Source organism: Vicia villosa, unplaced genomic scaffold (genome assembly GCF_029867415.1).
Source record: "Vicia villosa cultivar HV-30 ecotype Madison, WI unplaced genomic scaffold, Vvil1.0 ctg.000146F_1_1, whole genome shotgun sequence".
Taxonomy (NCBI): domain Eukaryota; kingdom Viridiplantae; phylum Streptophyta; class Magnoliopsida; order Fabales; family Fabaceae; genus Vicia; species Vicia villosa.
This window is the reverse complement of record NW_026705038.1, coordinates 88,315-160,403: the sequence shown is the minus strand read 5'-3', so window position 1 is coordinate 160,403 and position 72,089 is coordinate 88,315.

Here is a 72,089-nt window from a genome sequence, read left to right as displayed (position 1 = left end):
CCAAAGTGCGAAATCCCTTGCAAGCTTGAAGACTATAGACCAATTTGCTTGCTAAACGGACTCCTCAAAATAATTTCACGGATACTTGTTGCAAGACTGAGGAAAGTCATAGATAACTTGATCTCTCCCAATCAAACAGCATTTGTTCCAAAAAGACAAATCTTGGATGGAGTGTTGGTCACCAATGAAATTGTAGATTACGCAAAGAGGAACAAGGCTGAATGTCTCATATTTAAGGCTGACTTCGCACAAGCTTACGATTGTGTAGACTGGGGCTACCTGAGATCAATGCTAATAGGTATGGGGTTTGGTCTTCGTTGGATGAGGTGGATGGAGTCCACGGTTTTCACGAGTTCGATGTCTGTACTTGTCAACGGAAGCCCAACGAAAGATTTTCAGGTTACACGTGGTCTACGGCAGGGAGACCCCCTCTCCCCATTCTTATTCACAATAGTGGCTGAAGGATTGGCTGGTATGATGAGAAATGCAACTGCCAGTGGTGCATACAAGGGCTTTAAGATCAATGAAGATGTGGAGTACAGCTTACTACAATTCGCAGATGATACGATATTGTTTGGAGATGGATCTTGGTCCAACTTGTGGACTCTTAAGGCTGTGTTGAGAGGATTTGAGGTGTTGTCTGGATTAAGAATCAATATGCACAAAAGCAAATTATATGGGGTTGGAATTGAAGATCACAGACTGGAGGCCTGCTCTGTTTTCTTAGGTTGCAAGGTGGATAAAATCCCTTTCAAGTTCCTCGGATTCACTGTGGGAGGAAATCATAGGAGGACAAGTTTTTGGAAGCCGGTAGTAAAATCGTTAAAGGAAAGACTGTCTTCTTGGAAGGGTAAGCTGGTGTCAATGGGGGGTAGGGTGACATTGATAAATAGCATACTCACAAATATGCCAAGTTATCAATTTTCTTTCTACAAAATACCTAAAACAGTGAGGAAAGAAATTATCTCTATACAGAGAAATTTCTTGTGGAGTGGGATTAGTGATAAGCGGTCCATTGCTTGGGTGGGGTGGAAAGAGATTTGCAAACCAAAAGATGAGGGAGGTCTAGGCATTAAACATGTAGGAAACTTCAATAAAGCTCTACTGTCTAAATGGCCTTGGAGAATTCTGACAGAGGAAAATGCCATATGGAGAGGAGTGTTGGAGGGTAGGTATGGAGATGTGAGGAAAAGATTGTGGAGTAGCAATACTGGCACCAAGGAGTCATTATGGTGGAAGGATATTAGGAAGATTTGCGAAGAGGAGGGTGGAGTGATGACTAAAATCACAGCAAGACTTGGTGACGGCAAGGATATAATGTTCTGGAAGACTAAATGGATTGGGGCTGCCTGTTTGTCCATTCAATTCCCATCTCTCTCTAAAGAACTGGTTTTTAATGAGGACTATGTGTGCAATTCAGGTAAATGGTCTAGTATGGCTTGGGAGTGGGAGGTGATCAGAGGTGAAGTGGTGCTGGGGCGGGAGGCAACAAGGGAATTTGGGGAGCTGCAAGAATGTTTGTTTGGAATACGCCCAGTGGTGACTGCCAGAGATATTTTTATTTGGCCCTTTGATAAGTCTAATTGTTTCACAGTCAAAACTTGTTATGAGAAAATTAATGTGCACCCGGTTGCTACTGAAACTGCAGAGTTAAAAATGTGTTTAGCTTATAATTGGGATGCAGCAGTGCCATCAAAAGTACAGTTATTCGGGTGGAGATTGCTCCGTGATAGATTACCTTCCAGGGCACAGCTTCAAAGGAGGAACATCATTGTACAACACCAACAAAGTCTGTGTGTATTTTGTGATTTGCAGGTAGAAGATGCTGCCCATTTGTTTGTAAACTGTCCCTCTCTGGCCCCTTTGAAGAACAAGATAGAATTGTGGCTTGGTATTCTTGTGCAGCCCGCTCAGAATTGCTGTGAATTCTTGTTGCTTTGGTTGCTGGAGATGAAAGGTAAAATGAGGTGGAAGCTAGCTGCTGCTATTTGGTTAACTTATTGTTGGTGCATATGGAAGACACGAAACGGGATAATATTCAACAATACAAAGTTTAGTTGTGAGGAGCTCTTTTTTATGATTCAGTGGTACTCTTGGTGGTGGATTGTATCAGTGGCACAAGGAAGCAGAAATTGCAATTTCTATGAGTGGTATAAAAACCCACTTCTATGCTGTTAAATTCTATGTTCTCACTGTTGATTATCGGTTTTTCTTGTATAGGGTTGGAGTACCCCTAGTACTCCCAATCTATATATAAGTTGCTTATGGAAAAAAAAGTATGAACATGAGAACTTTGGCAAGGAACCATGAAAGTCGAGCTTCCACTAACCCCCAACTTCCTAAGGCACCCTCAAACTAGTGTTGTCAAATATCGGATATGGCGTCGCTAAGGCGAATTGCGGTGCCTATTTTTCTGACAACCGCCGTGGCCATTGTACAAGTCATTTAAGCTATCAGTCCCTTCATTGGTCAGTGACTCAGTGTAGCCTCCCCTTCAACATCTGTGACTGTATCCTCTAAACACCACTAACGTAGCTTAGAGGCTGATATAGGCTCCCCTAAAAACTGCCCAATGAGAGAAATTAAATTTTTTCTAAGCATCAAATGTAAGTTGAAAGATCATGAAACTAGATAATAAGTTAACAACAAACAGAAAGCACCTCTGATCCCAACTTCAAAAACATGTGACAGGAAAGATTATCATACATCTACCAGCAAACCATGATTTACAATATTGCCTACTCCAACTAGCAGAAAAAATTGATAAAAAAAACTGTTACGGTTGATCCGACACCACATATAAAAATTTCTCGATTCCTAGAAAATTAATGAGCAGTGCAACTCCAATTTGTCGAAATTAAAGAAGCTAAAATGAAAATTTAAACAACAAGAGAAGCGAATTAAAAAGGGCATGCAGAGATATAAAATGATTGATATTAAGCAGAAACAATTGATTATAATAAAATTGAAGTACATTGAAGATACCTGAATGCTTCTGCAGATGAGAGAGTTGAAGGAGGAGCTGCTGTATTTGAGATGAGAAGCTGAGGAATAGCATATGGTAGTAACGGATTGTTGATGAGTATATATATATTGAGAATGACTACGTCGTATTCAAGTCTGGCATTTTTTGTTGTTTTCCTATAAAGGAATAAAACAAGGAAAAATTGCACCGTGGTTGTGTCATTTGCGTTTTCTCTTATCTCCGTTTCGAGAAGCTTGAGATGCCTAAGGCAATACGGTTGAGAAAAGATTAGTGTGTAGTCTAAGATAGGTACCTTATTGCTCACGTTTGAATAGATGTTTCTTTATTTATTTTTAATAGGCAATTGATTAATAAAGCTCGCACTAGGGGTGCAACCCTTACAAATAGAGGATCCTAGAGAATGATTGCATCGGATAAAGGAAGTTTAAACCAATCGTAGTAATTGGATCTAAACTTAGAATATCCGCTAGATAACCATCTCCAAGAGAGAACAAACGACATCAAAACAAAAAAGTCTCCCGTCAAAGATAATAGCATTCCGCATGATCCAAAGACACCAAACCGTAGATAACCACACCACATTGATCTTAGCCTTTCTATTAATGTTCTTCACCTTTTCTTGTAAAATCTCAAAAACAAGAAACTCCTCTATGGTGATCGCCTCCGGTATGCCAAGCCACTCAAACATTCGTTTCCAAATCTCTTTCGCCCTTTGACAATTAAAAAAGAGATGAAAAGAAGTTTCAACATGGACACCACAAAACTCACAATCCGGATTAGACAAATTAGAGACTCCTCTTAACAATAAAATATCTTTAGACGGTAGTCGGTCGACAAAAAATCTCCAAGAAAATAACTTTATCTTTGGCGGTAAAGGAATGCTCCACATAACTTTCAAAGAACGAATCACACCAAAATCCCAAGCTAAAGGTTTAGAGTTATTTATAATCCACGAAATGCCCGCTACCGTAAACTCCTTATCCGAATTAAAGAACCAACCGTAAGAGTCGCTCTCACCTTCACTCGGAATGTGACCCTCCACTTGCTCACGAAACCGGATCCAACACGGCAAAATGACCGCTGCTGCCCCCATAGCCGAAACACTACCATCTCCCCGAGAAAAAAGAGCTTGAACGTCCCACACATGTCTTCCGTCAACCCAATTCAAAATCTCCGCTACCGAACAATATTTCTTAATAGATAAGTCATATAAATCCGGGAAAGAAAAGCGAAGGGGTTTGTCTCCCACCCACACGGTATGCCAAAAAAGAGTATCCTTCCCATTCATGCAACTACTTTTGAAACACCCGGTAAAACCAAACTCCACATGATCATCTAGCAAATTGATCTTACACAAATCCCTCCACCAAATCGAATCGTCGCTACTAATCAAATCACCACTAGAGACTTGCATTTTTAATTTTGGGCTAACATACCTCGCTTTAAGAAAACTACTCCATATAGCATTATCATCGTTTAAAATTCTCCACTTCCACTTCAAAAGTAAAGCTTTATTAACCTCCTTAACAACTCTAACCCCCAATCCTCCTTTCTCCTTAGGCCTACAAACGACATCCCACCTCACCCATTGGATGCTCCTTTTTTCCACATTACCTCTCCAAAGAAATTCACTTTGAAGCCTTCTAATCTCTTTGGCAATGATTCCCGGAACTTTGAAGAAAGAAAGATTAAAAATGAGAATTGAATTCAAGACCGAATTAATAAGGGTAAGTCTTCCTCCCATTGAAATATTCCTACCCTTCCACAAAGAGAGGCGCCCTTTTATCTTATTAACAACTTCCGTCCACACTTTCTTTTTTCTAGGACTCTCCCCCACCATGATTCCTAAAAATTTGAAAGGAAGCGTACCTTTCTTGCAAGCGAGAAACTTCGTGGCGGCATTGAGATACCAATCACCCACATTAACACCTAAGATGTTGCTTTTAGAAAAATTAATCTTCAACCCGGACACCAATTCAAACCCTCTCAACAAAACTTTTAGATTCCAAATGTTGTCGCAAGAAGCTTCTCCTAACAAAATGGTGTCATCCGCGAATTGGAGAAAGTTCTTTATGAGTTTTAGTTTTCTCACGGTTTTGATGAAAGTGGGGGAAAGCATAATAATTGGAATTCTCTTTAAATATTATGTTCGATACTAATTTCAAAGCCATCCCTCCAATGTATGTGTTAAATATCTTGAAAAGAAAGCCTTTTAATCTTTGATATCTACTTACTTGACATGATTTTGTTAAGGTTATATGCGATATCATTTATTAAAAACAATGGTTTTGAATATTATAAATAAAAGAGTTAATTTTTGTCCCTATAAATATTTTAAATTTTACTTTTAGTTTTAATTATAAAAATGACATATTTTGGTTCCTGCAAATTTTTTAAGGAATTTCTTAATATATTTTGTAAGGGTGAAAAAATCTCTGAAAACCCTAAAATGTCATTCGGAGATGCATTTTCAAACGCATAAATCCCAAAATACACTTCGAAGATGCATCTCCAAACGTACCCAAATCAAATTTTAAGGTATTTCGGAAATGCATCTCCAATAATACATTGTTTACACTTGAACGTTAAATTTAAGCATTCAGTGACATTTTCGGAGATGCATTTCCGAAAATATTAAACTTATATCACCTTGCTACTGTTAGCTGAAGATTTCGTTTTATATTGTCCTTCGAAGGAGTTGAGAATCGCAGGAAAGATGGCTACTGATGGTCATGCCTCGAAGATACAGACTTCTAAGTTCGTTGAAGATAGTGAACACTGAAAGACTAATGAAAGCATATGTCTTCGGGACTTAGACAAAATTTATAAAGTATATATTTAAGTGTTACTACTTAGCGTGTTTTCATAGTGTTTTTACACTGCCACGCGTCGAAGATGGACTCAGGCGGGAAGATTTGAAATTCGAAGACGGTTTCGTAACCGTTCAAATACAGATGGCTTCGCTGGAAGTTCTGATGAGAAACGTGGCAGCAGATTAGTGTAGGACCGTTAAGGTCGAAACTAGTATAAATAGGAGTTTTAATGTTAGGATTCCGTGTGTTCATTTTGTACAAATCACTCACATATTTACTCAAGTATCAAGTGTTACGAGAAAGAGTTCGCTGAGAAAATGTACGTATGACACCACCATTTTAATACATGTGTATTGTATTTCATTTTCGAATACATTTCTGAATTACTGCATTTCATTTATTTCTTGTCATTTACATTCCTGTATCTTTATTTTATTTCCGAATTTACTTTCATGATCATTTACTTTTAAAGTCTTTAACGTTTCTGCAGTTTAAGATTCTTTATGTTTTAACAATCTTTAAGTTTCATATGTTATGTTATTTATCTTTCTTGTCAAAGTTATAATTACATATAACGGAGCAATTACCAAGATTCTTGAATCGAACAATACTCATTGAAGAGGACAAATTACGAATATGATTCAAATGAACATTGATAACAATCTTCTTGACTATGTGTCCTAGGATCAATCTAGTCGATCCTGCAAGTAACCAAATCATATTTATTATAGTTTGGAAGACTAGCGGTTGTTTACCGGAAATCACCGTAAACAAATTGGCACACCCGGTGGGACAGTGTCACGCGGATTGTTTTAATCAATTGTTTTGTTTTTGTCTAGACAATATCAAGACCTTGTATGAACCTTAGGAACGGTAAATTAAAAGACAGTGCACAACCGATTCCCAAACGAAGGTACAACAAGAAAATGGCTGTTACGGCCCGTACAGGGGGTAATCAAGATCCCCCACAAGGTTCGGGATCAGGAGCGGCAAATTCGACTTCTACTCAAGAAGCACGAGATGCAACGGGTCCAAATGGATCGAGACCTGCAGATAATTCCCAGACTATGCCTGAAAATAATACAGCACCCTCAGGGACTGTTCCAGTTTCAGTGTCGACAACCGCACCCTCATCCACAAGTGCAGAGGACGTATTGTTTGCCTCGACAAATGCTGCAAACAATTTATTTGGTCAAGGTACAAACTCCGCTTTCGAATGGAGACCAAATAATCCATACGGAATGTCATACCCACATGGAACAGGCGTACGAGGGGCAGGACATATATATCCCCCAACTAACAATGCGGCATTTTCACCAAATGTTAGTTCAGTGGGTCGAAGTGCACATAACACTGGTTTCTCTACCCAGATGCCTCACTTTACCACAAATAACCAAGCAGCATTTCGACAAGAAATGGATGCAAGCAACCATGATATGGTGGGGGTTTTGGCCAGAGAACTAACTTCAGTCTTGAACCCACTAATGGCAAATGTTACTACGACAAATAGAGAAAACGTGGAAATTTTCCAAAAGATATCATCGCAAATGAATCGAATGGCAGAATTCATGGGAGTACCACCGCCTAAAAGGAAAGACAAGCAGCCTGTGAACCAAGAAGAGAGGCCTATTTTGGAACGTGTGCAAGATATGGTTCCCCCACCTAGGACGGTTCCTAGGGATACAGGCCCCTCACGAAGGACGGAGTCGTTCGAAAAGACTCCGGTAATTAACTTGGAGGATTCAAGTCAAAGGACCGTCCCCTTTCGACAAGAAATGGAGGAAGAACGACCCAGATTGAGGATTTTGGGTAGGGACGATCATCCAGATGAGATTGTCTAAAGAGTTAGAAGAGAAAATCTGGCCACAGAAAATAATTTAACTGCCATGATAGAAAGGGTTATGGCCAATAATGGCCTTAGTACTGGACTCAGACGTCCAAATTATACATCCCCTATATCAGATTATATCATGCAAACAGAATTGCCTAGGGGAACTAAGGTTCCTAAATTCACAAAATTTTCTGGCGAAACTAATGAGTCAACTGTGGAACATATTGCTAGATATTTAACACAACAGGAGACTTAGCGGGAAACGAAGATCTAAGGATTAAATATTTCCCTAGTTCGCTGACAAAAAATGCGTTTATTTGGTTCACTACTTTGCCACCAAATTCGATAGACGCATGGGCATCCTTAGAAAGGTTGTTCCACGAGCAATTCTACATGGGTCAAACTAAGATAAGTCTGAAGGAATTGGCCAGTGTTAAAAGAAAATTCGCAGAGACAATTGATGACTACTTAAATAGGTTTCGCCTGTTGAAATCTAGATGTTTTACAACGGTTCCGGAACATGAACTCGTCGAAATGGCTGCGGGTGGTTTGGATTATTCAATAAGAAAGAAACTAGATACCCAATACCTCAGGGACATGGCCCAATTAGCAGACAGGGTTCGACAGGTCGAACGCCTGAAGGCAGAGAAAGCTAGGGCAAATAAAAGCTATAAGAAAGAAAGAGTGGCGTACGTCGAAGCCGAGAATGTTGATGAGGAGTCTTTCAATGACTCATATAGCCCTGAAGAAGTCAAAATAGACTTGGCTGAATTAAAAGAAGCGCCACCTTATGCTTGCAAATTGTTAAATCCAGCAAATGGAAAAAACCCAGTAGAAAATGATAAGAATGATAGGTTCCCTAAGAAAACTTATACGTTTGACATTACCAAATGTGATGAAATATTTGATTTACTGGTAAAAGATGGCCAAATGATACTACCCCCAAATTCCAAAATTCCTCCGTTGGAACAACGGAAGAAAAGAGGTTTTTGTAAATATCATGGTTTTTTAGGCCATAAAACTTCTCAATGTTTTCTTTTCAGGGTTCTAATTCAAAATGCTCTCAATGATGGAAGGTTGAAGTTTGCTGACAAAGCCAAGAATCAAATGAGGGTAGATTCAAATCCTCTGAACATTGCTGACGCTAGCCTCTGTGAGGTAGAAGATATCAACATGGTGGAGGCGTCTGAAGCCGAAGTTCTAGAAACTAAATCAAAGTTCAATGGAAAGCAGGCTACTGAAAGCCTAAATGGTGACATAATCTTCAATACTGATGTTGAAGAATCTTCCAAGGCAGAGATAACTGAAGCCTCGAAGGAAGAAAGCAGCGAGGCCACTGAAGACCTCAGGATGAAACTCCAGAAAATACAAATCTCTGAAGTTCCTCCAGTAGCAGTTAACATGGTCAGTGCCAGACGCCCAGTGTCTGAGTTTGGCGAATTAGAGACTTGGTTAACAAGGCAAAATGGGGACATCGAAGCTCCACAAAAAACTGAAAGCCTCAAAGAATATCTTTGGAAATGTCACGAGAGAAGCGGTGGTAAGCAATGGATGTGTCCAAGGTGCTCGATCATGCTGAATCGAAGAGTCGAAGCCAACTTCGAGAGGGCTCGGCGCGAAAGATGGGAACATCCAGGAAGAGAGCCAAATCCCCTGCTACAACTATATCCAAAGATGGATGAAAGCTTGGTAGGATTTTTGGTCAGATGCCACAAAGGAAACACTGAAATTGCTCTGTGTCCCAGATGTGGGGCAGTCTATGATGAAAGACTCGCACAATCATTCGAACGCATATACTGCCATATGAGTAGGGAAACTCAGGGGTTGCGTCCTAACCTTTATGGTTTCGACATATGGACTCCGACAAAGAGGCCTGATAGCCCACACCTTAGAGCTCGAAGAGTGACTTTTAAAGTCCCTGCGAATGCACCCAGGGATAGGTGGATACAAGCTGATGCAAGAACCAACAAATGGCGAAGCTGGGACCAAGGAGGAAGAACTGCAATGGCATATAGGAAACAATTTCAAAGACCAAATCGAGAGGCAAATCGATTGGAGAATTATAAGGGAAAAAAATCCTATGTCTCGATCCCAGTGGAGAAGGCATCAGAGGATAAAAAAGTCTCAGAAGGAATACAGGCCAAGAGAAGTTGGAGAATCTAGTAGCAACCAAGTCTCATACCAGGGGGCAAAGTTAAACAAACCTCCGGTGGAATGCAGGTTGTTCGAGGCTGAGAAACTCTTAGATGAAGAAGAGAAGATGCGTTCAAATTCCTGGAAAGAAGAGGATAGAATGACAAATGATTTTGATTCCGATGGGGTGTCATCCATAAATCTTAATTGTAATGTAGTATCTGTACTCCCTCACGAGTTTAACCAGGAAGTTGAAGTAGAAGACTGCGAAGAGGCTGATATCGAAGAAATGACAAAACACAGACCTGTGTGTTACTATGTGCTGAATAATGGTGCAGTAGAAGAACAGAATGCTTTCTTCGAAAGACCAGATGAGGGTATGCGAAACCACTTGAAGCCACTTTACATCAGGGCGCAGATTGAGAATGTTGGTATTAATAAAGTCTTAGTTGATGGAGGAGCAGCAGTGAATCTAATGCCTCAATATATGCTGAAAAGAATTGGTATGTTCGATACAGATATAAGGCCACATAACATGGTCTTATCTAATTATGAAGGCAAAATAGGACAAACACTGGGAGTTGTTCAAGTCAACTTAACAGTGGGCTCAGTTACGAGGCCAACCCTGTTTATGGTTATACCAGCAAAAGCAAACTACAACCTTTTGATTGGTAGAGAATGGATTCATGGTGTAGCAGCTGTACCCTCAACAATGCATCAGAGGGTGACGATTTGGAGAGAAGATGGTATAGTGGAGAATATCGAAGGTGACCAGAGTTACTACATGGCTGAAGTCAACCAAGTAAATAGAACCAACTTCGATAGGAATCTGGCAAACATAGGTCCTTGTCATGCTGCTGAAGAGATGTATGCTCCAAATAGAAATGCATTGTACTATTTGACTTTGCATCCAAATGGATTCCAATGGGATAGAGAGATAATGGATGGTCCACCAGATCCAGCACCATTGGAGAATTATCAGACAGTACGGCCAACAGGCTGGGATGATGACGATAATAATGTCTGAGTCTGTGTTCTTCGAAAAGATTTCGGCCTATGTGGCCGAGAACAAAAGAAAGGCGGCTCTCGAAGCCGAACTATCGAGTACAAAGATAGATACAGTTCCTATCAAGGAAGGAACAACAGAATTGGAGATACGTACGAGTTTCGAATTCCCTGAAGACACGGCTCCAGTTGAAGAAATCATAAGAGAAAAACCAAGTCAGAAGTTAGATGCAATATACGACGAAGAACCTTTGGGATTCGAGAAAGACCCAATGGCATCAAACATAAAGATGTTGGCCCAAGATCCTCTTGAAGAAGTAAATCTTGGAGACAATGATCAAAAGAGAATAACATACATCAGCGCGAAATTAGAGCCTGAATTGAAAGCAACGATCATCAAAATGTTGAAAGACAACAGAGATTGTTTTGCTTGGGATTATGATGAGATGCCTGGTCTCGGAAGAGACTTAGTCGAATTGAAATTACCAATAAAAGAAGGGAAGAAGCCAATAAAGCAAACTCCCAGAAGATTCGCGCCAGAGATTCACTCGAAGATTAAGACAGAAGTCGAAAGACTCTTGCGTTGCAAATTTATCCGAACTACAAGGTATGTCGAGTGGATTGCTAATATAGTACCTGTAATTAAAAAGAATGGCTCATTAAGAGTATGCATAGACTTTCGTGACCTTAATGCAGCTACTCCTAAAGATGAGTATCCTATGCCTGTAGCAGAAATGCTAGTAGACTCAGCCGCAGGTTTTGAGTATTTGAGCATGTTAGATGGATATTCAGGATACAATCAAATTTTTATAGCAGAAGATGATGTATCCAAGACAGCATTTCGTTGCCCAGGAGCAATAGGCACTTACGAATGGATTGTGATGCCTTTTGGTCTGAAAAAGGCTGGGGCAACTTATCAAAGAGCAATGAATTCTATATTTCATGACTTTATAGAAACGTTCATGCAAGTGTATATAGATGACATCGTGGTAAAATCTACCTCGGGTATGAGTCATCTCGATCATCTAAGCCAATCATTCGAAAGAATGAGGAAATATGGCTTGAAGATGAATCCCCTTAAATGTGCTTTCTTTGTGCAGGCAGGTGATTTCTTGGGTTTCGTAGTCCACAAAAAAGGGATAGAAATCAACCAAAACAAGACAAAAGCCATTATGGAAACCAAGTCTCCATCCACGAAGAAAGAATTGCAGTCTTTATTGGGTAAGATAAATTTCTTGAGAAGATTTATCTCTAATTTAAGTGGACGCACCCAAGCTTTCTCGCCCCTATTACGGCTTAAGCAAGGAAAGTTCGAATGGAGTGCAGAACATCAAGAAGCTTTCGATCAAATAAAGCAATACTTGACGTGTCCACCAATTCACATTCCCCCGAATGGGAAGAAGCACATGCGCCTGTATATCTCAGCATCAGATAAAACAATAGGCAGCATGTTAGCCCAAGAAGATGAGAACGGCATCGAAAGAGCCATTTATTACTTAAGTAGAGTACTCAATGATGCAGAGACTAGATATATTGATATAGAAAAACTCTGCCTTTGTTTGTATTTCTCTTGTATCAAACTTAAGTATTATATAAAGCCAGTTGACGTCTATGTTTCATCTCATTGTGACGTTATTAAACACATGTTATCTAAGCCAATACTACACAGTCGGATTGGCAAGTGGGCTTTAGCCCTTACTGAATATTCATTAATATTTCAGCCTCTCAAGGCAATGAAAGGTCAAATTGTGTCAGATTTCATTGTTGACCATGCGGTGGTTGAGAATCATCAACATTATGTGGATTTGAAACCTTGGAAGTTATATTTCGATGGTTCAACACATAGAGAGGGTACTGGTGTTGGAATATTGATAATTTCTCCTGATGGAATTCCAACAAAGCTCAAGTATAAAATTGAAGGTCCATTATGCTCCAATAATGAAGCTGAATATGAAGCATTGATTGCTGGACTTGAGGCTTTGTTAGAATTGGGGGCAACCAGAGTCGAAATTAAAGGAGACTCTGAATTGGTCATCAAGCAATTGACAAAAGAGTACAAGTGCATCAAAGAGAATTTGATCATGTATTTTGTTATTGCAAATAGGCTACTCAAGAAATTTGAATACGTGGAATTAAAACACGTATCAAGAGTGAATAACCAGGAAGCAAACGACTTGGCACAATTAGCCTCAGGATATAAAGTATCAAAAGAAAAGTTGGAAGAATTGATTGAAGTAAGAGGAAGAGCAATGTTTACTAAACTTTCGCCAAGTGATCTGGAGAACTCACGATTGGGTTATGCCAACAAAGAACAATTCGAGGTACTGAATATAGATTCATTAACAGACACAGATTGGAGGAGTCCAATTATTAACTATCTGAAAAATCCTTCGACGGATACAGACAGAAAAATCAAGTATAGAGCCCTGTCATATTATCTGATGGGAAATGAATTGTTCAAGAAAACTCCTAAAGGGGTATTGTTAAAATGCTTGGGAGAAGTAGAAGCATACTTGGCTCTGTCGAACGTACATAGTGGGGCATGTGGTGCACATCAAGCAGGGCACAAAATGAAATGGCTTTTGTTTCGATATGGGATGTATTGGCCTTCGATGTTAAAAGATTGCATAGAATTTGCAAAAGGGTGCCAAGAATGCCAAGAACACGCAGGTATCCAACACGCCCCAGCAAACGAACTAAGTACGATAGTAAAACCATGGCCTTTTAGGGGATGGGCACTAGATTTGATTGGAGAAATTCACCCCAAGTCCTCTAAAGGCCAAAGATACATTTTGGTGGGAATAGACTATTTCACAAAATGGGTCGAAGCAATACCGCTGGCAAATGTGGATCAAGAGGCTGTGATTGAGTTTATTCAAAAACATATTATATATAGGTTTGGAATCCCAGAAAGCATAACAACGGATCAGGGATCAGTCTTTACTGGACGAAAAATGCAAGACTTTGCCAGAGAAATAGGTTTCAAGTTATTTACTTCTACACCTTATTATGCTCAAGCAAATGGCCAAGTTGAAGCAGCAAATAAAGTAATAATTGGCCTTATTAAGAAACATGTAGGAAGGAAACCCAAGAATTGGCATAAAACTTTAGATCAGGCACTTTGGGCTTGTCGAACGTCTCCAAAAGAAGCCACAAATACAACTCCTTTTCAGTTAACGTTTGGACATGACGCAGTACTTCCAATTGAGATATGTTTGCAATCAGTAAGAATACAAAGGCAAGCAGACATTCCTCCCAACGTATACTGGGAATTAATGATGAACGAGTTAGTAGATTTGGACGAAGACAGGCTTCGAGCATTGGAAATGATAAAGAGGCAAAAGGAAAGAGTGTCCAGAGCATATAACAAAAAGGTGAAAGGTAAAACTTTTGTTAATAATGATCTAGTTTGGAAAGTTATTCTACCTATAGATCGAAAGAATCAGGCACTTGGTAAATGGTCCCCACATTGGGAAGGACCCTTTCGAATCTTAAAAGTATTCTCGAACAATGCCTACGAAATAGAAGAGTTAGCAGAAGATCGCAGGATCTTAAGAGTAAACGGGAAATACTTGAAGAGATATAAACCTAGCATGCATGAAGTAAAGATTGCAAAGACGTAGACACTTAAAGTACTACGAAAAGCCAAAATGGTCAGGCATGTGTCAAAGTATACTTCACATTGATCAAAATGGCTTTAGAATCAGAAAAAATTATGGAAAGAAAAATCAAACCACCAAAATATTCTTTTCATTGCAAGCATGGAAATACATTTCATTACAAAAAGATCCAGAAATAGGATCTGAGATTACAAAAGAGAGGAAGGCATAGACATACAAAAAGATTAAACTTAGACTCGCTAGTTAATTCTGGCGTCCAGACTGTCCAGAGATAGCACAGGAACAGGTTCAGCTTCGAACATGTCCCTAGCCCCAGAATCACGCATTCTTCTCACTACGCCTTTCTTGAGAAAAATGTAACTAAGGAGTCTCCCGTATGGAAGGCAAGTTACACTTTCTCGACGGTCCATGCCGATAGCAACAGCTTTGACAAGACCTTTGAAGATCATCAAAGGTATGTTAATCTTTCTTCCCCGAATACCACAGAGAATAAACTCCAGATCTTCAACCATGATGTTATTCTCATCAATCACCCGAGGTTGAAAGTTGCCTACGAGCATTTGGTGCCAAATCCTGATGGTTTGTGCGCTGTAGCGATCACTGTCCATGAGTGTTCTCAACATGATATGAGTAGTCATGCTAAGAACATTATCATCAAAAGTTGCTCCGGTGTTATTGCATCTTATGAGATTGGCAATAGTGGTGGGGGTAATGCTAAGGTGAGCATGTCGAACGGATGAATCAATGGTGGCTCTACCTTCAGGGTCCATGCGTAAAGACGCATTCATCCAAAACTCTGCCACCATATTAGGGTAGATGGCACCCTCCAGGACTTCCTCAAAGTAGAAGTTCAGTTCCTGATTAGCAAAGAGATTTTCAATGTTAATGAAATGACGAAGGAGTTCATCCTCATCAAGTCTGAACTCACCCTTGATGAGAGCTTTGAGATCGTTAAAGGAAAGAATTCCAGCCATTTCAGGGAAAAATGGTGTTTGAGAGGAAAGAGTTGTGTTTTCTCTTTTTTCTGTGTTTTGATTTGGGGAAGAAATATTTGAATGAAGAAATAAAAGTGATATGGAACCCTTTATATAGAAGGAGAATACTGAAGGTTGGTTTTACATTTTTAATGAGTGATTAGACTGCGGTTCGTTTTTCAAAGTAAGAAGTTATGGCCTCCGCCGTTTCCCGCCCTTGGAAGTTGAAAAGTAATCATTAAACTGATGCACGCACGTCTGAAAACCGACGTTTTGGAGAAAGTGACGTCACTTTTAATAATGATTATGGCTAGAAGAAGTGGAAACGTCAAGTCTAGAGGCAAGAGTGTTGCGAAGGATGTTCAGGTTCTACATGTTGTATTTAATAAAAAGCACTGTAGGAAATCTAAAGATATATTTGGCAGAAAATTGAAAGATTTGTTAAAATTAGTGCAAGCAAATATTATAGATAGAAATGGGAGCCAGGCGTACAAATATTATATGTCTCGATTACAAAATAAAAATCCAACAAATGAAACAAGATTGAAGACATCTAGCTAAAGTCCTCAGGGAGATTCCTTTTGATCTTCAGATATTGAGTTTCCCACGAGGACATTCGAAGGTCAATTAGTGCCCTTTGTTTCTTCAACTTTTCGATCTCTGGCACTAACTTCTGTGCAGTCTCGAAATGTTTGATTCCTGACTGCACCACTTCGAGCAAATCTTGTTGGTTAGATTCTTGGAGGGCTGCTTGGCTACTTTCAGCTTCTTTTATCTTGCCCTCGAGCATTTATATTTCTTGTTTCCAGGAGCTGATTTTCTTCTCATATTCATCAATAGCTTTTTGATTCGCCGAATGTTTAAGCTTGAGGGCTTCACCTTGTTTTGTGGCTTCCACAGCAGAATTCCATGAAGAGTCATGAGAGGCCACTATCTTAGATAATTCTTTCTCGACGTTTTGCTTTCGAAGAATGTCAGCTTGGAGTTGTTCAAGGAGAGAGCCTAGCAGAACAATCATCTCTGAGACTTCTGGGGAAACTTGAAGCAAATCTACTTTCTTTAAAAGTTGATTTAAGTTGTAGCTTTTAACAGGGTCCCGGTTGAGAACATCTACAAGATTGACCCCAAAGAATCTCTCTTTTATCTGTCGAAGAAGGTTAGGAGTATCTTCCTTGTCACTAGAATCTGCAGTTACAGCTGGAGAAACATCAGGCTCCGAAAGTGAAGAAGTATTCACATTCATGATAGCCCTTAGGAACCCAAGAGGATCAGTTTGTTTAAGTTGTTCAAGCTCCGAAGAAGTAGGCTTCGTAGGAGCAGGCGTCGAAGTTGTCTCAGGAATAGTTTTTACATCGGGAGTCGAAGTCCCCTGAGAAATTGGTTTTTCTGGTTGAGAAATCTCCTCCATGGCATCTTTTTCCGATGCAGAATCTTCGTTGCCATGAGTTTGCTGGTTCACATTGTCGCTGCCGGAGAATAGATGATCCTCTTCCAAATCTTTGCCTTGATGAGTAGGTGGGGATTCGTCAGTAGATTGGCTTTCTTCGATTGGCTCATTAGGCAATATAGTGGAAATTGGCCTAACGTCTTCGAAGACTGGTGAGAGAACATGGGTTCTAGCTTGAGAAGTATCTGTTTCGAACGAAGCCAAGATAATCATGAGGTTAAGCCTTCGAAAGTTTTAATAGAGGAAAGTTGAAGTTTGACAATTACCATAAAGTTTATCAACATCAATGGTGAGGCCAGGGTCTTTGAAACCAGAAGTAGCAGTGCCAGCATCATCCTGCAATAACAAGGTAAAATGCCAGTGCAATTAGTTAGTTAAAATTACAAGATAATATGTAAGACAAACGCAAGATACCTTGGGTGGATTATTGTCTGGGCTTGAGTTATGACTTTCCAAAACAAGAGCATTGTTGGCAGTCTTCAAAGGAGACTCTTCAGAAGACGCCTTATTGCCAGGAGAAGCAGCTTTTGAAGGACTTGCCTTTTTCCCTTTTCTTGAAGGGGTAACAGCTTTGTGTTTCTTTTTCTGTCCTTGTCTAGTTTGAGGAGGAGATTTGTCTTCACCGTCTGAGGCATTGGTCGAAGAAGCTTTACGCTTCGAACCCGTTGGGGGTTTCGAGCTCTGGCAAGTGAAAGATGAGAAAGATGAGTACCAATCACAGAGTTGCACCAGATTTAGAGTATGAGATAAGTATTTACCGTGGGCTTCTTGTCCGTGACGATCGAATCACTTTCGTTTGGTTTGTCGCTTTTAGATGCCTCAGACTCTTTTGGGGCAGAAGCTTCTTTAATCTTCCTCCTTCGTGCAACAACTGTAGTTGAGACTGAAATCAGTATATCAGTAAAAGAAAAGAAAAGTCAGTCCAAAAAGATTGCCTTAATCCAAACCTTCAGGTATTGGAGTCAGGACACGAACGTGTTTAAGATCTATATGAAGATGTCCTTTGAAAGTATCCAAGGTATGCTTAGTCGGAACCACTCGTTCAGCGCGTTTTTTGGCACTCTCTTGAAGAATTTTGAGAGCATTCCCACACACGAACCAGTCTGGGAAAGGAGGACTTAGAGCCACACCAAAATCAGCACTTGGTAGTGGAGGGAATTTTGGAGGATGAAGTTTGAAAGCCACTTCATAACGTAGTTCTGGTCGAACATACGAGGGCAATTTCAATTTATTTAGTTTGGTGGAAAACTTTTCGCGCAAAGTGACTGCAGCCTCACGAACGGTCCGACTAAGATCATCAGGCCTATAGATAGTTTCAAAGAATTTTTGAAAAGCTTGGATTTCTTTAATATGAGTTGAAGTACCTTTTTTGAAGTTCTCCTGCACATCAGTGAAAGCTGCGGTTAGTTCTTGAGCAAGGCTATCAGCATCAAAAATTTGAGAGCTATAATACTCTGTCCACCATTGATGAAAATCTGGTGTAGAGTAAAAAGAAGGTTCGAAAGGAATAGGAGAAAGGTTGGCAACGCCAGTATATTTGTTGATTTTTCGTTCACATTCTTCTTCAGTCAGATACAAAGTGTGGAAACACATATGGTTCCTTTTCTCATATAAGCACTTGGGTGTTATTTGAGTTAGCCCAAACTGCCTCGAGACCAAATTTGGTTGATAACACATGAGGATACATTGACCCTTTGATGGTCGAAGACGGTGGGAAAATAATCTTGGAGTCAGAAAGGCTTCCCAAATTTCCATGGATTCAGTTTGCTGATCTTGAGATGTTGGTGGAAATTTTCGAGTAAACCATTCAGGACCTATTATTCTGTGTACAAATGGGGCCATGGAAGGATCGAACTGATCACGCCGAGCAAACATCATTGAATACGCCAAGAAATGTTCATGAAGCTTTCCCATTTCCTCTTTTGGAGTTAGGTAAGCTAACCTGGTCCCTTCTATAGTTCGATTTTTGATTGTGCTATCTTCCTCATTGACATCTCCTCGAAAAGGAAGATAAGTTTCGAATGTGGCATTGAGCCACAGTTGCAATAACCAAAAAGGACCAGCATAAAGTAAACCACTACTAAAAAAAATAAATTTAGAGAGGGAAGAATTCCGTCACTAATAGACTAAAATTCCGTCACAAACCATTTTAGTGACGGATTTAATGACGTGTCAATATCCGTATCGAATTTCAATGTCGCAAACTATTTGTGAGGGATTTCAAATTCCGTCACAAATATGTACGGAAATAATCCGTCACAAATCACAAAGTTTCGTCACAAAATTTTTAAAAGAAATCCCTCAGTAATTAGTGAGGGATCTTTAAATATCTCACTAATTATGATAATGAATAATTTAGTGACGTTTATATTCCCTCACTAATAATAATAATAATAATAATAATAATAATAATAATAATAATAATAATAATAATAATAATAATAATAATAATAATAATAATTACTCATCATTATTTATGACAACTTTATTCTGTCACTTAACAGCAAAGACCTAAAGTAAGTAATTGAAATTGTATATTTTCTGCATAATTTAATTATTAATAATACAAATGAATTTATTTCATCAAAAAATTAAAATAAGTAATACACAACATGAATCACTACAAACTATAATTGTGAATATAATAAATGTTCTCCAAATCTTAAATAATTGTACTCAATATGTTCTTAAAACTAGATATTAAAACCATAGTACTTGTTTTGGTCTTCACACTAAAATAGCACAAGCAAAGCTCTTGAAATTAAGAGATTATACAATGAAAATAGTTATATCTTTGTTCCTGAACCTAAGAGATGATAATCTTCGTAATGTCTTCCTCACGTTAAGGCACTTGTACTTTATCTACAATATAGACAATATAAGTTAAAAGAAATACTAAGGTAAAACATCGTTTATTCCCATGTAGTAACATTTGCTTTAGGAAGGAAAATTCTGGATAAAAACATGTCACTAGAACGAATTTGAAATCATTGTGTATGACATTTATCATATTTACTTATCTTTCCTAGTATTTATTATTATATAAATTGGAAAACAAAATGTTCCTCCTCATTAAATTGGATCCATTGAGAATCTCTATTGTTACAAACACAAACCACATATCTTAAAACTACATTTCACATACAAAAGTGAATTGAAGTTCAGACAAATAGGACTAAGACTAACAATAAACCAGTCAATTGAATGACAATTAAATCAAAAGAAAACAAAGAAACCATAAACATATCTCTTAAATTCCAAACTAGGTCCCTGTCTTCATATTTTCCGTAGAATGACAACATTTCCTACTAATATCTCAGTAGTTATTAAAAAACTTGCCTTGATCCCAATTTTCTTTAAGGGTATTGCAATGCCTTTAGAACGAGTACCATCAGCATCCAACTCAATAACCTTGGAACAGTCCAGTCCTATAGTTATGCAGGAAATGGATAGGTAGAGGTTGAAATCCACCAAATTCAAAGTTGTAAAACTAACATAAAATCACTATTCAGGAACTTAAAAAATGTATATGTGATAAAAGAGAGCAATTGTTTATACCTATTGGAAACAAAAATTATGCCTACTGAAAATACAAGAAACTAATAGTTAAAAATATTGCCAAAGTAAATTAGTTGAATTTTAGCTTAAACATGTCAACAAATGAGAGAATTATCTCTATCACAAAAAAATAGCTCAAGTCAATACCATTAAAACATCATCAATAAACACAATTTGATCAAAACAATTACTCATTCAACAACATAACTAACTAACAAAAAGTATTTAGTAGCTTGTCACACAATTCAATATAGCTTACATTAAGAGTACCATGATATACTTCCAAAAAGTAGCTTAACTTTATATAGCTTAAAGATAACCAGTGAAGATTCTAATGTAATTCATTCTCATTAAGAAAAATGACAAACAATTAAGCTACAAAATTGAAGCAAAATTACAAAAACATCATAACCTATAGGTCAGATGGATGCAAACAATATAGCAGAGATGGATTACTGTTCCAAACACATCAAATCAAATCTCTCATTAAATTCAAACACATTCAATTTACCGTACAATAGAAAAATAATTTCAATTATCACAAAGAGAAAGTTGCACCGAATAAAACAACACCACATGAATCAAATGATGATAAGACAAAAAGGAGGAAAAAAATTAGATATAAGGGATACAAAAACTCAATATATTTTCACCTAAACAACCTAAAAAGAAATAAAATAAGAACTTTATACCTCTAATGTTATTCCTCCTAAAAAATGTCTCTGTTGTTACTTTTTCTTCTTGTTCTTTTTTGTATACCTAAGATGACAAAATATATTAAAACCATCAAATTAAAGAAATCATGAAATTGAAAAATGGGAAGAAATTAGGTTATGAAATTGGTACCTTGAAAGAGGTTAGGAGAAAGAGGTGAATTTCTTAACAGGTTGATTTGTTCTGAAAGAGAAATAGGAGGGTGTGTGTTCTACGTGACGGGTTTTCACCTTCAAAGTTGCCGCACAAGTGTTACTTTCGGGTGGTGGTGGGTTTTCAAGTGAGAGAGAAAACAAACTCAGAAACAGAAGGTTATGGTTCGTCGGCATATCGTTGTTTGTCTCGTTGCAAATAAGGGTTAGGGTTAGGGATGGAAAGGAGAAGACATAGAACAGGCAACGTGAGGGAAAAATTGGGAAAAGAAAAATAGTTGTTAAAACATTATTAAAGTGAAATTGGCTTATGAAAGAGGGAAAGTGAAATTGATTTGAGACTGAGAGGGAAATTAAATTGGTTTGGTTTGGAGTGAGAGGGAAATTGAAAAAATTCAAGACAATTATATTTTTAACTTAATCAAACTAATATATTTAACATTTAACTTTAGTTTAATTTTATCTGCATTTTAGGTGTATCATATAATAGTGGTTTTATTACAACAATATCAAAATTTATTTTAATATAAAATTATCACTTAATTAAAATTTAAGTTAAGAAATTAAGTTAAATTTATTTTATATAAAAAATATATTAGAGAATAGAGAGGGAATATTTCCTTCACAAAAATATCTAACACGTTTATGAGAGAATTTGTGAGGAAAAGATTAGTGAGAAATAAAATTCATCTCAAACTTTCTCGCTAAATTTACATTTATCATATTTGTGAGGGAATTTGTTAGGGAGTTTTTGTGACGGAATGATTACCTCACAAATTTCTTCACTAAATTTTACGCATTCTCGATTAATCATGTACACGATTTTTCCTCACTAAATCTATCACAATTAGTGAGGGATTTAGTTCCTTCACTAATTTCCGTCCCTAAATTGCAATTTTTTAGTAGTGAACTGCCAGATTTGAAATTCTTGGTAAGATTCGCAGCTTCACTGAGGTTTTCGTAAAGAGACCCTAGAAGTAGTTGGCTGAGGTTGAGTTTTCTACCAGCATGCAACTGATTAGCCATGCAAAGGTACCTCTTTGCAACCTAGATAGATCTTGAGCAGAAGGCGCACCGTGAGAGCCATAATGCTAGAAAAGCAATATGCTCTTCATCAGATACTGTCGCTTCGGTGGTAATATGGTGTTTCTGGATGAATGCCGTGTAAGTAACTTGTGAATCGTTGAAACCTATAGTGTCATTATCCATGTCATTGGGATCAAAGGTTTCACCAGTTGGTCGAAGTCCCGTAATAGCAGCCACATCAAAAAGTGTGGGGGTAACCATTCCACATGGAAGATGGAAGGTATTGTGAGAAGCATCCCAGAAATGAACCGCTGCTACTAACATGGGTTGGTTGTATTCTAAACCTGTTTTTGACAGTTGGATCAAATCGTATATCCCTAACGATTTCCAAAAGGACCCTTTTTGTTTCTCTACCTTTTCTAGCCAAGCATAATACAAGTCAGGATCTTTGGCTAAAGGGATTGACCTAAAAACTTTTACAGAATTGGTCATATAGTTTAACCTAATTTTGGCTAAAGCTAAAGGGGTTGCAGTTGAAGTTTTCTCAACATTAGCAGATTTTCCTAAAGGAGAACGACCGTCTTCATCTATCTTAACTTTGCTAACTAATGGTCTAGTCTTGTAATAAGCAGGGAAGAATTTATTCACAGATTGGATACTTTCACTCGGTAACGGACCCATAAAAGCAAGAGTTTTTCCAGAAAGATCAAAAGGTATAATTACCTGGGAAGCGTAGATTGCGCGTATTTCTTCAGTGTTAGGGTTTGGAACGAACTCTCGTTCCCCAGAACGTGTTGTTGATTGGAGCTTCAAAGCGGGTTGAAGAACATTTGAAGATGAAGCCATGGAAGAGTTTTTGCTAAAAAGAGCAAGATTTTAGAAAGAGTGAAGATATTCTTAGTTTTCTCGGTGTAGAAGATGAATGGAAGGCGGTATAAAGGCACAAGGTCAAATATTTAAAGGTTTAACGGAAACCCTTTTAAATCTTTTGGGTAAAACCCGAGAGACACGTGGCGGCTGGTGATTTAATCCAACGGCGGTCGAATGAGTTAGCTTCACTCCTAGTATGTAGGAGTAATGATCAGGAAGTAAGGTTAAAACGTGGGAATGTAAGTTATGAGAAGACATCTTTGAAAATGACAAGACGTTTCGGAAACAGTGTTATCAGTGATTATGACGTTAGTCAGCAGTCTTGGAACTTTCAAAGATCATAAAAACGAAATCTTATAATGACAAGAAACGCCTATTTCTGTTGATTCTCGAAACAGGCATTTATTGGGGGCAATTTGTTAGCTGAAGATTTCGTTTTATATTGTCCTTCGAAGGAGTTGAGAATCGAAGGAAAGATGGCTACTGATGGTCATGCCTCGAAGATACAGACTTCTAAGTTCGTTGAAGATAGTGAACACTGAAAGACTAATGAAAGCATATGTCTTCGGGACTTAGACAAAATTTATAAAGTATATATTTAAGTGTTACTACTTAGCGTGTTTTCATAGTGTTTTTACACTGCCACGCGTCGAAGATGGACTCAGGCGGGAAGATTTGAAATTCGAAGACGGTTTCGTAACCGTTCAAATACAGATGGCTTCGCTGGAAGTTCTGATGAGAAACGTGGCAGCAGATTAGTGTAGGACCGTTAAGGTCGAAACTAGTATAAATAGGAGTTTTAATGTTAGGATTCCGTGTGTTCATTTTGTACAAATCACTCACATATTTACTCAAGTATCAAGTGTTACGAGAAAGATTTCGCTGAGAAAATGTACGTATGACACCACCATTTTAATACATGTGTATTGTATTTCATGTTCGAATACATTTCTGAATTACTTCATTTCATTTATTTATTGTCATTTACATTCCTGTATCTTTATTTTATTTCCGAATTTACTTTCATGATCATTTACTTTTAAAGTCTTTAACGTTTCTGCAGTTTAAGATTCTTTATGTTTTAACAATCTTTAAGTTTCATATGCTATGTTATTTATCTTTCTTGTCAAAGTTATAATTACATATAACGGAGCAATTACCAAGATTCTTGAATCGAACAATACTCATTGAAGAGGACAAATTACGAATATGATTCAAATGAACATTGATAACAATCTTCTTGACTATGTGTCCTAGGATCAATCTAGTCGATCCTGCAAGTAGCCAAATCATATTTATTATAGTTTGGAAGACTAGCGGTTGTTTACCGGAAATCACCGTAAACAGCTACATGAACTATTTCATTCTCCTCATTTCACCCATAACCAAAACCCTCCAAAAAATTTCATCCATTCTTAATCTATTTTTTTCGTTTTCAAACCAAATTTCAAGTGTTTTATCAAGTAAAAGAGAGCATAAAAAGATACAATTTAAGATAAACTTTCCTCATTCCCTTGCATTGGAACTGATTTGTAGATGAAAAAACCACATCTCTTCAGAAATGTACTTCTGAAACCCACCTAAATTATTTCGGAAGTGCGTTTCCGAAATTGTCTGTTACAGAAACATAATTCTTAACTAATTTTCTGTTTTTTCCCGTTTTAGATATGGTGCACCCCCAACATGTTTCCTATACCTATTTTGGATAAGTTGAATCATGATGCTAAGCCGGATGAGGTGAATGACGATGTTAAAACGGTATTGTCGAGATAGATGTTCGGTAAAAATTTACAAATGATCAAATTTTCAATGCTCGTCAACACATGGTTGAATGAGTCAGGATGGAAGCTAGCAAACTCGGGTTTGGCGTTGTAGTTGGAATGTCCGACAATGACACTAGTAGAAGGCAAGTATTTGTAACGATGAGATGCTAGAGAATGTGAGTGTCTGTTTAAATTGCACGGATCATGTAGGGTGGATGATACGTGGCGGTTTAGTGACATTTCTAGTAAACATAATCATATGTAACCAAGCTACAAGGTCATCCAATTGTAGGTCGACTTAAGCCGAAGGAGAAAGAAATTATTTCGGAAATGTCGATAATCAAAGTTGTGCCGAGAAACATACTTGCATATTTGAAACGGAAAACACCACAAAGTTTTTCAAATATCAAGCAAGTATACAATGAACGTTATAAACAGGACATTGCGAGCCGAGGCCTGAGACCCAAAATGCAACAACTTTGGAAACATTTGGACGACACATTCTGCAAAAGAAGCGGAAACTTGGCCGAATCATTTTTTAGAAAGGATGGGAGAATTCACCAAGTTGACAGAGCTCGAGAGAGAATCAAATAGGGAGAAGTCGAAGAAAGAACCAGTTTTAGATTTAAGCAGGGACAATTTGTTCGGAATATTTTAGAATGTAATCGAACCATTTTTGTATGTATTGTCAATCACAATGTAAACTCTATACGTTTCAATACATATATAATATATCTATTCAATATTTTACCGTTGTTTACTTTTACCGAATTAAATGTTTTGATAGTTCTATGCTACTGATTCTGCCCAAATAAATTATGTTGCTGGTTCTGTATAATTTGGAAATGCATCGGGGCATGTTTCAGATATCCATATCCAAAAACCCCTTTTTTCGTTAAAAAATAAGGGGTGAGTTTGGAAGTCTTTATCTGAAACATGCCCTAACACAAGATAAGAATTCTTGGGACCAAATTGCTCCAAATATTCTATAAATAGGGTCTCCAAACCATTTATTCAACATCACACCCCACAAATCAGAGATGACCCAAACCTATCTCCACCTTGCTTTTGTTCACGTAAATGGTGCGAAGGCGCCACTTAAATTTAGGTTCTCCGAGGACACACCTCTCGCTGAGCTGATTACCATACTAAATTCTCTCCTACAATATGCAAAAAATCAAAAGGTAGTCAAGCTCGAGTATCGTTCCCTATCACTTGACACTGAAGGAAATGTACAATTCACTCAATATATACTGAAGACAGATGACGATTTAAAGGTTATAGGGAGTACTTTTTGCCGATACTCTACTAAGGATCCGATTGAAGTGGATGCGAAGATTCAAAGATCGGGAGAATATGTTATCAAAATGTTGCAATGTCCTCAGTTACACGTTTATAACAACATGTAATGTTAAATTTCTGTTTCAATATCTATGTAATTTCGACTATCTATGTTAAATTTATGTTAAGCTTCTCTGGTTTTTAGGTTTTGTTTTTTTGGAAATCATTATTTTAGATATGTACTTCCGAAATCCACCAATGGGTGAATTCGTAAATACATATCCGAAAGAACCCTTAAAAAATGAAATGTGGTGCTTTTGGAGATGCATCTCTGAATTTATGAGGGAAAACTAAAATTTCGTCAGAATCCCCTAAGAAGGTTAAAGGGTGTACAAAGAAATTCACAAATTTTTATGCATGCAGTTTCAGACCCTGTTATTTTCTAAAATTTTGAAAATTGTTTAATTACCCGTTAACTTTTAATTTTTTGAATAATTTTTTTCAGACATGTTCAGAATACTGTAAAATATTTATTTACCAAATTTTAGAATTTTTTTAGAATGAGAAGAATAAAATATACATTTTTAAAATTTTAAAAGATAATGATAAAAGTAATGAAAATCTTGACTTAGAAATCAAATTTTGGGATTTTTTTAAAGAAAATTTTTATAACGTTCTAAACATGTTTGCAAAATAATCATTCAAAAATTCACATTGGTTTAATATCAAAGACTAAAACTACTTGCATAATAATTTTGTAGGGACTTAAACATGCCACTTTTTTTTATTGGGACCAAAAGAAAAATTTAGTAATTTATAGGGACCAAAAACATATTTAACCTTAAATAAAAAGATTCATTGGTGTTGGGGAATTCCAAAGAGCGAGGTCTGGAAGTGTCAATGGGCCAAATGATCATGGATACAAGAGACCTTGACACTGCATATTCACCCAAAACTTTCTGGAATGAAAAACAATCAACAAGAATCAAAACCCTACATCTACCCTTTCCCCATAATTGAAAACCATTACCCACCCTTACATTAGAATTCTTCTAGAATTGCTTTTCTTCAAACTCTATGGATGAATACCTCTTGTTCTTCTACGCTCTAGCCTCATTCACCTTTTCCTCAGTTTCACGTATGCTATAAACTGGCCTCACTTTCCTCCTTATTCCCTTTTTATTTAGTAACCTTGTGTAACTCGGTTTTTTGGCAACGGACTGACTCCTTGCTCTTTTTTTGTTGATTTTTGATTTTCCGCAGAGCAAAAATGTTTGTTTGCGGAATTTTTTTTTGTTTTGCAAGAGTCGCCACCGACTTTTATTTTGTCCAATATTTAGGAAAGGCATAAAAGAATAGAAAAAAGACCTTTTGACAGATTTTGGGTTCGGGGGGTTGGTTATACAAAGGGAAGGTTATAAGCACCCTTTGTATCCATGGTTATCCATGGGCTCTTAATTGCTTAGCTCACTTTTTAAATGCTTTATTGATTTGAAAATAGAAGAAGTGAAGATGGACAATATGTCACATAGGTCTCTGAAGAGTTTCACTGGGAATAATGCCCTTCAAATACCAGATGAAAGTTTTGAAAATAGATGAGAAGTTTTGAAAATACGTTGTTTGAAAATGAAAGTGTTTGAGCAAGCAATTAGGAGTTATCTACTCTCAATTTATAAGATCTTTCCTATGCATTTAATACTTTTCTTAAATGATGGTATGATTAAAAAAAAGTAATAAGAGGGAGAACCATAGAGGTGCAAGTGTGCAAAGTACTTTTTTTAGTTTTATCTTGATTATTAATGTTTTAGCTCAAAGGTAAAAATATGGTCCAAGTGCACTACAAGAAAATTAGTGTTTTACGACACAAAAATTGCGACGGTTACTTGATAACTGTTGTAATTGGCATATAGAAGACAGTGGTTACGACGGTTGACACCAACCGTCCCTAAATTTCATGTCACGACGGTAAAATTAACTGCCCTAATATTGTTGTTACGACGGTAAAACAACCGTCGTCCCCCTTAACCTCTCATCATGAAAGTTTCTCACCAAAAGCTATGTCATGACGGTAAAATTCACCGCCAAAAAAATCATTTCACGACGGTAAAACACCCGTCGCGCCCCTTAACCTTTCATTATCACCAAAAATTATATCACGACGGTAAAATTAACTGCCCTATAACTCATTTCACGACGGTAAAACACCCGTCGCGCCCCTTAACCTTTCATTATCACCAAAAATTATATCATGACGGTAAAATTAACTGCCCTAAAACTCATTTCACGACGGTAAAACTGTCGCGCCCAAATAAAAACACACGCTTTTTATTTCATATTCTAACCTCAACACCTTTTTTATTTACGTTTTACCAAAAAAAACTCAATTGTTTAATATTTTTTTGTGAAGCCCATACGCTATTTTCACCCTCACCCTCGAGAATTCTGCGTTGAAAATCACCCTCCCGAACCGAGTACTCAAACTTACCCTCGCCATCACAATCTCAAACCTCGTCGATTTCACCCCGTCAATTTAACCCTCACCTTTTCATCCTCCACTCTTCTCTGCAAATCGAGGATTAGGGTTTCAACTATGACTTTGATTTTAAAACCTTCTCCCAAAACCCTTATTTGTGAGAACCATTGACCTACTTTTCAAGAACCCTCGCGTCGGAGGAAATTTTGAGGATCCTTTGCCTTTTTACCCCGCCCGAACATACATTATTGATACTCCGATGAAAGATAAGTTGTTTTTCGGTCCTACATTAATTTTAAATAAAATCAATTTTGGGTATTATGTGAATATGGTAGGGTAATTCACAATTTAGGTTTGGCCTATGCTATTGAGGTCCTTGTCGATATGTTTCGTAAAGGATGTTTATGACTTTGTCTATGAGTCGATTGCCTTCGATGGTTAAGCCAAAGGGATTGTAACTCGTCGACTTTAAACCAACCCGTATCTATACGGTGTAAAGAGGAGATTCAATAATACCGAGCCTTGTTGGGTCTGACATAACTGGGTTTATGAGTCGGATAAACCATTAGGGCAGTCTTAGCTTTAAATAGACTTAATCTTCCTGGAGAAAACAGAATTCCAGTCCCTTGCACGATTCAAAGATGATGGTCATTTCTAGATCACAATAGTTGTTACTCAGATAAGTGTATCCTTTCCTTTCTAATGATTTATAAGTTTTTCCACTAATTTGAGAATTTAGCATCATTATTTGTTACTGAGATTGATCTCATTGTCTTAGATTTACTTTCACAGTCAAGATTTTTTACGATAGAGTGACGTCCAATGTTTTGAAAGAACGGATTTGAAACGCGTCACAAAACTGGTCGGACCTCAGAAATAAGCAGGAGAAACTATAAAGAATTGTTAAGAGACTTTTGCAGAAACTAATGTATTGTGATAGGGACTTTGCAGGATATGATGTTTAGTTGTGTCAAAGTAGTTCAGCATCTGCTCATTCAGTAGTTCTTCAATTGATGGTGATAGGAACCAAAGCATGTCATGAAGGTTTGCTGATTCGACAAGGACTTCGGGCTATTCGAATTATGGTTCAAAGGCTAAATTGTCAGGGTTGATCCCAAGAGTTTCACAAGAGTTGAAAGAAGCATTTGCTACACTTTGTTAAGAGTTCTTCATATTGTGAAAATTTGCATACAGATTCTAATGGTGCGGTCAAAATTGTAGTCAACTATGAGTTTTTGAAGGTATATAGCTAGAAAATGTGATTACTTTTTAATTTAAGAAGCTGAGTTCTTGTTGCACTTGATTTATTGTTGAACCATTTTTTGAGAGTTTGTGATGACTCTTTGATTTCGACTTCACATGTACTCATCTTCAACAAAAAGGATTCACGCCATCTTCAACAAAACAGGGAGCCAACTTTGTGGTACTGTTTTGCATTTTTCAATCAATCTTGTAATACTAAGTATGTACTTGAACTTTTGTATAACTTCAAATTTGTGTCTTAAATATTGGTTATATTTGTAGGTTCTGGAAGAAAAAATTGCTAAAAGATTCTATTGCTTATATAACATGTTTACTGACTTATACTATAGTGATTGCAAATGCTCTGATAAACATCTAAATTGATAGGCTAGCTTAACCGGAAGAAAGAAATGATGTCTCCAAAAAACTGAAAGCTAGCTCAACCACCTGAAGGTGTGTCACTCTTATTTGTGATCATTACTACTTGCTAACATTTTTATAATTTTCTTCTCCATTATAGAAATTTATATCAGCACAACAAATGTTGGCTTATTGGTGTAATTTTGTTATAGTATGCTAAGCAAACTATAAGAATTGGAATAGTATTTTATGGTCATTCACTGGATTGTTATAGTATGCTTATTCAACGTTTTGACACATTGCTATTCAATGTTTTTTTGTAAGGTAAAGCAGTGAAATAATTTAACAAATTTGAAATTTCAAACAATAAGAATTGAGAATTAATTTTTTGGAACTGTGCAGAATGAGGTTCTAAGTTCTAAGTCTTAAATAATTTACTTTGTCACTGAGGGTAATTCTCTACTTTGTATGGCAAGTTCTGAGTCTTAAATACTTCTATAAGTATCAGATATGCCTAAGAGGGGGGGGGGGGGGTGAATTAGGTACTTTATAACTTTTTCGGTTTTATGGTGTAAAGTGATTATTTTTCTGGTTTATGGTGATGTTACTAAAAATGTAAAGTGCAGAAAAATAAATGACACAAGGATATATCCTGGTTCCCCTCACAAACCGAGAGTACTCCAGTCCCCTTACGCAGTAAGAGATTTCAATATAGTTGGTATCTTGTACAAGCCTAACCAAACACCAAGAACAATCCTCTTGGACCAAGAACAATCCTCTTGGATTTTTCACTAAGACCACTTATGAGAACAATCCTCTCAAAGTGTCTAACTTGTTTCCAACAATCCTGGATAACAAGAATACAACAAGTATTTGATTTTGTATAAGAGTTTGAATAGTAGAACAATGTATCAATCACTTGATTGATCTTCCCTTTCAAGCAATTATCAATGATAGTATAGTGCTCAATGTTTATGATCAATGATATAAATTTTTCTGGACATGTATGGAACACTAATGCAAAAAAAAATATCAATGTGAAAGTTTGAATATTAAAGAGCACTTGGTGTGAAATTTGAGAGAATAAATGTGTATAATTGCAAAGTGAAAGAGGTGAATATGATATCTGAAAGTGAGTGTATTTATAATGCCTTAACACCCTTAGGAAAGGATAAGATTATGTGAAAAGATGCAATGTTTGAATGAAAAACAATCTGACTCGTATGCACTGAAAAAGAATGAAGAAATGCTACTGTTTCAGCCGTAACGGGTTACGAGAATGGCCGTAACCGGTTACGCTGTACCGTTATAAAAGGAAAATTTGAAAATGCGTTTTCGTAACCGGTTACACCAAGAACCGTAACCGGTTACGCTGGAAAGAAAAAGAAAACCAGTAGCAAAAGGAAGTCTGGCTGCGTGACCGTAACCGGTTACGCCAATAACCGTAACCGGTTACACTGAAAGAAGATACAAAAAAATGTTTCTAAGACTTCTAAAATGTCAAGATTTTCTAGGGAGAGGACTTAATGACTTTATGCAATATTGTATGTATTTTGAGTACTATTTTATCAAGATAATAACATGTTTATACCTTAACTCCAAAAGTCTTCAAAAGTTGTTTTAAGAAACTTGATGCTACATTAAGACTTGGATAGAATGCTCTTTGAATCTTTTTCTCATCCTTTCTTGATAGTTAGATATCCATGTTGTCTTCATCAAAACCATTTGATTGATAAGCTTGTGTTTACATTCTCCCCCTTTTTGATGATGACAACCAAGCTTTGAATGTTGTTTTTGTTTGAACTTTGTTAAGTAATATGTAAGACTCCCCCTATGTTGATGACTCCCCCTAAGTCCATGATTCTCTTGAAAATTTGGAGTGAGTCTATTTGTCATTTAACAAAGGCCTGCAAATTTTGAACAAACAACATACAACATACAAATCTCTTCTCCCCCTTTGTTGTTATCAAAAAGGATGGGGAAAAAGAGAAGTGAAATTTATACAATAGTAAATCATACACATATAAAGGATTACCAAGACATAGATGATTACCATTAAAACGACGAAGCAATAGGTACTTTTAAACATTATAAGTAAACCAACGATTTTTGTCTAAAGAAGCAAAATACAACCAACATAGAGACCACATTAAACATAAAAGCATAGAAAGCTAAAGACTTAAACTAAGAACTAAGAAATAGCATCATCAAGCATCTCCTCATCTCCTTCATCATCACCTTCTTCTTCTTCTTCATTATGGTTGGCATTGGAGATAGCGGCAAGAATTTCATCACGATGATTGTCAAGGCGTGTGTTGTAGCGAGCTTCCATTGCCACCATATAGTTGTAAAGGAACTCATTAGTGTAACCTTCGGGTGGAGGTGGAGTTGGGTTTGAAGGTGGAATTGGATTTGTAGATGGAATTGGGTTAGTAGGTGGAGGTGTGGCTTCATCAAGGTGTTTGTAAAGTCCATCACTATCTCGGAAAATTCCCATATTCTTGTCACAAATGGAGGATGTTATCATATGTTTCCTAACCATAGGTTTGACCGGTTCTCTCCCAATACGCATGTTGCAAGTTTCCAAAATCTTTGAAATGAGTCGAGCATATGGAAGGCCAGATGTGAGTTTCCTTTGATAATCCATATGATAAAGAAAAACATATGCCCAATTTACCTTGAGACGGTTTTTGATTGCGAACATCAGTTGCATCTCAGTGTCACCAATTTGGGATTGATTGGAACTTTTTGGAACAAGAACGTATGCAAGAAAATAGTGAAGCATACGGTCACTGACAGAAAGTTGCTTGCTTGGTAGGATTATTCCTTGGGATGAACTGTACTGAGCACGTCGAGCATAAAATTTTCTTGTGAGATACGAGCTATACTGAAAAAATAATCCATTTTGGCATAATTTTCAAACGCAGGAGAACCTGGAATAAAGCCCGGTAAAATTCTTTCACCAGTAGAAGGAACATTCAGAATGGTTCCTAATTCTTCTAATGTCAGCCTAAGTGTAGTGTCATGAACCTTAGATGTCAGGACACAACCAGGTTCAATATGAAAATGAGCATAAAATTCTTTCACTGCGTCCGGGTAAAATGGACCGGAATCAGCTATAAGTTCAGCAAGCCCCTGATATTGAAGAAGTTCTAGAAAATTAAAACTTGGAGGTTTGAAGGTTGAGAGATTACCACATTTTGGTTCAATAAGAGGACGCTGTCGGAACTTTGCGAGCAACCTGCGTTGTTTCAGTGAGAGATCTTTAGGAGCTGGAGGTTCCTCAGAGATTTCAACAACTTTTTCCTTTCCTCTAGCTCTCTTGGATGATGCCATGGATGAAGCTTTGAAAAGTTAGGGTTTAAGGATGGTATTTTCGGATTTTGGTGTGTTGGTACCAAATAAGTGATTTTGGAGGAAGTGCTTATTTGGGTTTTGTAATATATAGGAGATATATGATAGTGATTTTTTAATGAGATTTTGTTGGTAAATGGAAGGATTTAAGTGGGTGGTCAAAGATAAGAATGAGTTAAAGAGAAGAATGAATGGAGGTAGGTGGATGCAATGAATCATTTGACCAAAATAAAAACAAAAGATATAGTATAAATAAAGCATTTAAAAAAATAAAAAAAATAAAAACCTGAACAGTGTAACCGGTTACGTATAGGGGCGTAACCGGTTACGCATACGAAACAGAGACAAACAGAAAAGCTGGAAGGTCAAAACACGAAACCGTAACCGGTTACGCCTATAACCGTAACCGGTTACACTGAGTGAAAAAACAAAAAATATTTAAAGGAAGGTACATAAATCAAATGTTATTTAGATATATTTCTAATATTTAAAGGAATAATAAAAAAAGAATGAACTATTTAAAGTAGAAAAAGTGGATAGCATGCACCTTAAATGATGAACTTGATTTGAGGATGAGTTGTTTTTAGTTTGTCATATATCATATTCATCCAAAATACCGAGTTCTCTTCGAATTTTGAAGAACGGTTCTTTGGCCAGCGGCTTTGTAAAAATGTCTGCTAGTTGGTTATGCGTGTCAACAAAAGTGACTTCAACATCTCCTTTAATCACATGATCACGAAGAAAATGATGTCGAATGTCTATGTGTTTGGTTCTTGAATGCATGACTGGATTCTTTGTAATGTTGATAGCACTTTAATTGTCGCATCGAAGAGGAATGCATCCGAGATCAAGTCCGTAGTCACGAAGTTGTTGCTTAAGCCAAAGAGTTTGTGCACAACAACTACCCGCTGCTATGTATTCTGCTTCGGCCGTGCTAAGAGCAACACATGCTTGCTTTTTACAAGCCCATGATACTAATGCATTTCCAAGAATGTGACAACTACCACTTGTGCTTTTACGATCAGTTTTACATCCTGCATAATCCGCGTCAGAATAACCAATTAAATTGCAAACACTACCTTTAGGATACCATAAGCCAACGTTGGTCGTTCATTTGAGATACTTCATGATCCTTTTAACTGCCATAAGATGTGATTCCTTTGGATTTGCTTGAAAGCGAGCACAAAGACAAACACTAAACATGTGAGATATTGGATCGAACTCTAGTATTGTCGAAGGGTAGCTTCTTGGTTCGACAGTTCGACAGAGTTAAGCATGAAGTCGAAGGATTGTTCACATGCTGGTGTCGAAGTGTGCATGCTGTAGTCGAAGATGGGTCTAGCATGCAGATTTCGAAGATGCTAGGGTTGTTAGCATGTTAAATTAGGTTTTAGTGTTTAAACCCTAATTTGTTAAGTTAGCTTGTTTATTAAGTCGGCTTGTGTAATGGGCCTTGCTGAAAAAGCCCATTAGTTAGTATGTTAGGTTTTATTATAAATAGCATACTAGTCTCTCATCATTGCTAAGCTGCAAATCCTAATTTAGGGTGAGAGAGGTTATTTGTTATTCTTGTAAACTTGTAATCTTGTTTTAAGAGAAAGTGAAAGAATAGCAGTTATAACCAATTCTTGTGTTCTTCTTCTCCTCTCTAATTCCCTATTATACTTTGTTATTGGTATCGTTTTTCACATCAAATTGGTGCGGTGAGCGTGGAGAAGATGCCTTCAACAAAGTATGAGATTGAAAAGTTCACCGGAGTGAATGATTTCGGTCTGTGGCCTTTGAAGATGAAAGCCCTACTGGTTCAGCAGGGTTGTTTGGAAGCGTTGAAGGGAGAGGCAGCCATGAATGCAGAATTGACGGCAGCGGAGAAGACGAATATGATCGAGAAAGCACACAGCGCAATTTTGTTGAGCCTTGGTGATAAGGTTCTCCGGCAGGTATCAAAGGAGACGACGGCATCAGGGTTATGGGTGAAACTTGAAAGTTTGTATATGACCAAATCGCTGGTAAATCGACTCTACCTGAAGCAAGCTTTGTATTCATTCAAGATGATTGAAGACAAAGTGTTGGCTGAGCAGTTGGATATGTTCAACAAGCTGATTCTTGATCTTGAAAATATTGATGTGAAGATCGATGATGAAGATCAAGCGCTGTTACTATTGTGTTCTTTGCCTCGATCACATTCTCACTTCAAAGAAACTCTCTTGTATGGAAGGGAGTCCCTGACGTTTGAAGAAGTTCAATTAGCCTTGTACTCTAAGGACTTGAATGAACGAAAGGAGCATAAACCTTCGACTGTTGGCGAAGGTTTGGCCGTTAAAGGAAAACTCTTACGAAAGGATGGTAAGTTCGACAAGAAGAAAGGCAAAAGCCAGTCGAAGTCTTACAGTGGCGAAGCATCTGGCATTCGATGCTACCATTGTAAGAAGGAGGGTCACACAAGAAAGGTGTGCCCTGAACGCCTGAAATATCATGGAGGTAAGGATAATGGCAACGCTGCCATTGTTCAAGATGATTTCGAATCATCTGATGTTCTTGTGGTTTCAAGCAGTGACTCTAAGAAGGAGTGGATTATGGATTCAGGTTGCACTTGGCACATGACTCCAAACAAAGACTTGTTCGAGGAATTATGTGATCAAGATGGTGGATCAGTATTGCTGGGAAACAACAAGGCTTGCAAGATTGCAGGTGTTGGATCTGTGAGATTCAAGCTCCATGATGAGTCAATAAGGTTGTTGACTGAAGTCAAGTATGTTCCTGATTTGAAGAGAAATCTGCTTTCTCTTGGTGAATTCGACAAGAAAGGATATGTTTTCCAAGGAGAGAAAAGTATCCTAAGAGTCATGAAGGGTTCGAAGGAAGTCTTGAGAGGCGTGAAGAAACAAGGCTTGTATACCCTTGAGGCTGAAGTTGTAAGTGGTTCGACAAATGTTGTATCCACGAAACCTTTGTCGAAGACAGAAATCTGGCACATGAGATTGGGCCATGTCAGTGAAAGGGGTCTGGTCGAATTAGGGAAACAAAATCTTCTTGGTGGAGACAAAGTCGAAAAGCTGAAGTTTTGTGAACCCTGTGTACTTGGAAAATCTTGCAGAGTGAAGTTCAACAAAGGCAAACAAAGAACACATGGATCCCTTGATTACATCCATGCTGATCTTTGGGGGCCTGCAAGGTGTGCATCACATTCAGGAGCAAGGTATTTTCTATCTATAGTAGATGATTATTCCAGAAAATTATGGGTATTCATCCAGAAGACTAAGGATGAAACTTTTGAGAATTTCAAAAGTTGGAAGACTCTGGTTGAAAATCAGACTGGCAGGAAGGTCAAGAGGTTGAGAACCGACAATGGCCTTGAATTTTGCAATGAGGCATTCAACAGTTTTTGTGCTGCCTTTGGTATTGCAAGGCACGGAACTACTGCAGGTACTCCACAGCAAAATGGTTTGGCTGAAAGATTTAATCGAACTATTTTGGAGAGAGTCAGATGCATGTTGACTAGTGCGGGGTTAAAGAAGGTGTTTTGGGCTGATGCTGTTTCGACAGCAACATATCTGATAAACAGATGTCCTTCGACAGCGTTAGATATGAAGACACCTGAAGAAGTTTGGTCGGGACATCCACCAGATCTCGACAAACTGAGAGTATTTGGCTGCGTAGCCTATGCTCACATTAGGCAAGACAAGGTCGAACCTAGAGCTCTGAAATGCATGTTCATGGGATACCCTGAAGGAGTCAAAGCTTATAGGCTATGGTGCCTAAAGCCAGGTCACAGGAGGTGTATCACCAGTCGAGATGTAGTTTTCAATGAAGCTGAAATGGCTTTTAAGAAAACTGATGATGTTGGTCGAAGTACAGAAACATCTGACGAAGAGCTGGAACAGGTAGAGATTCCTGTTGAGGTGGAGCATGTTGATGCCGAATTGCATATCCCAGATGAAGTCGAAGAAGAAGCAGTAGATGCTGAAGTTGAGGAAACTGACGATGACTACCTATTGTCGAGAGATAGGTCGAGAAGAGTCATCAAACCACCTCAGAGACTTGGATATGCAGATCTTATAGCTTATGCCTTAATCTCTGCAAGTGAGGTTCTAGACGAAGAACCTAGAGATTATAAGGAAGTTATGAGGAGTCGAAATAAGACTGAATGGCTGAAGGCCATGGATGATGAGATGAAATCTCTTCATGATAATCATACTTGGGAACTGATCAAGAAACCTGTTGGGGCAAGGTTAGTCAGCTGTAAATGGATTTTCAAAGTTAAGGAAGGAATTGAAGGAGTGATGTCGAAAAGATACAAGGCAAGGTTAGTTGCAAGGGGTTTCACTCAGAAAGAAGGTGTCGACTTCAATGATGTGTTTTCTCCTGTTGTGAAGCATAGGTCCATTCGAATGTTGCTTGCCATGGTGGCACAGTTCGATCTTGAACTGGAACAGATGGATGTGAAGACTGCGTTCTTGTATGGTGATCTAGATGAAACGATCCTGATGAGGCAACCTGAAGGGTATGTCGAAAAGGGGAAGGAAGATTATGTGTGCAAGTTAAAGAGATCTTTGTATGGGCTGAAACAATCTCCTCGACAGTGGAATAGGAGATTCGACAAGTTCATGGCACACATAAGTTTCATTAGAAGTCAGTTCGACCACTGCGTTTACTTCAGATTTCGACCTGGTAATTCATTTGTTATTTTGTTGCTTTATGTGGATGATATTCTCATAGCAAGCAACAGTGTCGAAGATGTGATGAGGGTGAAGGCTGAACTCAATAAGGAGTTCGATATGAAGGATCTGGGAGCTGCTTCCAGGATTCTTGGAATTGACATTCGAAGAGATAGAAAGAAGTCGAAGTTATGTCTATCTCAAGAGGCATATCTACGGAAGATTCTTGAAAAGTTTGGTATGTCGAATTCGAAGCCAGTTGTGACTCCAACAAACCCTCAATTCAAGCTGAGTATTGATCAGTGTCCCAGTACTGATGTCGAAAGAGCCTATATGAATAGCATCCCATATGCTAATATAGTTGGTTCTTTGATGTATGCTATGGTCTGTACTAGACCCGACATAGCATACGCAGTAAGTCTTGTAAGCAGGTACATGGCGAATCCTGGAAAGGCTCACTAGCAAGCATTGAAGTGGATTTTAAGGTACATAAATGGGTCTCTGAATAGAGTCCTAATTTATGGTGGAACCTTGGGTGAAGATAGTAAAGCAGTAATAGAAGGATATGTCGACTCTGATTATGCTGGTTGTATGGATTCCAGAAAATCTATTTCTGGATATGTTTTCACTATGTTTGGCACTGCAATTAGTTGGAAAGCAACACTTCAGAAGGTTGTTGCTCTATCAACCACTGAAGCGGAATATATTGCTCTCACTGAAGCTGTGAAAGAAGCATTGTGGCTTGAAGGTTTTGCGAAGGAGCTGAAACTTCAAGGTCGAGGTATCACTGTTAAATGTGATAGTCAAAGTGCAATACACCTGTCAAAGAATTCAGCCTATCATGAACGAACTAAGCACATTGATGTGAGGCTGCATTTCGTCAGAGGAGTAATCGAGCGTGGAGAAGTCCAAGTGCTGAAGGTTTCGACTGAAGACAATGCTGCTGATATGATCACCAAGACATTGCCGAGTTGCAAGTTTTTCCACTGTATGCAGTTGATAAAGCTGCATGAAGAAAGCTAGTCTGTTCCTTGACGTTGTAGAGTTAGGTCCAAGGTGGAGATTTGTGAGATATTGGATCGAACTCTAGTATTGTCGAAGGGTAGCTTCTTGGTTCGACAGTTCGACAGAGTTAAGCATGAAGTCGAAGGATTGTTCACATGCTGGTGTCGAAGTGTGCATGTTGTAGTCGAAGATGGGTCTAGCATGCAGATGTCGAAGATGCTAGGGTTGTTAGCATGTTAAATTAGGTTTTAGTGTTTAAACCATAATTTGTTAAGTTAGCTTGTTTATTAAGTCGGCTTGTGTAATGGGCCTTGCTGAAAAAGCCCATTAGTTAGTATGTTAGGTTTTATTATAAATAGCATACTAGTCTCTCATCATTGCTAAGCTGCAAATCCTAATTTAGGGTGAGAGAGGTTATTTGTTATTCTTGTAAACTTGTAATCTTGTTTTAAGAGAAAGTGAAAGAATAGCAGTTATAACCAATTCTTGTGTTCTTCTTCTCCTCTCTAATTCCCTATTATACTTTGTTATTGGTATCGTTTTTCACAACAAAACATTATGTCAGGACGGCTTGCCGTCAAATACAATAAAGAACCAATCATACCTCGATACTTGGTAATATCAATTGGAGTACCGGATTCATCTTGATCAACATATGTACCAGAGCCCATTGGAGTATTCATCGCTTTACAATTGTCCATATCAAACTTCTTCAATAGTTCTTTACAATATTTGGATTGATTGATAAAGATTCCATCTTTGAGTTGCTTAATTTGTAGTCCAAGAAAGTAGTTCATCTTTCCCATCATAGACATCTCGAATTCTCCTTGCATCATCAATGAGAATTCCTCACACATTTCTTTGTTAGTCGATCCAAAAATGATATCATCAACATAGACTTGAACCAATAAAGTGTTACTTTTGATTTTCTTAATGAACAAAGTTTTATCAACCTTACCCTTTTCGAAACCTTTTTCACACAAAAAATTGCTAAGTCTATCATACCATGCTCTAGGTGCTTGCTTTAATCCATAAAGAGCCTTTCTCAACTTAAAGACATGTGAAGGATTCTTGAAGTCTTCAAATCCCGGGGGTTGTTTGACATAGACTTCTTCATTGATGTAGCCATTCAAGAATGCGCTCTTGACGTCCATTTGATAAAGCTGAAAATTTAATGAACATGCATAACCAAGTAAAAGACGAATAGCTTCTAACCTTGCAACCGGAGCAAATGTTTCTTCAAAGTCGATTCCTTCTTCTTGATTGTAACCTTGGGCCACCAATCTTGCTTTGTTTCGAACAATTATACCATTCTCATCAAGTTTGTTCTTAAACACCCATCGAGTACCTATGATGTGTTTATTATTTGGTCTAGGAACAAGTTCCCAAACTTGATTTCTCTCGAATTGATTTAATTCTTCTTGCATTGCATTTATCCATTGATCGTCTCCTAAGGCTTCATCAACTTTGGAAGGTTCAATTTGAGAAACAAAAGCCATGTGTAAGCAAGCATCTTTGAGATTTAATCTTGTTGCAACTCCTTGGCTAATATCACCAATAACTTTATCAATAGGATGATCTCTATGAGTTCTCCATTCTTTTGGTAGATCATTGGTGTTAGATTCTTGTTGTACACTTTCTTGTTGAACACTTTCTTGTTGAACTTCCGGTGCCTTCACAATTGTATCATTTGAAGGTTCTTTCGGTGCCTTCACAATTGTATCATTTGAAAGTTCTTCCGGGGGTAAATCTAAAGGATCATCATCATCACAAACAACTATTTCCTCTTTGGAGGTGTTAGTCTCATCAAATGATACATGCATAGATTCTTCAATAGTTAAAGTTCTTTTATTATAAATTCTATATGCTTTACTAGAAAGAGAATAACCAAGAAATATACCTTCGTCGGATTTCTCATCAAACTTACCAAGATTGTCTTTGTCATTGTTGAGAACAAAGCACTTGCATCCAAAAATGTGAAAGTGAGCAGTGTTTGGCTTTCTTCCTTTAAAGAGTTCATATGGAGTCTTCTTTAAGATAGGTCTAATGATTACTCGATTTCCAACATAACATGCCGTACTAACCGCATCCGCCCAAAAGTATTTAGGAAGATTTGCATCACTAAGCATTGTTCTTGCAAGTTCCACTAGAAACCTATTTTTCCTTTCAACTACTCCATTTTGTTGTGGAGTTCTTGGTGCTGAAAAATTATGCGAGATACCATGTTCTTCACAAAATTCTTCAAATGATGCATTTTGAAACTCTCCACCATGATCACTTCTTATGGATACAATCTTTAATGATTTTTCATTTTGGATTTGTTTTGCATACTTCTTAAAGGCTCTAAAAGCATCACTTTTCTGCACAAGAAACAAAGTCCAAGAATATCTAGAATAATCATCATCAATAACTAAAGCGTATACATTACCTCCGAAGCTTCTTGTCCTTGATGGACCAAATAGATCCATATGCAATAATTGAAGTGGTCTTGTTGTAGTCACCACATTCTTTGGTTTGAAAGATGATTTGGTTTGCTTTCCCTTTTGACATGCGTCGCATAATTTATCTTTGACAAACTTTATCTTAGGTAAGCCAATAACAAGATCATGTTTGGTTAACTTATTTAAATGGTCCATATGAATATGGGCTGCTCTTTTATGCCATAACCATGAATCATTATTGTTTACCAAAAGACATTTTACTTTCAAAGATAAATCATTTAAAGAAATCATAAAAATGTTATTAATTCTTGTACCTTTGAGTTTTACCTCATTGGTGACTTCATCGATGATCAAGCATTCCTCCTTAGTGAATTTGATCTTGAAGCCTTTGTCACAAAGTTGGCTAATGCTTAGAAGATTATGCTTTAGTCCTTCAACATAAAGAACATCTTCAATTGATGTGAAAGGTGGTGCACCAACTTTGCCTTTGCCAAGAATTCTTCCCTTATTGTTGTCTCCATAAGTGACAAAGCCCTTGGCCTTTAACCTTAGATCTGAAAATTGGTTTAAGTCACCCGTCATATGCTTTGAACAACCACTATCTAGATACCATAGGTTTGAGGTGGTCTTCAAGCATGCCTACAAAACAAATTAAGTTTTGTTAGGTACCCAAATGGCTTTGGGTCCATCATAGTTAGTTCCTTTCTTCACCCATACATAATGTCCACTAGGAACACTAAAGTTCCTTACATAACAAGCATTGGGTGTGTGACCAATAATACCACAATAAAAACAAGTAGGTTCAAAGTTACTTCTATATCTAGGAGGATAAGATTTCTTCTTAACAAAGTTCTTCTTTTTAGGATAATGTTACATTACTTTAGGCTTGATCACTTTCTCTTGAATTGGTTGGTTACTAGCCTTGACAAAGATAGTCTTGTTGGATCTTGGTTTATCAAATTTAGAGAAACCAAGTCCGCTCTTATCATTGGAGTATCTTTGTGTGCTAAGAACATTTTCCGATCCAATTTGCCCTTTTTCATATCTTTCTAAAACACGTTTTAATTGGACAAATGGAAGGAAAGTGATTCACAATTCTTGCATGCAACATTATCTTCTTGAACACTAATCATTTTTTCTTTGTCATCTTTATGTTCTACTTCAATTATCTTAACCTTTTCTTCTAAAGATGATATTATTTTCTTTTGAGATGAGATAGTTTTATAGAGAATTTTGCATTCTTTTAATAATTCATCTATTGCACCTTGTGCACCATTATCAAAAAGAGAATCATCATGACTAACCTCGCCTTCTTCATCGTCGGAGTGGTGTGATGCCATTAGTGCTAGGTTTGCACTTTCGTCACTATCGGAGTCCGATGAGGAACTTACTTCATTATCTTCCCATGCTATGTAGGCCTTTTTATTTTTGAACTCCTTTTTGCCTTTGAATCCATTCTTCTTCGAAAGCTTTGGACATTCCGGCTTTATGTGTCCTTGTTTCCCACATTCATAGCATGTAACTTCTTGTGATGAAGTGGATGCTGTTAGAACAAGATTTGTTCTGATCAATTATCTTAGTTTTGATGATAACAATAATATGAATTTTGCTTAAGATTATATCGTACTCTAATCCAATGCAATTTCCTTTTCAGGAAATATATAAAGAGTACGCATAATTCAGCGCTCAGAAGCTTTGTCTCAAAGGGTTCAGCATGCAACATCAGAACATGGTCTGGCAAGACATCAGAAGATGGTCGAAGCAGAATCAGAACATGGGTCTATGGAAGCATCAGAAGAACAAGAGAACAGAAGCACTGAAGTTCTGATGGTATCACGCTCAGAAGCACTTCAAGGTCAGAAGATCAGAAGATGCTATGCACCAAGCTGTTTGACTCTGATGATATTCAAACGTTGTATTCACAAACATCAGATCAGAAGGAAGTACAATTGGCAGGCTACGCTGACTGACAAAAGGAACGTTAAAAGCTACTAAAGGCTACGTCAGTAGACACAGCGTGAACAAGGCTCGAGGTAGTTGACAAAAGCGTATAACATTAAATGCGATGCTGTACGGAACACGCAAAGCATTAAATGCATTCAACGGTCATCTTCTCCAACGCCTATAAATATGAAGTTCTGATGAGAAGCAAGGTTAACGACTCTGCACCAAAACAACTCATATTAAACTTGCTCAAACGCTGTTCAAATCAAAACTCAGAATCTTCATCTTCATCAAAGCTCACTACATTGCTGTTGTAATATATTAGTGAGATTAAGCTTAAACGATTAAGAGAAATATCACAGTTGTGATTATCGCTTTTAAGAAGCATTTGTAATACTCTTAGAATTCCATTAAGTTGTAAGGAACTAGAGTGATCGTGTGGATCAGAATACTCTAGGAAGTCTTAGAGGTTATCTAAGCAGATTGTAACTAGAGTGATCGTGTGGATCAGTAGACTCTAGAAAAGTCTTAGAGGGTATCTAAGCAGTTGTTCCTGGAGTGATCAGTGTGTGATCAGAAGACTCTGGAAGACTTAGTTGCTGACTAAGTGGAAAACCATTGTAATCCGTGCGATTAGTGGATTAAATCCTCAGTTGAGGTAAATCATCTCTGCGGGGGTGGACTGGAGTAGTTTAGTTAACAACGAATTAGGATAAAAATAACTGTGCAATTTATTTTTATCTGTCAAGTTTTTTAAAGCTACACTTATTCAAACCCCCCCTTTCTAAGTGTTTTTCTATCCTTCAATTGGCATCAGAGCGCCGGTTCTAAGGTGCAAGCACTTAACCGTGTTTAGAAAAGATTCAGGAAGAGAAAAACGCTTCAGTAAAAGATGGTTGATGAAAGTGAAAAGTCTACACCTACACCTGCATCTACATCTGGCTCTGCTGAGCAATACAACGGTAACAATGGTTATACTAGACCGCCGGTATTTGATGGTGAAAACTTTGAATACTGGAAAGATAAACTGGAAAGTTACTTTCTTGGTCTAGATGGTGATCTATGGGATCTTCTGATGGATGGTTACAAACATCCAGTAAATGCCAGTGGCGTAAAGCTGACAAGGCAAGAAATGAATGATGATCAGAAGAAGCTTTTCAGGAATCATCATAAATGCAGAACTGTTTTGCTGAATGCTATCTCATGCTGAGTATGAGAAGATATCTAACAGGGAAACGGCCTATGACATATATGAGTCCTTGAAAATGACTCATGAAGGAAATGCTCAAGTCAAGGAGACTAAAGCTCTAGCCTTAATCCAGAAGTATGAAGCCTTCAAGATGGAGGATGATGAAGACATTGAAAAGATGTTTTCAAGATTTCAAACTCTTACTGCTGGATTGAGAGTTCTTGACAAGGGATACACCAAGGCTGATCACGTAAAGAAGATCATCAGAAGCTTACCCAGAAGATGGGGTCCTATGGTGACTGCATTCAAGATTGCAAAGAATCTGAATGAAGTTTCTCTGGAAGAGCTTATCAGTGCCTTGAGGAGTCATGAAATAGAGCTGGACGCAAATGAGCCTCAAAAGAAAGGTAAGTCTATTGCATTAAAATCAAATATCAAGAAATGCACTAACGCTTTTCAGGCTAGAGAAGAAGATCCTGAAGAATCAGAATCTGAAGAAGAAGATGAACTGTCTTTGATCTCCAGAAGACTAAATCAACTCTGGAAGACCAAGCAAAGGAAGTTCAGAGGCTTCAGAAGTTCAAAGAAATTTGAACGTGGAGAATCGTCTGATGACAGAAGATTTGACAAGAAGAAGGTCATGTGCTATGAATGCAATGAGCCTGGACACTACAAGAATGAATGTCCAAATCTTCAGAAGGAAAATCCCAAGAAGAAGTTCCATAAGAAGAAAGGTCTTATGGCAACCTGGGATGAGTCAGAAGATGATTCAGACTCTGAAGATGAGCAGGCCAACTGTGCGCTGATGGCGACAGAAGATGACGGATCAGAATCTACATCAGAATCAGATTCTGAAGAGGTATTTTCTGAACTTACTAGAGATGAGTTAGTTTCCGGTCTAACTGAACTTCTGGAACTCAAGTCTCAGATTAGTCTCAAATACAAAAAGCTGAAAAAGCTATTTGAATTTGAAACAAAGAAGCTTGAGTTGGAAAATTCTGAATTAAAAGAAAAACTTTTAAAATTATCCAATAATGTTGGATCTCCTTCTGATTCAGAAAAATCCACTCCTAGTCTAAACCATATTCTGAAAGAATATGATTTAAGTTTCAGGAAGTTCTTATCTAGAAGTATTGGCAGAAGTCAGCTAGCTTCTATGATATATGCTGTGTCTGGAAACAAAAGAGTAGGCATTGGTTTTGAGGGTGAAACCCCATACAAGCTTGAACCTGTTGATGAAATGAAATTTACATACAAGCCATTGTATGATCAGTTCAAGTATGGCCACTCCCATGATATTAGGCACACTTCACATGCTCAAAGTTTTCACATAACACACACCAAAAAGCATGTGACACAACCTAGGAAATATCATGAAACTCACATTAAAAATTATCATGCTGTTCCTCCTATTGCTTACAATGTTAAACCCAAGTTCAATCAGAACTTGAGAAGAACTAACAAGAAAGGACCCAAGAAAATGTGGGTACCTAAGGATAAGATTATTCCTATTGCAGATATCCTTGACTGCAAAAAGGACAAAGCACAACATGTCATGGTACCTGGACTCTGGATGCTCACGACACATGACAGGAAGAAGGTCTATGTACCAAGACCTGGTGCTTAAGTCTGGAGGAGAAGTCAAGTTTGGAGGAGATCAGAAGGGCAAGATAATTGGCTCTGGAACTATAAAGTCTGGTAACTCTCCTTCCATTTCTAATGTACTTCTTGTAGAAGGATTAACACATAACCTCTTATCTATCAGTCAATTAAGTGACAATGGTTATGACATAATCTTTAATCAAGAGTCTTGCAAGGCTGTAAATCAGAAGGATGGCTCAATCCTATTTACAGGCAAGAGGAAGAACAACATTTATAAGACAGATCTGCAAGATCTTATGAGTCAGAAGGTGACTTGTCTTATGTCTGTTTCTGAAGAGCAGTGGGTCTGGCACAGAAGATTAGGTCATGCTAGTTTGAGAAAGATTTCTCAGATTAACAAACTGAATCTTGTCAGAGGACTCCCTAATCTGAAATTCAAATCAGATGCTCTTTGTGAAGCATGTCAGAAGGGAAAGTTCTCCAAACCTGCATTCAAGTCCAAGAATGTTGTTTCTACCTCAAGGCCATTAGAACTCTTGCACATTGATCTGTTTGGCCCAGTCAAAACAGCATCTGTCAGAGGGAAGAAATATGGATTAGTCATCGTAGATGATTATAGCCGCTGGACATGGGTGAAATTCTTGAAACACAAGGATGAGACTCATTCAGTGTTCTTTGATTTCTGCATTCAGATTCAATCTGAAAAAGAGTGTAAAATCATAAAGGTAAGAAGTGATCATGGTGGTGAATTTGAGAACAGATCCTTTGAAGAATTCTTCAAAGAAAATGGTATTGCCCATGATTTCTCTTGTCCTAGAACTCCACAGCAAAATGGAGTTGTAGAACGAAAGAATAGGACTCTGCAAGAAATGGCCAGAACCATGATCAATGAAACCAATATGGCTAAGCATTTCTGGGCAGAAGCAATAAACACTGCATGCTATATTCAGAATAGAATCTCTATCAGACCTATTCTAAATAAGACTCCTTATGAATTGTGGAAGAATAGAAAGCCCAACATTTCATATTTCCATCCTTTTGGATGTGTATGCTTTATTCTGAACACTAAAGATCATCTTGGTAAGTTTGATTCCAAAGCTCAAAAATGTTTCCTTCTTGGATATTTCAAACGCTCAAAAGGCTACAGAGTATACAATACTGAAACATTGATTGTAGAAGAATCAATCAATATCAGGTTTGATGATAAGCTTGGTTCTGAAAAACCAAAGCAGTTTGATAATTTTGCAGATTGTGATATTGATATATCAGAAGTTGTTGAGCCAAGAAGCAACGCATCAGGAGCAGAGCTTCTCAGAAGCAAAGAATCTGAAGATCAAGTATCAGCTTCTCTGGAGGATCTAAGCATTTCTGAAGAACCATCTGTCAGAAGATCATCCAAACTCATCTCTGGTCATTCAGAAGATGTCATTCTTGGAAAGAAGGATGATCCAATCAGAACAAGAGCATTCCTCAAGAACAATGCAGATTGTCAATTAGGTCTTGTATCTTTGATCGAGCCAACTTCTGTTGATCATGCTCTAGAAGATCCAGACTGGATAATTGCTATGCAAGAAGAACTGAATCAGTTTACAAGGAATGATGTTTGGGATCTTGTTCCTAGACCAAATGGATTCAATATAATTGGTACAAAATGGGTCTTCAGAAACAAGCTCAGTGAGAAAGGTGAAGTGGTAAGGAACAAAGCCAGACTGGTGGCTCAGGGTTATAGTCAGCAAGAAGGGATTGATTATACAGAAACCTTTGCACCAGTGGCCAGGTTAGAATCTATTCGTCTATTAATTTCATTTGCCACTCAACATAACATCACTCTTTATCAGATGGATGTTAAGAGTGCCTTCTTAAATGGTTATATAGATGAAGAAGTTTATGTCCATCAACCTCCTGGTTTTGAAGACTCTATGTCTCCTAATCATGTTTTTAAACTTAAGAAATCATTGTATGGATTGAAACAGGCTCCCAGAGCTTGGTATGAACGCTTAAGTTCTTTCCTTCTGGATAATGGTTTCACTAGAGGAAAAGTGGACACTACTCTCTTTTGTAAAACCTTTAAAAGGGATATTTTAATTTGTCAAATATATGTAGATGATATTATTTTTGGAACATCTAATGCTACACTTGGAAAGGAGTTTGCTGAGTCTATGCAGGCTGAGTTTGAAATGAGCATGATGGGAGAACTCAAGTATTTCCTTGGAATACAAATAAATCAAACATCAGAAGGAACGTATGTTCACCAAACAAAGTATGTGAAGGAACTTCTGAAGAAGTTTAATCTTCTAGACTGCAAAGAAGCCAAAACTCCTATGCATCCAACATGCATCCTAGGTAAGGATGAGGTAAGTAAGAAGGTAGATCAGAAGTTATACAGAGGTATGATTGGATCTCTTCTATATTTGACTGCTTCTAGACCTGACATTCTGTTCAGTGTTTGTTTGTGTGCTAGATTCCAATCAGATCCTAGAGAATCTCATTTAACTGCTGTTAAGAGAATTCTAAGGTATCTGAAAGGTACTACTAATGTTGGCTTAGTTTACAGAAAATCTAAAGAATACAACTTAGTAGGATTCTGCGATGCTGACTATGCTGGAGACAGAATTGAAAGAAAGAGTACTTCAGGAAGTTGCCAATTTCTTGGAAGTCATTTGATCTCTTGGTATAGCAAGAAGCAAGCAATTATTGCTCTATCAACAACAGAAGCAGACTATGTCGTTGCTGCTGGTTGTAGTACACAGATGCTCTGGATGAAGAGTCAGTTAGAAGATTATCAGATATTTGAGAGTAACATTCCTATATTCTGTGATAATACTTCTGCTATATGTTTATCTAAGAATCCTATTCTTCATTCAAAAGCTAAACATATTGAGATTAAACATCATTTCATAAGGGACTATGTTCATAAGGGTGTTATATCTTTAAACTTTGTTGATACAGACCATCAATGGGCTGATATCTTTACAAAACCCCTGGCTGAAGATAGGTTTAAGTTCATTCTGAAAAACATCAGTATGGATTTATGCCCAGAATGAGAAGATGAGAAGTTCTCATGTATGAGTATCTTCTGAAATGAATGTGGAACATTTTTTTTAATCAGAAGTTCTGATTGAAATCTTTTAGAAATTATGATTCGGTTATTACTAACGTTTCATTGTCTAAGTTGATTCAGAACCTCTTTTAAAGCAAAAACAGCTGTAACGTTTTATCTCGGGATGGTAAACCTGTCGTTACTATTCATGGATAAGCGCACGTGCAGTTGAAGGGACGCCGACCATAGGTAACTGTGCTAGTCACCTCGTTCGTCTTTATTATCTCTCCTCATGTCACGTAACATTAAATGCTATTCAACATTCGTTTCATTTTATTTTTTTTAAATACTCTTCAAACGCTTCTCTTTCCCTATCTCTTTGCATTCCTCATCAAGTTTTTCTCTCTCTCTCTCTTCCGTTTTCGTCTCTTGCTCAAACAAGTTTTTCATTCTTTTAAAAAGAAATCCTAGCTCAAACCTAGCGTTCATCCTAAGCCTGTTGAAGATCTATGACTCAAAGGCGACAGATCTCTGCATATCTCGGGATGGCTCTCCTAATACCTCTCAAGTCAGACCTCTTCTTTGATGTTGTTATCAACTTTCACCCAAAGACAGAAGACTTTCTTGAGTTATGGGAGGAGGTTAAGAATGATATTCTTAACTTCTATGTTGAGGGAAAGCCCCGTTTGCAACATTAGCTCTCTGTCTGTGAACTGTCCCTCTCTTCCTCTTTGGTCACTTGGATCTCTCCTACAGTGGAGGTTCTAGTCTGGAAGACAAGATTCCACAGGGATTCTTGATGGGTTGACACCGAGCGTGTCCTGCTAGGGTGCTGTTTTTAATTTTTGTAGTCATTTCCTCTTGGGATGACTTTTTATGTATTTGCTAGGAATGTTTCTCATCTTGTTAAACATAGGAACCTTTTGTAATATCTTCTGATTATCAATGAAAACTTTCCTTGTTTTACATTCCAGTGATTTTATTTGTCGTTTTATACATCTGAATCTTTTGAAATATTCTTTTTGATGTTATGACAAAAAGGGGGAGAAGATAAATGATAAATGATTTGATTAATCTATCAGTTGCTGGGTAAAGCTCCCACACATTCACTAACAAGAACTGCAAGTTCTATATGGTTTAAGTGTTTTGCAGGTATAAAGAAGTGAAAAGAATCTTCAAAGCAAACACAAGAAGCAAAACCATGGAAACTGAAGCAAGCTGAGTGCTGTCAAGCTTCAGAAATCAGAAGCAAGAAAGAAAAATGAATCAGAAGCACTGATAATAGAATTTGATCCATATTTGTCTATTTGTTCTGACAAAATTCTATTTGCTCTGATACATATAATGTTATGGCTCTGATACATATAATGTGTTCGAATATACATTTTATGTTCTAACTCGTTCATGCTGACTTTTGTCGTTTAGTTTTTGTTCTGTAACATTTCAGGATGTAGAGATGCTCTGATGATGCTCTGGTACATTCAACAATGTTCTGATACAAATCTAGCATGAAGTGATGTTGGTAGAAATTCAAGCTCTGAAGCTATCCGAGGGAAGCAGAAATTCAAAGCTGTGAATGTTCTAAAGATCCAGAAAACTCAAGTTCTGAAGCTGTCCTAAATGGAAGCAGAAATCAGAAGCTGTGAATGTTCAGAAGATCAAAGAAATTCAAGTTCTGAAGCTGTCCTGAATGGAAGCAGAAATCAGAAGCTGTGAATGTTCAGAAGATCAAAGAAATTCAAGTTCTGAAGCTGTCCTAGATGGAAGCAGGAATCAGAAGCTGTGAGTGCTCTAGGGATCTAAGGAAATTCTAGTTCTGAAGCTGTCCTATGGAAGCAGAAGTCAGAAGCTATGAATTCTCTAAAGACAGAAGCTTATATGATCGTCTCTACCGAAATAATCAGGGAAGTCTTTTATTAAAGTTCTTCGAGTATTTATTTCAGGGGGAGATTATTTATCTCAGGGGGAGATTGTTAATCTCAGGGGGAGACATATTCATATGCTTATGCTATAGCTGTGTAATTTGTCTTTTGCCGTCTGTTCTTTCTGATCGCAAATTCATATCATTTATATATGTTTTTGTCATCATCAAAAAGGGGGAGATTGTTAGAACAAGATTTGTTCTGATCAATTATCTTAGTTTTGATGATAACAATAATATGAATTTTGCTTAAGATTATATGGTACTCTAATCCAATGCAATTTCCTTTTCAGGAAATATATAAAGAGTACGCATAATTCAGCGCTCAGAAGCTTTGTCTCAAAGGGTTCAGCATGCAACATCAGAACATGGTCTGGCAAGACATCAGAAGATGGTCGAAGCAGAATCAGAACATGGGTCTATGGAAGCATCAGAAGAACAAGAGAACAGAAGCACTGAAGTTCTGATGGTATCACGCTCAGAAGCACTTCAAGGTCAGAAGATCAGAAGATGCTATGCACCAAGCTGTTTGACTCTGATGATATTCAAACGTTGTATTCACAAACATCAGATCAGAAGGAAGTACAAGTGGCAGGCTACGCTGACTGACAAAAGGAACGTTAAAAGCTACTAAAGGCTACGTCAGTAGACACAGCGTGAACAAGGCTCGAGGTAGTTGACAAAAGCGTATAACATTAAATGCGATGCTGTGCGGAACACGCAAAGCATTAAATGCATTCAACGGTCATCTTCTCCAACGCCTATAAATATGAAGTTCTGATGAGAAGCAAGGTTAACGACTCTGCACCAAAACAACTCATATTAAACTTGCTCAAACGCTGTTCAAATCAAAACTCAGAATCTTCATCTTCATCAAAGCTCACTACATTGCTGTTGTAATATATTAGTGAGATTAAGCTTAAACGATTAAGAGAAATATCACAGTTGTGATTATCGCTTTTAAGAAGCATTTGTAATACTCTTAGAATTACATTAAGTTGTAAGGAACTAGAGTGATCGTGTGGATCAGAATACTCTAGGAAGTCTTAGAGGTTATCTAAGCAGATTGTAACTAGAGTGATCGTGTGGATCAGTAGACTCTAGAAAAGTCTTAGAGGGTATCTAAGCAGTTGTTCCTGGAGTGATCAGTGTGTGATCAGAAGACTCTGGAAGACTTAGTTGCTGACTAAGTGGAAAACCATTGTAATCCGTGCGATTAGTGGATTAAATCCTCAGTTGAGGTAAATCATCTCTGCGGGGGTGGACTGGAGTAGTTTAGTTAACAACGAACCAGGATAAAAATAACTGTGCAATTTATTTTTATCTGTCAAGTTTTTTAAAGCTACACTTATTCAAACCCCCCCTTTCTAAGTGTTTTTCTATCCTTCAGATGCTTCTTTATCCTTATGCTTTGAGAATTTCTTTCTTTTGACATAGTTAGTATTATCAATATTATTTTTATTACCAAAAAATTGCCTAACCTTTTTACAAGAAGCAAGAAATTTTCATCTTCATCCGATGCATCTTTCATTTTGCTTTCTTTTGAATCTACCTTTAATGCAATGCCTTTGGATTTCTTCTCTAAGTTCTCATGCTTTTCCAATCTTCCAAGTTCCGTCTCATATTCTTGAAGTTTTCCAAATAGTGTTGCGAAAGTAAATTTTGATAAATTTTTCTTTTCGGATATCGCCGTCACTTTTGGTTGCCACTCCCTTGTCAAAGATTTGAGTACTTTAAGATTAAGTTCTTCGGTAGTAAGAGTCTTACCAAGTGCCTTCAAGTGATTTGTCAGATGTACGAATCGTTTTTGCAAATCGAGAATAGTTTCTCCGGGCTTCATTCTAAACAGTTCGTACTCTTGGCTTAAAGTATTCAATCTTGATCTTTTAACTTCAGTGGTACCTTCATGAGTTTCTACAAGAGTATCCCAAATCTCCTTTGATGTTGTACATGCCGATACTCGGAAAAATTCATCCATACTAAGAGCACCTTGAAGGAGATTGACCGCCTTTTGTCAGCAAGAACCCTTTTTCTATCATTATCATCCCATGACGCTTTAGGTTTCTCCGATCCAACACCATTAACGACCGTTATAGGGACATGAGGACCTTGTAGGACAGCCTGCCAAACTTCTTCTCCTTGTGCTTCTAGATGAGCCTTCATTCGTATTTTCCAAAAGTCAAAATATTCACCACAAAACAATGGAGGCTTGTTGTTAGAACCACCATCTTTGAAAACCGGATTTTGATTTGCGGAAGCCATTCTGGATCTTTAGGAACAAGTTACCTATAGCTTGCTCTGATGCCAAATGTAAGTATCAGATATGCCTAAGAGGTGAATTAGGTACTTTATAACTTTTTCGGTTTTATGGTGTAAAGTGATTATTTTTCTGGTTTATGGTGATGTTACTAAAAATGTGAAGTGCAGAAAAATAAATGACACAAGGATATATCCTGGTTCCCCTCACAAACCGAGAGTACTCCAGTCCCCTTACGCAGTAAGAGATTTCAATATAGTTGGTATCTTGTACAAGCCTAACCAAACACCAAGAACAATCCTCTTGGACCAAGAACAATCCTCTTGGATTTTTCACTAAGACCACTTATGAGAACAATCCTCTCAAAGTGTCTAACTTGTTTCCAACAATCCTGGATAACAAGAATACAACAAGTATTTGATTTTGTATAAGAGTTTGAATAGTAGAACAATGTATCAATCACTTGATTGATCTTCCCTTTCAAGCAATTATCAATGATAGTATAGTGCTCAATGTTTATGATCAATGATATAAATTTTTCTGGACATGTATGGAACACTAATGCAGAAAAAAATATCAATGTGAAAGTTTGAATATTAAAGAGCACTTGGTGTGAAATTTGAGAGAATAAATGTGTATAATTGCAAAGTGAAAGAGGTGAATATGATATCTGAAAGTGAGTGTATATATAATGCCTTAACACCCTTAGGAAAGGATAAGATTATGTGAAAAGATGCAATGTTTGAATGAAAAACAATCTGACTCGTATGCACTGAAAAAGAATGAAGAAATGCTACTGTTTCAGCCGTAACGGGTTACGAGAATGGCCGTAACCGGTTATGCTGTACGGTTATAAAAGGAAAATTTGAAAATGCGTTTTCGTAACCGGTTACACCAAGAACCGTAACCGGTTACGCTGGAAAGAAAAAGAAAACCAGTAGCAAAAGGAAGTCTGGCTGCGTGATCGTAACCGGTTACGCCAATAACCGTAACCGGTTACACTGAAAGAAGAAACAAAAAAATGTTTCTAAGACTTCTAAAATGTCAAGATTTTCTAGGGAGAGGACTTAATGACTTTATGCAATATTGTATGTATTTTGAGCACTATTTTATCAAGATAATAACATGTTTATACCTTAACTCCAAAAGTCTTCAAAAGTTGTTTTAAGAAACTTGATGCTAAATTAAGACTTGGATAGAATGCTCTTTGAATCTTTTTCTCATCCTTTCTTGATAGTTAGATATCCATGTTGTCTTCATCAAAACCATTTGATTGAGAAGCTTGTGTTTACAACTTCCATCTTCTGGGTCTTGCTGGGTATTTCCCTACTTTGTATTGCAAGTGAATTTTTAGTTAGGTGCTTTCATTTTTACGTACCTTTCGTTATTTTAGTTGGGTGCTGCTATTTACCTTTTTCTTTAGGTGCCGGTTAGGTGTCATATGAGATCAGTTTAATCCTCTATTTGTTTTGAAGTTTTTCTCTATTGAATATTTTATGGATAGATTTTATTATGGTTCACTTGCAACATGCATGTAGCCACTGTTGTATTCTAATGGGGTGTGGCAACACCTGGGTTTGTAAGTCTTATCTCATTAGTATTATTTGTTTTTATCCCTTGTGTGATATTCAATTTTTATTTTATTTATATTGCCAACTGAACAACTTTCAAATTCAACAAATCGATTTCGGCAGTCACACATTTTGTCTTGCCTCTCTTTAGATGTTATGAAGTAGTACTACAATGTGAAAACAGAGAAACTTATGTGTTAATTTCTATTAGCACTTGATTGTATTTGATTGTCAATCATTCAATGTCTTCCTGATTCCTGGTTTCAACTCGTAAAATATAAGGTCTTAGACAAATCAATGAGTGATAAATTTATTTTAGTTAAAGTTAATCATTTTACTAATTAGTGAATTGTTGATCATTTTAATGAGCTTTATCTTACAGGTTGAAATTATTTACAAGCAGTTCCAAGTCTCTATCAGGGAAATCGTTACCAATGGTGGCCAAGCATTCTTCAATGGTGGTCCTATATCATCTTCGTAATTCAACTGCTCCTGCATTTGTGACCACTTGTAATATATGCTATCTTAGACATAAAAACTAGCCAATATTTAGCTGAGTTTTTTTTTCTATTAAGATGTCCTAATTTTTTAATAGAATTTGAGATTTATGGATCTTAATTAAACCATAGCTGAATGTATTTTTTTTTTAATTTTAGAAATATATCAACTGCGGTTTTACCTGCGGATTTTTAAATTCCTAAGGATTTACCTGCAAAAATATCTCCAATATTACCTGCGGGTTTTGTTCCTGACAATTCACCTACAAAAATATATGCGATATTACCTGTGGATTTTGAAAAATTCTTGACAATTTACCTACAAAAATATTTGCGATATTACCTGCGGATATAGAGTAATAACAAAACATCCTATAAAATTACGATGGTTTTAACTGTCAGGATATCACATTCACGACAGTTTTAAACCGTCGCGAACAACAAAAACAAAAATCAAAGGCATATTCACGACGGTTATTAACCGTCGCCATTTCTACTTTAAGTCAGTTCCAACCCGTTGTGAAGAAGCGCGACGGTGGCTGTGACGGTTTTAGCAACCGTCGCGAAATGGGTTGGGGACACACGATTCCGCGATGGTGCTGCAACCGTCGTAGATTGTAAATTGCGGTAGTTTTAACTATCGTAACCTGCAAATATAACCGTCCCAATCTGCAAATTTTCTTGTAGTGGTGGACAAAAGGAAGATGACGGAAACATAAACAATGCGTCCAAATGGACAAAGAAAAAATAGCGGAAGCATAAATAATATGTCCAAATGGACAAAGAGAAAATAGCGGAAACATAAATAATATGTCCAAATGGACAAAGAAAAAAAATAACAGAAATATAAATAATATGTCCAAATGGACAAAGAAAAAATAGCAGAAATATAAATAATATGTCCAAATGGACAAAGAAAAAATAGCAGAAATATAAATAATATGTCCAAATGGACAAAGAAAAATTAGCAGAAATATAAATAATATGTCCAAATGGACAAAGAAAAAATAGCAGAAATATAAATAATATGTCCAAATGGACAAAGAAAAAATAGCAGAAATATAAATAATATGTCCAAATGGACAAAGAAAAAATAGCAGAAATATAAATAATATGTCCAAATGGACAAAGAAAAAATAGCAGAAATATAAATAATATGTCCGAATGGACAAAGAGAAAATAACATAAACATAAATAATACGTCCAAGTGGACAAAGAGAAAATGGCAGAAACATAAATAATACGACCAAATGGACAAAGTGAAAATAGCATAAACATAAATAATAAATAATAAAATAAAGCATAAAGCAAGAAATATAAAGAACAATATAATAAAATGCGGAAATTAAAGTCAATTGTTGGTATGTTAGCACGCGAATCATCTTGAAGCTAGTCAAGTATATCCACGATGTTAGTGAAGATCGATGGTGAGTGAATGATGATCTCGGATTTAAAGTTAATGAAAATTTATCAGAAGCTTGATAGAATCATAGCGACTACACGATAAATTTCCAAAAGTCTTAAATCAACTGCATACAATCTCTGCCATATTTGATCTTTTATTCTGATTCGGGACAAAGGAAAAAGATAAGAAATAATATCAAATAATATACAAAAATAAATATAAAACAAATTAAACTTAATTCATTCTTTTTGTGATTTTTTTTGGAATTGATTTTAAGTTAATTAACAAGCTAATTAAACAAATAATTATACAAATAATTAAACTGTAACAAGAAAAATATTATCTTATATGTCAAAAATTAGATTATAAAAAAAATAAACCTAAATCTAAAAGGAAAATATTTTTGGAGTTTTTTGATTGGTTGAAAATAATTAAAAAAAGCAATATTTACATAATTACTAATTAATTAAGCAAAATAAATTAATTATGAAAAGAAATAAAATATTTTAATGTTAAAAATTAAATAAACATTTTATCAACTTAAAACTAAAATTAAAACATTTTTTTTGAGAAATAGAAAATATGCATAAATATGGAGTTTTTAATTCATGAACTCCTAACACTACTACATATTAAAAATTACATTGTACTTACTCTATGATGTCCCAAGAGTGGAATAGAGTGATTGAAATTGATTGAAAGTGGCTATTTGAATGAGCCTTGATTTTTACAAGTTTCTTGAAACTTTTGCAAAAATATAAACTTAAGCTATGACTTTGTGGTGATTGTTGTTGTTATTTGTGTTCCTCTCCCTTTTTATCCTCTCCTTGAATGAAGAAAATGAAGCTCTATTTATAGGCAAAGAGATATGATCATTAAAGCCTTGCAAGTGGAAATTGTCATGATTGATTTTGTGGAAAAAGAATGGAATATTCTTTTATGCTAGGTTAAAAAACTTAACCATAGTTTAATCACTCAAGTATTATTCTCTTCAATCTTGCAATAATATCTTTAAGCATCTTGAATTGGTCTTGATTGGCAACCATAAGCATCTTTGATAATATCTTTGAATTATCTCACTTTAATTAAACTTTAAATGAATAAAATTTAATTAAAATGAAATAAAAATATCATGAATCATGGATATGTTGTGAATATCTTTAAACATATGAGAATCAAGATTGAATCACAAAAGAATTGGCCTTTTTGAAAAAAAAATCAAATTTTGGTCATTACTTGTTTCATGCATTTTTTCAAAAAAAGGTCAACTTCATCAAGGCATATCTCCCTCAATTTTGATCCTATGAAAGTGTTCTTTTACTTTTTGGAAAGCCCAAGATATCCTCTACAAGCCACTTTGGAAGCATTTTTGCATTTGGAGAAGTTATTTTGATGATATGGGCTTTGACAAAAAACTGCTTTTTGTTGACTTTGAAAATGACCTGTAATGTTTTGGCTTATATCTCTCAGGCGGAAGCATTTCTTGACCTTGGGCCCAACATCAAAGTTGTAGATAATTTAATTTCCTTGAGAATGAGATTTGGTTGGAATTTTTCTGATAAATTATGAGAGAGTTATGGTCGGTCAAAGTTCAGTTGACTTTTAGGTAAAAAAACTCTAATTTTGAAACTTGGAGTTTTGTCGATTTCTGAACTTTTCTTGATGAATTATGATCAACCATTATTCACATGATGAATCTTTTGACAAAATATGGATGTTGACAAAAAATTGCATTTTTGACTATCTGTTGACTTTTTGGTCAAACTGGTCGTCTGTTGACTGTTTGAGCTGTTGACTGTGCGTCCGAGCGAATCGAAGTTTGAAAATTTGTCTGGTGGTACTTTGAGACATATGGAGATCCATGAAATCCATTTGAGGTCTCAAAAACTCGTTTTCCTAAAAAAAAAAAAACCTAGTTAGGGACTGTTTGTGTAGGAGACAATTAGGCGTACCTGATTTTTGTGCAGTGTTGAGTCTCTGTTGATCACGTGATTATCAGAAGACTTCTAGAACAAAAATCTTGGAAATTTGAAGTGCGAAAGATTGATTTGACTGATGGTACAAACACGGAGAATTGCGCTGATAGCGGGTTTGACTGGTAACAGTATAATCTGAAACTCGGACTCCGCACCTGCAAATTTTAATTCTGTACCAACTGCGTCAGCATTATTTATCTGAAAATAAATCTCAAATAAACAGTGTATGAAGTGATAAACAGTATTTGGCGTTTATGTAAGAATAAATTTAACAGCGAACCAAAATACTGTATAAAAAATTCTAAAAATTAAGTATTCATAAAATCAAGATATTTATGAAATAAAAATCCAAGATTGTATAAAACTCCAAATTTTTAGACAGAAGTCTGTTGACTTCTTTTTGAAATAAAAGAACGCGGGCGAATTTTGGGGTATAACAATAATGATCATAACACTTAGAAAATGATGGGATCTCAGAGGTCAAAAATTAGGGTGCAACAGATGCCCCTATTTAAGTTTCTTCTATCCGGAGATGTGAAGATTGGAAATCTTCGTTTCGACGTGATTGAAGAGACTTAAATATATATAAAAACACAATTTTTGAACCTGAGATGCAATGTAATGCTTATGATTATGAATGTATATGATTTCCACGAGATGGAAACAGGACACCACAGGGGAGAAGTAAACAGACTCCGTTGGGAAAAAGGTATAAGTCATCCAGGAATAGAATCGGACTTCACAAAAGAAAGAAACAGTCGACAGAAGCTTTCAGGAGTAAAACGTGAAAGGAACTCTGGACATGAAATCAACAGAGACGCTCAGAAAGAAAAATCTCTGGAACCCACATCAGAAATAATTCAAGAGTAAAACATGAATGAATTTGGAAAGGAATATAAATTGACAGAGGCATTCAAGAGTAAAACATGATTGAACATCATCACAAGCAATCAAGACTAAAACATGATTGAATAGTATCAAAATCAATCAAGAGTAAACCATGATTGGATAACATCATAGGCAATCAAGACTAAAACATGATTGAATAGTATCAAAAGCAATCAAGAGTAAACCATGATTGGATAACATCATAGGCAATCAAGACTAAAACATGATTGAATAGTATCAAAAGCAATCAAGAGTAAACCATGATTGGATAACATCATAGGCAATCAAGACTAAAACATGATTGAACATCATCAAAGACAATCAAGAGTAAAACATGATTGGACAATATCAAAGGTCATCAAGAGTAAAACATGATTGAGACACCAACCGAGAGTAAAGCACGATCAAATAGCATCGAGAGTAAAACATGATCGGATATAAATAAAGATCAATCAAGAGTAAAGCGTGATTGAATAATATTAAAGGTTAATGCCAAGTGAGTTGGACTTCGATATCAAGGTAAGATGTTGATAACAACAAGACTTGGAAAAATATAAATGAGCATGAATTTGTTTTTATGCATGATGTTAAATTTTTCTATGCATGATGAATGCTCAATGAAATGTAGTTATTTATGACAACTGAGATTGACTCTTTTGTGAGGCAAGATTGGAGCTTTGATTCCTCAACACAGGAACTCTGAAAACTCTGCTTGGAAAGAAGGTGCTTGAACAAACTTCTTGTCACACTGATAACTGTATTAAACAAATGATCCTTTGAGAAGGACTGATAAACTATGCTTGGGGATTGGTGAAGAAGATTGCCCCTGATTGAATAATTGTTGCAAGCTAACTGATCATGGCTTCAGTTGAACTATGTTAGGGATGAACTGATCACGGATTCAACTCTTGAAACGAATGTTGGGAAGACTTGCCATAGTATACATCTTGAAGAGGATATTCTGATCAACAAATCTTGATTAAACATCTGAACAACAGGATCTTGAAGGAACGTGCCCCTGATAGGATCACTGATCAAGTTTCTCGACTGTTTGAACTTCCTTAAAGATGAGTGCTTACTCGCAAATAAATGTTCATTCAAGAATGGTAATTTTAATGCAATGCTCAAAACATATTTTTTGAAGTCAAAATCATTATTGGAAAGATGTTATATATGTAAAGAAAATGGAATTATTGGTCAAAACACAATGGTTTGAGAAATTCAAAGTAAAAGTATGATATCAAAACAAATGATTGGCAAATCTCTTGGGAGTCAGCTTACGCAACCTTGTTGTAGTATGCTTTCAAAATAAACCTTGCTTCAATTAGGGCTTTTGAAGGTTGTAACGTGGTCAGGTTCACGGTTTAAAAAACAAAAGGTATAAGGCTCAAAATTTTTGTAACCCACCCCATCTTCGTGATGATCTTCAGTCCTAAACTCAGTTAATTCAAAATATGCATTCAGGTTCTAAGAGACTTTTGCAATTTTATCTGTTGTGATGATGATAGTTCACAAGCCAAGAAAACTTAGTGATGGCAGTCACTTCTTCCTTTTGATAGTCACAACATTTTGTGGTTCAAGAATTTATTGACTTATCTCTTCTTTTTTCCTTCTTTTGATATCCCTAACTTTTGCCTGAACTGTTTATTTTGAACTTACAGTCAGCGGGATGCCTTAATTTTTGCCTAAGTCATTTTTGATTTTGACTTAGCAGGCTTTTCGTCGATTTTCTTTTTTGATACTTTTCTTTTTCCTGAAAGATAGTGACTACCTTGCTTAATGATTATAATGAACCATCATCGACTTTTGCTCGGCGTCTCCAACATTTCTTTGATGTAAGCGGAGGAAAGCTTGTGATTAAAACACTTGTTAAAAGGTGCATTGAATGATTCTCTTAAAATAGAATGCACAACCAAATTAACTGGGAACTACCCTGCCCCGGGTTAAAATGTGGGTTATTTTGTACAGAAAGAAACACCAACTTCTAGGCTCAAAGGGGTTGACGAGGGATTATCATCCTTATATCTCCAGTGTTTGGGAATTGAAGGAATGCCTGTACATCGTCAACAAAGTTTTATTTGAATGCATACTAATGCGACATGGATATTTCGTTTTCATCATCCTCCCTCCAGTCTTTGCATAAAACACAAGTTTGATAGAGAAAGCAAAATAGAAAATTTTTTTTATTTTTTTTATTTTATTTTATTTTTTTATTTTATTTTTTTATTTTTTTTGTAAAAGAAGCATAGACATAGACATAGTAGATGAAAATGAATTCAAACATACGATTCTCATTTCATTAAAACTAACATTCAGGAATAAACAAAGTTTAAAAGCAAACAATACAACTGAAGAAATGCAAACAGTAGGGAAACATGGCCTAGTGACTAATCAATAAGGAGGATGAGCTGTCCTGTCTTGATACACTGGCTTTAGGGAGATAATTGTCTCTGACCCGTTTTCAGCCATTCTGATTCGGCAAAGGATTAGTGACAACATTGGGACCAACATTCTTAAAAGATAACAACTTTGATCTAACCAACTCTTGAACTCTGGCCTTCAAAGGGAAACATCTTTCTAAATCATGGCCCGCTGCCCCTTGATGGAAAGGACAATGAAGATCAGACCTAAAACCTTCTAGAAGAGGATTCCGAGGAGGAAGAATCAGCTTGATGGTATACAAACAACTTCGAAGATGGAGACAGACAAGGATAAGTTACATGGATAACCTGGATGTATGTATGCAAATGATGCAATTGTTGTTTATATTTTTTGAGTTTCAAAGAACTTAAGATATTAATTTGCAAACATTCAAGCATTGGATTAAAGCATTGATCAAGTTATCATCAAAGTCAATCATCCATTTTGGTGGATTAGAGTTTTCACTCCATCAACACCCAAGATCCATTGAGTTTGATGAAACTTACGATGTTTACAAAAAAAGACCTCTGAGTTCATTGGAAATCAAAGGAAAAGATTTTTATGAATGTATGAATGCATGAATGCCACATATACAGAAATGGTAACATAAACATGGTGCACATAAGGTAGGTTCCAAAGTTCAACGTCACGAGCATGAGGTTAACGAACCAAACATGGGATAGTACTAAGGGTTAATCACCTGCACAACATGTTCTACTGATACGTCAGAGTCCACATTCTTCTTTCGGATATTATCGGCTTGCACAATTGAACTTGTGAGCCAATAATATTCTCAAGAAAAACTCGTCTGCGTGTGATTCTCCGCATGACAACTAATCCAAGTCTACACCTGAATAGTTTCTGCATCACAACCTAAAAAGGCCAAGATGGGATAATGGGTTCTACGGCCAACTCAGCTTCTACAGCTCAATGAAAGCAATAATGTTTTCGCAACTGAACTTGCTAAACATATACTACCAGCAAGGAACCTCCACTGAGCGAAAGGATTCTCATGACAGCTTGTTAAGGACTGAACTCCTTGTATGCCATACATGACTATACCCTCCACCTAATTCTTATGTGTACTTAATCCGGGTTAGGATTTGTCCATAATGTATCTCAAGTGACAGAACCACACATATATCAAGAATAGCATGAAATAACAAGTATGTACAAAATAACCAAGTATAAGCAAATATTAAAGTGATATAAAACTCTAAGGTAACCCCTCTTTTAAAAAGATTTTTCAAGTCCCCAGCAGAGTCGCCAGTTCTGTAACTCAGTTTTTTGGCAACGAATTGACTCCTTGCTCTTTTTTTGTTGATTTTTGATTTTCCGCAGAGCGAAAATGTTTGTTTGCGGAACTTTTTTTTTTGTTTTGCAAGAGTCGCCACCGACTTTTATTTTGTCCAATATTTAGGAAAGGCATAAAAGAACAGAAAAAAGACCTTTTGACAGATTTTGGGTTCGGGGCGTTGGTTATACAAAGGGAAGGTTTTAAGCACCCTTTGTATCCATGGTTATCCATGGGCTCTTAATTGCTTAGCTCACTTTTTAAATGCTTTATTGATTTGAAAATAGAAGAAGTGAATATGGACAATATGTCACATAGGTCTCTGAAGAGTTTCACTGGGAATAATGCCCTTCAAATACCAGATGAAAGTTTTGAAAATAGATGAGAAGTTTTGAAAATACGTTGTTTGAAAATGAAAATGTTTAAGCAAGCAATTAGGAGTTATCTACTCTCAATTTATAAGATCTTTCCTATGCATTTAATACTTTTCTTAAATGATGGTATGATTAAAAAAAAGTAATAAGAGGGAGAACCATAGAGGTGCAAGTGTGCAAAGTACTTTTTTTTTTAGTTTAATCTTGATTATTAATGTTTTAGCTCAAAGGTAAAAATATGGTCCAAGTGGACAAAAGGAAGATGACGGTAACATAAACAATGCGTCCAAATGGACAAAGAAAAAATAGCGGAAGCATAAATAATATGTCCAAATGGACAAAGAGAAAATAGCGGAAACATAAATAATATGTCCAAATGGACAAAGAAAAAAAATAACAGAAATATAAATAATATGTCCAAATGGACAAAGTAAAAATAGCAGAAATATAAATAATATGTCCAAATGGACAAAGAAAAAATAGCAGAAATATAAATAATATGTCCAAATGGACAAAGAAAAAATAGCAGAAATATAAATAATATGTCCAAATGGACAAAGAAAAAATAGCAGAAATATAAATAATATGTCCAGAAGGACAAAGAAAAAATAGCAGAAATATAAATAATATGTCCAAATGGACAAAGAAAAAATAGCAGAAATATAAATAATATGTCCAAATGGACAAAGAAAAAATAGCAGAAATATAAATAATATGTCCGAATGGACAAAGAGAAAATAACAGAAACATAAATAATACGTCCAAATGGACAAAGAGAAAATAACATAAACATAAATAATACGTCCAAGTGGACAAAGAGAAAATGGCAGAAACATAAATAATACGTCCAAATGGACAAAGTGAAAATAGCATAAACATAAATAATAAATAATAAAATAAAGCATAAAGCAAGAAATATAAAGAACAATATAATAAAATGCGGAAATTAAAGTCAATTGTTGGTATGTTAGCACGCGAATCATCTTGAAGCTAGTCAAGTATATCCACGATGTTAGTGAAGATCGATGGTGAGTGAATGATGATCTCGGATTTAAAGTTAATGAAAATTTATCAGAAGCTTGATAGAATCATAGCGACTACACGATAAATTTCCAAAAATCTTAAATCAACTGCATACAATCTCTGCCATATTTGATCTTTTATTCTGATTCGGGACAAAGGAAAAAGATAAGAAATAATATCAAATAATATACAAAAATAAATATAAAACAAATTAAACTTAATTCATTCTTTTTGTGATTTTTTTTGGAATTGATTTTAAGTTAATTAACAAGCTAATTAAACAAATAATTAAACTTTAACAATAAAAATATTATTTTATATGTCAAAAATTAGATTATAAAAAAAAATAAACCTAAATCTAAAAGGAAAATATTTTTGGAGTTTTTTGATTGGTTGAAAATAATTAAAAAAAGCAATATTTACATAATTACTAATTAATTAAGAAAAATAAATTAATTATGAAAATAAATAAAATATTTTAATGTTAAAAATTAAATAAACATTTTATCAACTTAAAACTAAAATTAAAACATTTTTTTTGAGAAATTGAAAATACGCATAAATATGGAGTTTTTAATTCATGAACTCCTAACACTACTACATATTAAAAATTACATTGTACTTACTCTATGATGTCCCAAGAGTGGAATAGAGTGATTGAAATTGATTGAAAGTGGCTATTTGAATGAGCCTTGATTTTTACAAGTTTCTTGAAACTTTTGCAAAAATATAAACTTAAGCTATGACTTTGTGGTGATTGTTGTTGTTCTTTGTGTTCCTCTCCCTTTTTTTCCTCTCCTTGAATGAAGAAAATGAAGCTCTATTTATAGGCAAAGAGATATGATCATAAAGCCTTGCAAGTGGAAATTGTCATGATTGATTTTGTGGAAAAAGAATGGAATATTCTTTTATGCTAGGTTAAAAAACTTAACCATAGATTAATCACTCAAGTATTATTCTCTTCAATCTTGCAATAATATCTTTAAGCATCTTGAATTGGTCTTGATTGGCAACCATAGGCATCTTTGATAATATCTTTGAATTATCTCACTTTAATTAAACTTTAAATGAATAAAATTTAATTAAAATGAAATAAAAATGTCATGAATCATGGATATGTTGTGAATATCTTTAAACATATGAGAATCAAGATTGAATCACAAAAGAATTGGCCTTTTTGAAAAAAAAAATCAAATTTTGGTCATTACTTGTTTCATTCATTTTTCCAAAAAAAGGTCAACTTCATCAAGGAATATCTCCCTCAATTTTGATCCTATGAAAGTGTTCTTTTACTTTTTGGAAAGCCCAAGATGTCCTCTACAAGCCACTTTGGAAGCGTTTTTGCATTTGGAGAAGTTATTTTGATGATATGGGCTTTGACAAAAAACTGCTTTTTGTTGACTTTGAAAATGACCTGTAATGTTTTGGCTTATATCTCTTAGGCGGAAGCATTTCTTGACCTCGGGCCCAACATCAAAGTTGTAGATAATTTAATTTCCTTGAGAATGAGATTTGGTTGGAATTTTTCTGATAAATTATGAGAGAGTTATGGTTGGTCAAAGTTCAGTTGACTTTTAGGTAAAAAACTCTAATTTTGAAACTTGGAGTTTTGTCGATTTCTGAACTTTTCTTGATGAATTATGATCAACCATTGATCACATGATGAATCTTTTGACAAAATATGGATGTTGACAAAAAATTGCATTTTTGACTGTCTGTTGACTTTTTGGTCAAACTGGTCGTCTGTTGACTGTTTGAGCTGTTGACTGTGAAGGATAGAAAAACACTTAGAAAGGGGGGGTTTGAATAAGTGTAGCTTTAAAAACTTGACAGATAAAAATAAATTGCACAGTTATTTTTATCCTGGTTCGTTGTTAACTAAACTACTCCAGTCCACCCCCGCAGAGATGATTTACCTCAACTGAGGATTTAATCCACTAATCGCACGGATTACAATGGTTCTCCACTTAGTCAGCAACTAAGTCTTCCAGAGTCTTCTGATCACACACTGATCACTCCAGGAACAACTGCTTAGATACCCTCTAAGACTTTTCTAGAGTATACTGATCCACACGATCACTCTAGTTACAACCTGCTTAGATAACCTCTAAGACTTCCTAGAGTATTCTGATCCACACGATCACTCTAGTTCCTTACAACTTAATGTAATCAATTCTAAGAGTATTACAATTGCTTCTTAAAAGCTATAATCACAAACTGTGATATTTCTCTTAATCGTTTAAGCTTAATCTCACTAATATATTACAACAGCAATGTAGTGAGCTTTGATGAAGATGAAGTTTCTGAGCTTTGATTTGAACAGCGTTTCAGCAAGTTGATATTCACAGAATAGGTGTAGAATTAGTTAACCTTGCTTCTCATCAGAACTTCATATTTATAGGCGTTGGAGAAGATGACCGTTGAGTGCATTTAATGCTTTGCGTGTTCCGTACAACATCGCATTTAATGTTATACACTTTTGTCAACTACCTCGAGCCTTGTTCACGCTGTGTCTACTGACGTAGCCTATTATAGCTTTTAACGTTCCTTTTGTCAGTCAGCGTAGCTTGCCACTTGTACTTTCTTCTGATCTGATGTTTGTGAATACAACGTTTGAATATCATCAGAGTCAAACAGCTTGGTGCAGAGCATCTTCTGATCTTCTGACCTTGAAGTGCTTCTGAGCGTGATACCATCAGAACTTCAGTGCTTCTGTTCTCTTGTTCTTCTGATGCTTCCATAGACCCATGTTCTGATTCTGCTTCGACCATCTTCTGATGTCTTGCCAGACCATGTTCTGATGTTGCATGCTGAACCATTTGAGACAAAGCTTCTGAGCGCTGAATTATGCATACTCTTTATATATTTCCTGAAAAGGAAATTGCATTGGATTAGAGTACCATATTATCTTAAGCAAAATTCATATTATTGTTATCATCAAAACTAAGATAATTGATCAGAACAAATCTTGTTCTAACAGACTGTGCGTCCGAGCGAATCGAAGTTTGAAAATTTGTCTGGTGGTACTTTGAGACATATGGAGATCCATGAAATCCATTTGAGGTCTCAAAAACTCGTTTTCCTAAAAAAAAAACAAAAACCCTAGTTAGGGACTGTTTGTGTAGGAGACAATTAGGCGTACCTGATTTTTGTGCAGTGTTGAGTCTCTGTTGATCACGTGATTATCAGAAGACTTCTAGAACAAAAATCTTGGAAATTTGAAGTGCGAAAGATTGATTTGACTGATGGTACAAACACGGAGAATTGCGCTGATAGCGGGTTTGACTGGTAACAGTATAATCTGAAACCCGGACTCCGCACCTGCAAATTTTAATTCTGTACCAACTGCGTCAGCATTATTTATCTGAAAATAAATCCCAAATAAACAGTGTATGAAGTGATAAACAGTATATGGCGTTTATGTAAGAATAAATTTAACAGCGAACCAAAATACAGTATAAAAAATTCTAAAAATTGAGTATTCATAAAATCAGGATATTTATGAAATAAAAATCCAAGATTGTATAAAACTCCAAATTTTTAGATAGAAGTCTGTTGACTTCTTTTTGAAAAAAAAAGAACGCGGGCGAATTTTGGGGTATAACAATAATGATCATAACACTTAGAAAATGATGGGATCTCAGAGGTCAAAAATTGGGGTGCAACACCTTGGACCCTTTCTATGCTTTTCCTCATATACCCTCACTTATCCTTATCCAATTACCATCATGCCCCTAAATTATCTACACACTCTATTTGTTCTATTTCTTCTTCTCTATTTCCTAGAACACTCACAGCTTCTGATTTCTGCTTCCATCTAGGACAGCTTCAGAACTTGAATTTCTTTGATCTTCTGAACATTCACAGCTTCTGATTTCTGCTTCCATCTAGGACAGCTTCAGAACTTGAATTTCTTTGATCTTCTGAACATTCACAGCTTCTGATTTCTGCTTCCATTTAGGACAGCTTCAGAACTTGAGTTTTCTGGAACTTTTAGAACATTCACAGCTTCTGATTTCTGCTTCCCTCGGATAGCTTCAGAGCTTTGAATTTCTACCAACATTACTTCATGCTAGATTTGTATCAGAACATTGTTGAATGTACCAGAGCATCATCAGAGCATCTCTACATCCTGAAATGTTACAGAACAAAAACTAAACGACAAAAGTCAGCATGAACGAGTCAGAACATAAAATGTATATTTGAACACATGATATGTATCAGAGCCATATAGGCTAAAATAATGTATCAGAGCAAATAGAATTTTGTCAAAGCAAATAGACAAATATGGATCAAATTCTATTATCAGTGCTTCTGATTCATTCTTCTTTCTTGCTTCTGATTTCTGAAGCTTGACAGCACTCAGCTTGCTTCAGTTTCCATGAGCTTATTCTTTTTACAGAATACACTTCTTATGGTTTTGCTTCTGGTGTTTGCTTTGAAGATTTTCTTCACTTCTTTATACCTGCAAAACACTTTAAACCATATAGAACTTGCAGTTCTTGTTAGTAAATGTGTGGGAGCTTTACCCAGCAACTGATAGATTAATCAAATCATTTATCATTTATCTTCTCCCCCTTTTTGTCATAACATCAAAAAGAATATTTCAAAAGATTCAGATGAATAAAACGACAAATAAAATCACTGGAATGTAAAACAAAGAAACTTTTCATTGATAATCAAAAGATATTACAAAAGATTCTTATGTTTAACAAGCAGATGCAACAAGGAAAGAAAACTACTAAGACCAAAGCCTAAGACCCTAGCTAAGACAAAGTCTGTGCCAGCATGCCATGAAGGAGTGAAACGCATCATTGACTGCTTCTTGGGCTTCCAGGCGAGGGGTCAGGGAGAAATGGTTCTGATGCAGATCTTCCACAATCTTTATCAGAGACAACATTCTCAGCAGGTGAAGAGATTTCTTTGGAATGGGTTGAGGGAGAGGAAAGGTTAGAGGAGGAGGAAGTTGAGTCTTGAAGGAAACAAGATGAGGAAGAAGATGGAGATGATGGAGGGCTTTCACCAGGGGGTTGAAACACACGTCTAGAATAGTTTCCAGACAACTTTGCTTCGAATGGATTCACCTTGAGAGGGTCATAGGTGATTTTTATCTTTTTGGGTTTGGAAGGAGATGTTTCAACAGCTTTTCTCTTGTTGTTTTGATCATTTTCATGATTTCCTGGGCTTGATGAAGAGTTCATGATGGATTTGCAGATAATGAACAGCTAGGGTTTGATATGAATGCAAAAGGATAGGGAAGGAAAACAAGGACAAAGTGTAGTAGAGAAAATATAAGAGGGAAAGAGAAGCGTTTGAAGAGTATTTAAAAGAAAATAAAATGATACAAATGATGGATAGCATTTAATGTTACGTGACATGAGGAGAGATAATAAAGACGAATGAGGTGACTAGCACAGTTACCTATGGTCGGCGTCCCTTCAACTGCACGCGCGCTTATCCATGAATAGTAACGACAGGTTTACCATCCCGAGATAAAACGTTACAGCTGTTTTGCTTTAAAAGAGGTTCTGAATCAACTTAGACAATGAAACGTTAGTAATAACCGAATCATAATTTCTAAAAGATTTCAATCAGAACTTCTGATTAGAAAATAATCCATTTTCATTTCAGAAGATACTCATACATAAGAACTTCTCATCTTCTCATTCTGGGCATAAATCCATACTGATGTTCTTCAGAATGAACTTAAACCTATCTTCAGCCAGGGGTTTTGTAAAGATATCAGCCCATTGATGGTCTGTATCAACAAAGTTTAAAGATATAACACCCTTCTGAACATAGTCCCTTATGAAATGATGTTTAATCTCAATATGTTTAGCCTTTGAATGAAGAATAGGATTCTTAGATAAACCTATAGCAGAAGTATTATCACAGAATATAGGAATGTTACTCTCATATATCTGATAATCTTCTAACTGACTCTTCATCCAGAGCATCTGTGTGCTGCAACCAGCAGCAGCGACATATTCTGCTTCTGTTGTTGATAGAGAAATAGTTGCTTGCTTCTTGCTATACCAGGAGATCAAATGACTTCCAAGAAATTGGCAACTTCCTGAAGTACTCTTTCTTTCAATTCTGTCTCCAGCATAGTCAGCATCACAGAATCCTACTAAGTTGTATTCTTTAGATTTTCTGTAAACTAAGCCAACATTAGTAGTACCTTTCAGATACCTTAGAATTCTCTTAACAGCAGTTAAATGAGATTCTCTAGGATCTGATTGGAATCTAGCACACAAACAAACACTGAACAAAATATCAGGTCTAGAAGCAGTCAAATATAGAAGAGATCCAATCATACCTCTGTATAACTTCTGATCTACCTTCTTACTTACCTCATCCTTACCTAGGATGCATGTTGGATGCATAGGAGTTTTGGCTTCTTTGCAGTCTAGAAGATTAAACTTCTTCAGAAGTTCCTTCACATACTTGGTTTGGTGAACATACGTTCCTTCTGATGTTTGATTTATTTGTATTCCAAGGAAATACTTGAGTTCTCCCATCATGCTCATTTCAAACTCAGCCTGCATAGACTCAGCAAACTCCTTTCCAAGTGTAGCATTAGATGTTCCAAAAATAATATCATCTACATATATTTGACAAATTAAAATATCCCTTTTAAAGGTTTTACAAAAAAGAGTAGTGTCCACTTTTCCTCTAGTGAAACCATTATCCAGAAGGAAAGAACTTAAGCGTTCATACCAAGCTCTGGGAGCTTGTTTCAATCCATACAATGATTTCTTTAGTTTAAAAACATGATTAGGAGACATAGAGTCTTCAAAACCAGGAGGTTGATGGACATAAACTTCTTCATCTATATAACCATTTAAGAAGGCACTCTTAACATCCATCTGAAAGAGAGTGATATTATGTTGAGTGGCAAATGAAATTAAAAGACGAATAGATTCTAACCTGGCTACTGGTGCAAAGGTTTCTGTATAGTCAATCCCTTCTTGCTGACTA